Consider the following 72,089-nt stretch of genomic DNA (forward strand, 5'->3'; position numbering starts at 1 on the left):
AGATTATGTACATGCTAAGTGGTGTGTGGAAAAGAGACCCAAGTAGGGGAGATTGGGAGTGATAGGGAGGGAAGGGTGTACAATTTATATAAGGCCACCAGGGCAGGCATCACAGAGAAGCTGTCATTTGAGCCAGACTTGAAGATGAGAGAGCGAGGGAGAAATGGCCAGTGCCAAAGCCGCAAGCAGGAGCCTCCTGCCACATTTGAGAGACAGGAGGGAGGCCAGTCTGGCTGGAGCAGAGTGAGCAGAAGGCCAGGGCAGTAGGAGATAAAGTTAGTGTCACAGAACGTGGGAGATCAGATTGAGAAGTGCTTTGAAATGGCCCCACTGGAAGGTCTGGGGGCAGAGGAGTGATCCACACTCTGTCGGAAAAGCAGCCCTGTGGCGGCTGTGAAGAGAGCACAGTATAAAGGGCAGAGACGGGAGCAGGAAGGCTGCGGGGTGGCCCTGCAGTGACCCAGGCAGGAAGGCAGTGGCTGGGACCAGGGGCTGAGTGGCGGAGGTGGCGAGAGGGGCTGGGTTCTGGATAGATTCGGAAGATACAGACAGTGGGACTTACAGAGGGACTGGATCTGGAGGATGAGAGTAAAGGATTTTGTTCTGAGCTGCTGGAAGGAACCGTCATTTACTGAGCTGGGACAGACAGAGGGCAGACATGTTTAGGAAGCAGAATACAAGGACTTTGTTTTGAGATAGTTGTTCATTAGACATCCAAGTGAAAAACGCTGTGTGGCCAGTTACACGCACACACACACACACACACACACACACACCTAAATCTAGCTCAAGGGGAAAGTCAAAGCTATAGCTATAAATGTGGGTCCTTTCCTCTGTAATAACAACAGTAAAAGCCACCTCCCCTTTCTCTTACCATCACCACCTCACCCCACCCCACTATAGGAACTGTCTGTGCCAGGCCTTGTGCTCACATTAACTCATCTGCTTCTCATAATGACACCCCCCCACCCCAAACAACCATTATGACTCCCATTTTGCAGATGAGAAATCTTAGGCTTAGAGAACTTGCCTGCCTTGCCCAAGCTCACACAGATGCAAAAAGTGAGAAGTCATTAAAAAACTGAGAATGACTTTGTCAGATGTTCGTTTTGGATAAACTGCCCCAAGGACAGCCTGGAAGTCAGATTGGGATGATATGAGACCAGTGGGGAGGTCACTGCAATAACCCAAGAGTCCAAGGGAGAGGTGCTGTGGGCCTGAACTCAGGCTGGGTTGTAAAGATGGGAAGGAGGGAACAGGGTCGCCGAGTGACCAGGCAACATGACCATGCCTGGTGACCCATTGAATTGGGAGGATCAGGGGGAAATCCTCCATGTCTATGGACTTCGGGCTGGGGGAACTGGGTGGGGGTGGTACCCCTAGCTGAGGTGGGGAACACAGGAGGATGGTCAGGACCTGGTGGGCTGGTGCAAAGGGGCCTTGAGGAAGTGGGGGGATGATGCTGGGACCAATCTGACCAAAGTCTTTCCCATGAGGCTTAGGACCTCAACTTTGTTCTGCAGACTAGGGAGCCATTAAGATATGAGCCAGACAAACCGTAGTTACATGTGAGAGCCATACCCTCTAGTCCTCTAAGCATTGTGAGGGCAGGACCTGGGTTTCCTACGAGCAGCGCACTGTACGACCATCTACACCCAGCAGCTACTTGACACGATCACAACATGCTCGCCCCCACCCTGCCTTTGGCCATTTATTGGGCACACTTGCAAAAGAGGTTTTTTTTTTCAGATGCAAGCACATTATGCATTGGGGTTGAATAAGCTGAATAAATCCATTCAGTATTTCTATAGAATTTTTTTAAAAATCCAACTTATAACAAGTAACAGCCCACTTACTTCTCCACAACTCAGCACCCCCAGTGCCCCTATTGTCTGCCCAGACTGGGATAATGGGTAATTGTGTTCCAACATGCATTATGCTAACACGCTTCTCTTTGCTCAGCTTCAATCATTATCGAAACCCAGCTTTTAATCTAACTTCGAGATCACTAAGCAGCCCAACCAGCTGCAGCAGTGAAGGCGGGTGAAAGGAGAGAGCCGCTCTTCTCTGAGAAACAAAAGGATCATCTCCATCAAGTGACCCAGCGTGAGCGAAGGAGGAGCGAGCTCCCGGAGCTGGTGAAAATAAAATTGCCCGTTAGGCCCTCTTCTCATTAGTTTTTCTTTCACACTTCACATTAGCTCAGTGAAAGGAAGATGAATTAAGAGTTAAATGCACCAAAATAACTTGGGCAATCTTTAAATAAGACTCAAATGTGTTTTATGTTTCTACTCAAAACCCTCTTCCCGTTTCATTTGCCTGCTCGCCCCCCTTCCCTCTTGGCCTCCTTTCTTCCTTGCTCCCACTCTCCCCTGGATTCTGCCGTGTCCTCTGCTTGTTCAGTTGCTTCTCTTTAATGACTTTGCCCTCTCTTGGAAACCCTCCCCACTCTTCAGCCCTGATCGGCCTGTAGGACCCTCTGTGTCCTTTCTCTTTCCAGCTCCCTCTGCTTGCCCTCAGCCCTTCTCGGCCACCTTCCCCCATCACGCCCCTCCCAAGCCCACACTCTCTGACCTTCCCCCATCACGCCCTCTCCTGTGCCCACACTCTCTAACCTTCCCCCATCACTCCCCCTCCCAAGCCCACACTCTCTAACCTTCCCCCATCACGCCCCTCCCAAGCCCACACTCTCTGACCTTCCCCCATCACGCCCCCTCCCAAGCCCACACTCTCTGACCTTCCCAAATCACACCCCTCCCAAGCCCACACTCTCTGACCTTCCCCCATCACTCCCCCTCCCAAGCCCACACTCTCTAACCTTCCCCCATCACGCCCCTCCCAAGCCCACACTCTCTGACCTTCCCCCATCACTCCCCCTCCCAAGCCCACACTCTCTGACCTTCCCCCATCACGCCCTCTCCTGTGCCCACACTTTTCTCTATCTGGTCTCAGAAGCCAAATGTCTAGTGACAGAAAGTCCATTGTGGCCTGATGAAGGCAGATGACATAAACGAGGCAATTGGCTTCAATTCACAGTTAAAATAAGCCAAATGAAGCAGCCAAAGAAGGCAGACTCAGGCTTGCAGAACTAAGGATGAACTCTGCAGAGACAGCCGCCCTTCCCCTTACTGTGCTGGCCCTACGCCCCAGAAGTATATTGACTAGCCAGTCAATTCTCAAATTCTAGATGGATGGGGCAGTGACAGATGACCACCTCACAGCCCCTCCTCAGTGACGGCCAGGCCCGGCTAATGCACACAGAACAATCCCCTTGGAAATACCTTGCCCAGATTGTTTATCTTTCTCCTTTCCCACTTTTGTTTCCATCTACAGGGAACTTCTAAGTAGAAAATCAATAGGCGCTTTAATTACTGGCCCCCAATTCATCAGGACCTCAACTGTAATTACTCTGCCTAAGCCAGGAGCCTCAGGAGCCAATAAACTGAGACAGCCGGGCAGCGGGTAGTGTGCAAGGTGAGAGGCCGGAGTCTACGGCTCAGCCTGGGAAGAGCGCCTGAGACTGCCTGCCCCAGACCGCCTGCCCACGTGCCTGCCACCCCTTCCCAGGTCCCTTTCCCTGCTCGGCAGTGGGGAAGGCAGCCCCCAAAGGGATCCCAGGGCAGAGTCGATGGCCAAAATTGGACTGCTCCCGATTATTGCCCCCCCCACCTCTGCAGCCAGGGTTCATTCATCTTGGGATCCTCAAAGAGTGGTTCTCAGGAAAACCCTCACGGTTCCTCTCAGGGACTAAGTTGGTCCCAAAGGGTGATGCTGGGATGTCGCAAGAAATGCTCCCCTATGACCCCCTTAAACCAGCAAGGGCTCATGGAATTGCCTCCGCCCGGAGACCAGGAATTCATCTTTGGGATGGCTCAGAATAAAGGACCTCTTTGCGATGGGTGAATCCATAACCCTTGCATGTCTGACGTTGGTTCCTCTTTCACGCTACTGGAGCTTAGAGGCCAAGGATGGTGACAAAATGAGCTCAGCTGCCCTGCCCAGCACCTGAGCAGGCTGAGTTTCTGGTGAGAGAGCTGGGCAGCAACTGCCCTACTTCTGCACACGTACCAGCCAGGGCTTCGAGTCTGAGCACGGAGCTATCGACTCGGCCGATCAATTTCCAAGTTGCAGGGAGGCAGGCCCATGAAAAATGACTGCTCTGCCCATCACCCCATCCCACCCAGACATTGGCTAATGCTAACGGAACAATTCTCCATTTAGAAATTGTTTGCAAGCTTCTCTTTGTCCTTCTGCTTCCCACATGTCGCGTTCCGTCGTGAGCCCTCTGCTCCCCTCTCTCTGAGCTCATGCTCAGCCTCGGCCTCAACTACCATTTCATCGGAGGTGATTCTCCGTTCCTGGTTCTTCACCCGAGCTTCACACTCAAAGGACTTCAGCCAAGCATTCCTGCCGGATGGCCCCAAAATTATTACCCTTAAGCTCGAGATGCCTAAATGCAAAACCATTCTTCTCCCCACATTCCCCCCACCCACAAACACGTTGTTTTCCATGCTGTAGCTTTCACTCTTGTGAATGGTGCCCAGGCTCCGGTCTTAGTCATCATGAGGTGTACACTCTCATGGACAATGTCTTAGAGGTTCTGCCTTCCAAAGAACTCTGCTCACCCATCTCTCCCTCTCTGCTCACTGTCACTACCTTTGTGCAGACCCTGTTTATGCTGAACCTGGTGCTCCCGAGAGCTCAGTTTGGAACCCTCAGTCCTTCCCCAGTGCCAGTGGGTCCCAATCCAAGCTGCACAACAGAATCACCCAGGGAGCTTTTGTTAAACATCAGTGATGAGACCAATGACTAAGACCAATTAAACCAGAGTAGCTGGACATGGGGTCATGGTGCTGGTCATTTGAAAAGCTACTCAGATGATACTGAAACCCAGCCAGGGTGGAGGAGCACTGCTCCAGCCAAGCCAGACTGTCTGCTGTGTGCACCCACCCTCTGTTTGCCCTTCCTCTGCCTCCACTTTTCCTTCCAATGGTACAAATGTTCCCCATCCCTCCAGGCCCAATGTCACCTCCTCTATGGAACTGTTCCAGATCCCTCCCCAGAACGACAGCAGTTACCCATCACTCATGGTCCACACCTGCTCTTCCATGTGCTGTGACCTATGGTCTGTCATCATGCCTTTACTTAATTGGCACCTTCTTGGAATATCTGACTTGGAGCCAGAAGAGCTAAGTTTGCCCCCCCGCTGGCATGGCTCAAACGTTGAGCATCGACCTAAGATCCAGGAGATCATGGTTAGATTCCCAGTCAGGGCGCATGCCTGGGTTTCAGGCTCCGTCCCCAGTGGGGGGCGTGCAGGAGGCAGCTGATCAATGACTCTCATCATAGATGTTTCTATCTCTCTCTCCCTCTCCCTTCCTCTCTCTGAAATCAATAAAGACATTAAAAAAAAAAAAAAAAAAAGAGCTAAGTTTGCCTCCTAACACTTCATAAATAATACTTTGGCTGTGAAACTTTGGATAGGTATTTAAAATCCCAGTTTCTTGTTCTGCACAATGGGACTCATGATTCCTATCTACTTCACGGGAGCACTGATAGCAATGATCATTGGTCTAACAATTTTTGTCCTTCATGTTGCTTAGCAGTGTCTTGGACCAATTAATTATTTAATAGGTGGATGTAGAGTAAAAGAATAAATATATATGGATTTTTACCATAGACTCTTTTACTCCTCCTAAAAATAATTCCAAATTAGAAAATCAATTCACTAACATGTGGCACCCGGGGTCGTGAGCCCAGCAGCTCCTACAGTGCAGTCAAGCGTGGAGACATCTGCTTCCCTAACTTCCCTTGTCACAGGCCCTTGCTGTGACATTTAAACCATGTCCTTTCTGTCAGGTGTCAAAGCCAACAGCATGGATGTCACAATTTCACTGTCTTTGTGCAGGCTGGCCTCATGGATGAGTGCTTGTGACACACACACACTCACACACACACACTCTCATGGCTGCCTGTATCAAGCCAGCTTCCCCAGCAGCCCTTCTCAGAGCCAGCACTCCAGGGACAAGGCCTCGGCCTAGAGCTCCTGGTCCACACCCCTCTCTAACGGCAGAGGGTTCTGTCCTTTAAGTACCAAAGGTTCTTACTGTTAGCAGGTAGCAGCAGCCTGCACTCTTCTGGGGCAGCCACTTAGTGAGTTAATAAAATATATTTTGCAAGAGTCTGGGGGAACTCTGAAGCAAAAAAACGGCGGGAAGCTTAAGGAGCCTGAGGTCAAACAAAATAGCATGCAGGTCAGGGGCCATCGGCCAAGCAACCCTAGCACTCTGCCCTAGCCCCTCTTCAGCCACCCAGCTGACCTGGAAGTCTCCGGCCTGCATTCCCCAGCCTCTGAGCTCATTTAAATGCTCATTTACATTTCTGGATGAATAATCTCTGAAAGCAACTAGATTAGAAGAATCCTCTAGCCTGACTCACAGAACTTGCACTCTAAGGAACGCTGAGCAATTAGAAAGCATTACCCTAGTCATCCCATAAAATCCAGGAAAGGAAGGGAGGCAGCGAGGACCCTCACGGCCCTCCCTCCCCCTGCCTGGAAGCAGAGGAACTGGAGGCTTGGATGGGGAATGAGGCGGCCAAGGTCACAGTTAGGCAAGAGCGAGGGTGGAGTGGGCAGAACCCCTGAGTGACCGTGTTTGGAGGTACGGCCTTTACAGAAGTGATTAGGGGTAAATGAGTTCCTAGACGTGGAGCCAGATCTGACAGAATTGGTGTCCTTATAAGAGAAGGAGAGACCAGAGCTCCCTCTGTCTCCACCACAGGCAGACACAGCAAGAATGAGGCCGTCTATAAGCCAAGAAGGGAGTCCTCGCCAGGCACTGAATCAGCCAGCGCCCAGTCTGTGGCCTTTTATTATGGTAGCTGACTAGGACACCTCCGATCCACAACGTCCGCAGTCTCTTGGCTCCAGGAGGGCACCTCCCCAAGCCTGGCCCTGTGCTGGGGGCTCAGAGATTAATAGGTTTACAAATAAATAAAGGAAGTAGATGTATAAATAGGTTTGTTGCTTTTTTAACTACTTTAAAGGCATAATGAGATAGGTGGGAACAGGAAGCAATGGATTTTCATTTCAACAAAGCATCAGAGGCAGTAGAGTGTGAGCCTGGGCCGCCTTTTAGGAAGGAGGTTCCCTGCCTGGAGGAGGGAGCCCTCAGTGGAGGGAGGGTATTCCTGTTTCACTCTCATCAGAGGTTTGAGAGCACTATACACTGTGGGCCCTGGTTTCCACAACCTCACTGGGGTATTGAGGATATTTCTTTGAGATCCAGGAGAAGCCCCACCTTTTCCGTGAACACTTCCTGAGGCCGCAGGACACACTGAGCAGGACTCAGTAACAGCCAGTCCAGCCCCCCCCTTTTACAGACTGGGGAAACTGAGGCCCAGCGAGGCCATGCGACCTGGACTCTGACAATCAGCTTCACCTTCCTCTCGGGTCTCTTACTCACAAGGGGCCCTCTCACTTCAGCACAACCCCAAATCTCTCTTTTATTTTCAGGAGCAAGTCTCATCTTTTCTCCTTAGCTCCGCACCCCCCCAACACACTCACATGCAACCAGGGGGCAGAGCAATGGTTCCCCCAGAGTGGTACCCCCCCCGGCCGGCCCCCACTCCCCCTCTCCACCTCCAGCCTGCCTCCCCAGTCAAATGTGCCTTCCCCTCCTTTGCAATCACAGGACAGCAGGGTTTACTTTTAAAGTCAATGATGAGTGCAGGGCCCTGGCGTCAGAAGACGAGAGCCCCCTCACTCCTGCCGGGGGTTCTCGCTCACCTGTCTGAGGGGCAAGGTGCTTGTCCTCCTCTGTGGTGCCTGTTTTCGGTCCCCATGTTAGGCTGCTCCCACTGCCACCCCCGGCCTAGAGAGCTTCGTTTTCACGATGTGTGTTTCCTGGTCATTCCCCCCTCCTCTTTTTCCTTACCCGGCTTGAATTGTGAATAATTCATGTGTTTCCATGATCCTGCCATGGCTTTTCTCCCTCATGAATCAAACCCCAGAGACACAGTTTATTCTCTCACCATCTTCTGGTCCGAGTTGCTGACGGGGACAGGGTTTATTGCTATAGGTCGTGAATGGAGGCCAATACTTATGTCTGCATGTAAGACTGTAATCATTTTCCCACCCAGGTCTTCTACGATGCTCCATTTTTCTAGTATATTTCAATAGGTGTATGACATGACATGGTTGGAAAGACAGATAGATAAATGAGCACTCACATAAACAGACGCACAGACAGAATTATTTCCCCATAGAGCTTACTCAGTCACCTTTCTTATTTATTCAAAGTTTCTGGGTAGAAGTTCCTCCTACGCAGTGGATGCCCTAACCCCCGATTCGTAGCCCCCCCTTCTGAAAAGCATTCTTCATGATAGCTCATCTCCTATGTATGGTCCTCCTGGGCATCATCTCACTCACTCTGTCTCCAAATATCTCCTGAAGACCTACTGTGCACCAGGGGCTGAGAGGATCCAGGGAAGACAAGGCGAGCAAATAGACCCTATCCCTGATCTTTTAGAACCTACGAACTGCTGGGAAACTGGGGATTAATTAGTAACTATATATATATATATATATATATATATATATATATATATATAATTAGTATATGTACTAATAAAAGTGATATGTTCACATAAAATTTGATGTTTTTTTCTTAATATTTTGATTAAATTTAATAAAGTTGATATTAAATATATAAACTATAAATATATATTTCTAAGCTGAAAGTAAAGAAATTATGACCATGAAGTCAGGAAAGCAGTGATCTCCACTGGAGGGAGGGGTTTGTGGTCAGAGAGAGCTGAGCAGGGGTGGCCTTGGAGTCCTGGTGATGTCCTATTGCTTGACCTCAACGGTGGTTACAGCACTTGAATCATTGTTATTGATTAAACTTTGATGGTTAGGTTTTCTGTATGCTTCTATGGATATGTTACGTTTCACAACTAAAAAAATTTCAGTGATGAAGAGAAATTTACAAGGTTTCATGAGAGCATGTAACGGGCACCTCGCCTGGTCTGGGGATCCAGGGATGGCTTCCCGGAGGAAGAAGCATATGAATTGAGATTTGTAGATGAAGATGAGTTAAGCAGAGGAAGGAAGGTGTGGCGAGATGGGATGGAGGGAGGGGAAGGAGGCAAAAGAGGATGAGCATAACATAGAGCAGAGCCTAGGAAGTCTGGGGGACTCGAAATGGAGTCCAGGGTGGCTGGAGCCCAGAGCAAGGGTGAGCAAATCTCCAGGATGAGACGGGAGCTGGACCATGCAGAGCCTTGTAAAGGATTTTTGTTTATATCCCAAGATCAATGGAAAGTGCTTGAAGGCCTTAAGTAGGGGAGTGACATGATCAGATACACATATTGATGAGATCTCTGACTAAAGTGTAGGAATAGATTAGAAGAGGGAACCCTGTTTGGGCTTCTGCCTAAATTAGTGTGTCCCCAATTGGTATTCTTATTGATTTCAAATAAATGCTCTTAGACTTCTTTAAAAAAAGATTTGAAGACGAGAGAAGATATGGGGAGGTTAGTGAGGGTCTCATTTTAATTGTAAAAGAGGAAGACAATTAAAATTTAAATAAAGTGCTAGCAGGTTAGGGAGGGAGAGAAATGGACACTGTAAGAGATTATAAGGAAGCACTTGGCAGTGGGTTTGTTGCATGTCTCCCCTGGAATGAATGTTTCATGAGCCTCAGGGTATTCAGCACCTAGGACAGTTCCTGGAACAACAGTGTCTCTTACCTGAGGACTCTTCAGTATGTTTGTTTCTGCATCCCAGCATGTGTCACGGCAATGGAGGTGAAGTAATGGGAGCCAGTGTCTGTGGAGCCAAGTACATTAAAAAAAAAAAAAAATGCAATGAAGATAAAAAGCTTTGAGTGTTCAGGAGACACCCTGAGGATTCCAGTACTTCTTCCATAGAATGGGAAAGTAAATGAAGCAGAAAATAGATTATTTAAATGATAATAAATATGATGAAAGAAGAAAATTTAAAGTTACTAGTGCTACTGAATATGCTAAAACACCCATCTTCAGCAACATCTCAAAGATTACCCAGAGAAGGAATAAATGACCAAATAAACATCAGCCAATGAATCTTTCCCCTAACAGAAGACATGGGCATCCGCTCTGTGGTGCATGCTGAAGATCAGCACTATAACTGGTTGAATCTTTGGAGTTGTAGGAAGAAGTCCAGGTTGTTGCTGTTTAATATTTTTCTAAGTTTAAAATTTTGATTTGAGAGGTTCTTTAGGATTTAGGCCTGAACCTCAACATGGTAGTAAAATTACACTCTAAATACCCCTCCTCTGACTCCTAAAGTACATGTAGTCAAATAAGAATTAGTGTCATGTGTCATGGCAATGGAGGTGAAGTAATGAGAGCCACTGTCTTCTAGACACAGAGGGGGCTGTTCATAGAGTTTGTACAAGGAAGGCCATTCTCCCCTCTCTGTCTGTGGCCAAAGAAAGTCCATACACAAAGCAGAATATGCTCAATGACTAAGCAAACACCCTCTTTGTTGATGGCAGGGCAACAAATGCCTAGGCAAGGTGTGCATTTGAGGGGTAGATTTTTAAAGCCCAAAGTCAGGCCAATGATATAGAATATAAGAAGAAAAGCAGAAAAAAAGAAATGTGATCACAAAGTATAACAAAGGCTGGGTATTTTTTAAATATTCTTATTTTTCCAAATTAATTTATATGATAGCATGATACGAAATCCTTCAAAGTGATGGCTGTTTTTTAGTGAACTTAATGTGATAGACAAATAGCCCTTATTATAGGCAAATCAACAGAGAAGTGGAAGTGGGCAGAACTGGGGAATTCAGCTTGAATGAGCCCCAATATGGCACATATGGAGGGACAGCCAAGTGAAAACAAGGGCATGAAGAGCCACAACCGATGCTAGGCAGAAATGAAGATCCTCTTTACTGGAATACTCATGGATAACTCCAGGGAAAGGGGCCAAGCTGTGACAAGGAATCTGCTTAAGGAAAGACAAGGGAACTCTAATGATGGTTTGACCTTGTTGTCTACTACACAGTCTGTGTGGGGTGAAAAAGTGGTGACCCCTTTTCAGAGAGTCATATATTGTCCAGAAATTTTAGATCCATGAGATCTTTGTTTAAAATCCCAAGTCTCTCCATAGTAACTTTCAAGGACAATTTCCACAACGGTGCTTAAAACTGACCAGGCTAATCAGCTTAACATCACAGCCAAGACTGAACCAAATCCCAGATCTGTTCCTACCAAGGGGAAGGGCTCTGCAACTCAGAAGCTGAGATGGGACACTAATGATGTATTCAGAGGCTGGCAATCACCCAGACACTCCATTGGAAAGTGCACTTTGCTGTGACCAAGAGACCTGGTCCTGGCTTCACCACTGCCTTGCCATGAGATTTCCTTTCTCTTGCCTCATCTATAAAATGAAAGAGTTGGATTAGATGCTTCCTAAGATTTCTCTAAATTCTGGAGAACGGGTATTACAAAAGCCCTGAGGTGCTGAGATTGGCACTTCTGATAAATCGATATGAGTAGAAAAGAACAGTAAAGAGAAATATAAAACAAAGGTCAAAGAGATATGTAGTATTTTGTTGATCAGGGTAAGGCATGTGAATTTTATTTTAACTATGAGGGAAATCTTTGAAGGATTTTAAGAAAGGAAGCAATATTATCTGATTTAATTTTCCAGTAAATCACAGTAGTTGTAGGTGTAGCCTGGCTCCCAGGGAAGGGTGGCATCCAGAACAACGGTTGGGGGCTTTTGCAGTGGTCCAAGTGAGAGCCGGAGGCGTTAGGAGTGGAAAGATTTAGAGTACTCGTTAGAGGGAACGTCTATAGCACTGGCTCATGGGTTGACTGTGGAGTGGTGAGTGAGGAAAAAGATGACTTCTAGGTTTTTCTTACTTGAGCAACTAGATATGTGTAGTACCTTTGACCAAGGAGATAAAGAGCAGAAGAGGAGCCACTTTAGGACATCAATGAATCAAGAATTTTCTTCAGACATAATGAAATTGGAGGATTCTATTAAATATCAGGAGAGCAAGATCAGGTGGAGTGTTGGGTTCTCTAAGCTGAGTTCCAGAAAGATGTCAGAGCTGAAGGCATGGGTTTGGCAACCAACTGGTGCGCAAGTGGTCACCTGAGGTGAGAGTGAGACTAGGGAAGAGAAAGAGGTTCATGGCTAAATTCTAGAGCCCTCTCCCTCCTACAGACTGAGCACAGAAAGAGAAGCCAGAAAGGCAGCGGCCTTTGAGGTAGAAGGAGACCTAAGAAGTGCATGTCGCCAGTGCCAAGGGAAGACAGCGGTTTAAACAAAGGAATAATTGCCTGGTGATGTTGAAAGGTCAAGTATGAAAGTAACAGAGAAATGACCACGAGGTTTGGCAACATGAAGGCCACGGTGCCCTTGAGCAGTCTCTGCGGAGCGGCGAGGATGGAAGCCTGTTTGGGTAAAGAGAAAATGAAGTGAGAACTGGGAACAGTGACGCTTTCAGTAAGTTTTGCAGAAGGTGGGAGCTGAGAAATAGGGTGCAAACTGCGAGGACGGGAGAGCAGGGGGGGCTCTCGTGTTTTTTAAGGTAGGAGACATCAGAGCACATTTTATATGCTCACAGGAAAATGAAGTCACGAGGGCGAAAATGAAGATTCAAGAGAGCAGTGGTGACAACTGAGGGCAAAGTCTTAGGAAGCGATTAATGGCTCATCAAGGTCAAGGATGGTCATGGAATGGGGAAGCCCTCTGATGCTGTCTTTCAGGTCTGAGGGACCCATTCCCTGCTTTCCTGACCTGTGTAACCCTTGCCTTACACATGATGGGAGAGGTGGTTTTCTAATAGGCATAATTTAAGGGAACCTGCAGAAGCTCCCCCGCCCTAAATACCTCTACAGAGGCCTGTAACCAGTGTCTGACATTCTGCTTTTAAAGCTTCCTTCATTCCTTTCCTCTGCTTCCGGTGAGTGCCAGCACCTAACCTATTAACCCATTATCCATCATTTATACATGGGTGTGATTTAGTGGCTCAGAACCTTTCACGGAAGACAGCAGCTGGCCGCAATCAGATTTTAATAGGCTATAGGGCATGGCTTGTAAGGCAGAATTCGAGTAGAGGTGTTGCAAAGGGGAACTACCTTAGTTGAGCACCTACTATATGCTAGGTGCTGCTCCAAGAGCTTTGCATATGTGATGCCATCGTTTCCTCCAACTTATGCAACGGAAGAGCTCAGAGAGAAGTGTCTGTCATTTTCCCAAGCCCCATGGCTCAGGAGTGACAGTGTCAGGGTTTGAGGAACAAACTACAGAGCCTGAGCAGGGTGTGTGGGTGGGAGGGAGAGGCATTTAAAGGAGAAATTCCAGGGTCTGAGGCACCTCTTGGCAAGCCTCTCTACCCTAGTCCTCCAGTGCTTCCTGAGCCCCCAAATTATATGTGGTTGTCTTCTTACTTTCCTTCTGAGGTTGTTCCTTGAGAGGTTTTTTCCTCCCTTTCAGTTTTCTTAAACGAAAATTTAAATTTTTATTAGGTGCTCAGCCGCAGGATAAATACCTCCATTTGAATTGCTGACACACAGATCGATAGAAAAGCACTTTCCCCGACTGAGGACCTGGCATGGGAGCCTCCCAGACGCATCCTCTTTCCAGAAGAGAGGGAGTCAAAGAAACAGGGCAGGCAATTTTCTTAAGAAAACAAGCCACAGTTAGAGCCAACAGAATGAGCATCCGAGGGCTCTGGTCTCGGGGCTTCTCTGGCTTTCCTTCCCTACTCCCCATTCTCACTAACCTCTGTATGGCCAAGCAGAGCAGTGTCATTGTCACCAAAGGAAGCAGAGAAGGCAGTATGGGTGGCTGAGAAAGGGCCTCACGATTTTAAAATGAGAGCAGAACAGCAGTCCCCAGTGTTCTGTCATGGATGAGAGACGTCGAGGTTCAGGTCCCAAGCACCCACCTCCAAGTCCCCGCCATCATTCTCTGGCTTGGAGATCTTGCAGTAAAAGGCATGGAACAGTCTGAAATATCAGAGGGAAGGGAAAGGGGAGGGGCTGGATGAAAGAAGGTAAAGGGATTAACCAAAGAACATATATGCATAACCCATGGACACAGACAACAGGGTGGTGATGGCCAGAGGGAAGGGGGACAGGAGCTGGAGAGGGGCAAAGGGGGGAAATGGAGGCATCTGTAATAGCGTCAACAATAAAAATAAAGAAAGCAAAAATAAAGTAAAATAAAACAAAATATATATATAAGAATATCTCAATGAGGAATAAAATTCAGTTAGGCTGTGCCTATAATTCTGTGATAAAAGAGGCAACAGGCTTGCATCCTACAACATAGCTTAGATCTCATACCTAAAGCACCCAAGCTGTTGGTAATTCTCCCCATGGGTGTCCTGATAGAAAGGCCCAAATTCCAATCTCCGTCTTCAGTCTCATCTCCTACCATTCTCACCACCCACCACCACCCTGACCCCATGATTCTGTGTCCAGCTACATCACATTTCTCAGTTGCCTTCTAACATACTCTTTCTGACTCTGAGCCTTTGCATATGCTGTTCCTTCTCTAGTTAAACAGTATGAGTCACCCCCCATCAGATGCCGTATTACAAAGTTATACACCTGAAGTTTACAACATGTTATTAACCAATGTTACCCCAATACATTTAATTTTTAAAATTACAATACAATAAATAAAACAACACAAATCTATTATCTAAAAAAAAAAAAACTTAAAAGACAAAGGGCAAAATGTCTCAAGGAGCAGGAGCCAGGTCTCCTCCCAGGTTTCTCCACTGTGGCAGAGTTGGGGGGTGTCAGGTGGGATCCCATGGCCCCTGTCAAATGTGGTCACCAGAGGCCCCAGGACCCCACCTGGAAAGCACAGAAGCAATGGAAACATGCATGTGCAGAGAAAGCCCCAAACTGCTCACTGTCTCACTGTCTCACTGTCAAACTGCTCCAGCCAGAGAGAAGTGCTCTGGGGGCCTGGGAGGGGACCCTCATGGGGTGGGAGGGAGGACACTGCCAGGGAAGCTGCCACAGACCTTCTCTGGTGGCTTCATTCCCCATCCCCCCAGGCTCCAAGGATGGCTGCCTGAGCCTTTCAGTCTCACTAAATTAAGCTGATAAAATTAAAAAGGGGGTGGGGTGGGGAGGAGGGGATGGCACACTCTTACTTTGCATTTTAATAACTCTTGCACTGTGCCTCAGACCATTTGTAATAAGAGATTGACTGATAGTGGTCTCCTCCTTGTTCCACTCAGTACATATCAGGGTCCAGATCAACTGCACCCTTTCCTCTCTCTCCTCCAGAATATTCCACTTGTCCCCTTCCTTGGATGAAGGATGGTTGGAGGATGCCAAGCCCTTGGCATGATCTGCTGACCTCTTGAGGGTCAGGTCTGGAAGGGCATCCCTATTGACCCAAAGACACACTCCCTAGGGATCTGTGCCCACGTGGGCAGCATTCTGCCCTGGTCTTTCCAGGGAGCCAGTTACAGGAATAATGACAGCCCCCCCCCCCACAGGCGCCACTCCAGGAAGATGAAAGCCATGTTATTTGGTTAGTCAACCTCCCCCTGAGTGACTGCCCCCAGTGCTGTGGCCCTGAGGCCTTTGCAGGACTAAAGGTACCAGGTTTGGAGATGAAAAGAGGGCAGGGCTCAAGTGCACTGCATGTCTCCCAAATGCACTTGCTCCTGCAGCCAGTCTCAGGTCACATGGTGTCTCACTCATTCCTTGGGGGGGATATATGTCAAAGTAGCCATGTGACCCCTGACCTCCATTCTCAAAATGCACCTTTTCTACCAGGACATTTCCATCAAGTAAAAATTTCACTGACGGACCACCTCTGTGTGCTATGGGCTGTGATGAGCCTTGCTGTAGAAAATGACATTCATTTTACCCACACAGCAATTCTGAGAAGTAGGAACCAGTTATCCTATTTCATGGGTGAGGAAACTGAGGCTCAGAGAAGTCAATGACTTTCCCAAGGCCACACAGCCAGTAGGTGGCAGAGCCAGGATTCAAACCCTTGTTAGGCAGGGTTTCCCCCAGCACGCCTGCGGGCCTAGCCTGGGCAGTAGAGGATGCAGGGGAGGCGGTGGAGACAGCCGGCGGGGGGGGGGCGCGGAGCTTTGCAGGCTCAGGTCTGGAGCCATGAAGAGCAGAAATCTGTCCCCTCCCTGAAGCCCATATAATTGTATTAACCAATGTCACCCCAATAAATTCAATAAAAAAATTCCAGAGTTCTCACTGATTTGATTCACAATGATGAGTGAATACTTCCAGGCCTAAAATTGGTGATTTTTGCATAAATACAGTGCTTTTTAGATTACTTTTGTATTACTGCTGAATATCTACAATTTTGAATAGTCGAAAGGTGCTGCTTTGCCAGTGCTATGGATTTAAAAGAACGTGTTCTGTAAAATATGAAACTCTAACTTGGGGGGCTCACTATTGAAAGAAAAGTGGACACCCCGAAACTTGTACATCTTCAAAAAATCACTCCTGATGGTTGCCCAACAACGTGAATGTACTCAGTGCCGCTGAACTGTAAACTTAAAAATGGTGAAAACGATGAATTTTATGTTATGTATATTTTACCACAATAAAACAAATGGCCTTTTCCACTTGAATGTACACAGCAAGTGGACCCTGAAAAAAAAAAGAAACAAAGAAGAAAAAGAAAAGCAAAGCCAGCCTCCCTCAGATGGTCCTATTGAAAGCCAACTCCCCCGAAGCCGCTGGGTTTGGGCGGTGCCTTCCCCCTTCTCTGTTCCTTGCTGCTCATAAACGGGGGGCAGAGACAGGGCCGCAGGCGGCCTCCCCAGCCCGCCGGGCTCTGGGCCCCGGGCCCGGGGCGCGCTGCCTCTCGGCTGGAGGAAGGCAGGGAGCCCTGAGCCCAGCTGCACCTGAAGTATAGATACAGATGAAGTCTTTTGCTTTTATAGTGAGTTTCTTCGGCATTAAACTTCATTTATATCTCTATAAATATATACAGCTCTGAACGAGAGGCTTTACGGCTGGGTTTATAAGTTCCATCGCCCTGTGGCACTGACTGGGTCACCCACCGGGAGGAAAAGGCTCCTTCTGGATTGCCCGCTCTGCCCTCTCCCGCTTTCCCGTTAGCAGGCTGTCATGTGGCATCCAGGGCCTCCCCCTTCCGCTGGCAGGGCTCCCGGCTCCGGTGCTGCCCTGTCCCCGCCGGCAGGTCCCCTCCAGCCCTGGCTCACAGCTGGCCGGCTGTCTGGGAGGCGGCGGAGGGCACGAGGCTGTCAGCTGGTTTCCTCTCCACACCTGTCCCTTGGCCTGGGCCCCGCTGCTGACCTTGGTACCGACAAGCCCATAGGAGGTGGCAGGACAGGCTTGCAAAACCTGGTTTATTAATGAATCTGTTTTTCGGAAATCCATTTAGATAAACAGGCCGTACACAGATGCGGGCGCTCGGCGGCTGCAGGGCTTACAATACTTCACCAGGCAGGCGGCAGCTCCTCTCCTGATGCGCTTGTGGAGATAAATTCAAAGGTAATCTATATAAACTCAAGCCTTTGAAATTGCGCACAGTCGAAAAATTCAAACAATTACTCTAGCCCAGCCAGGAGGTGGCTGTTGATGTTCTTCTTATGGAAAACATAATTATAAAGGAAGGGGAAATGTTTCATAAATAAAACACAGAATGGCAGAGACTCTGGAGGGAGGGGAAGGCGAGAGAACAGGGTTTCTAAGGTTTGTGGTCTCCAGCTGCGTGTGGAATGGGCTCAGAAGCCTGGTGTCTCCTTAAGGCTCAAATTAATTTCAGTCTAGTGCAATTTCCAGGTAATTAATTGGCAAGAGGCATCTTTCAGATATTTTAAATATCAGCCTGCCAGGCTCTTGGTAATAAAGGAGAAGGAAAAAAATAGCCAACACATGCTCCTAAAATCAAGGTGATGTAAAACAAGGGCCAGCCCAGCCCATTAGCACTTGAAGAGAATATAAAATCCAGGTCATCCCAGATCATTGGGAGCTTTTGTTTAAAAAACCAAGGCCCCAGGCCAGCGGAGTCCCCAGGTCACAGGAAATAGAATGGGCTCCCTGCCAGGGGCTGTCCCTAGGCACTTTGTACTTGTGCCCCATTTAATTCTCATAAGAACCCCTTAAAGAAGACGTGATGTCCCAGCCAGTGTGGTTCAGTTGAGGTCACGGTTAGATTCCCGTTCGGGGCACATGCCCAGGAGGGGGTATGCAGGAGGCAGCCGATCAATGACTCTCATCATTGATGTTTCTATATCTCTCTCCCTCTCCCTTCCTCTCTCTGAAATCAATTTAAAAAACAAACAAACAAATAAAAAAGATGTGATGATCTCTATAGACTTTTTGTGGTGGGGAGGGTGGTGGAGAGGCTTATAATGAGGAACCTCGGATTAAGACAGGTTAAGTCATGGCCCAAGGTCACAAGGTCAGTACCTGGTGGGGCAGGAATTTGAAGCCAAGTTTTTTGGTAATAAACCCCTAGGCCTTACTTCTTGCTGCACTTGTGGGCCAGGGTGGGAAAGGGTGTGGCTAAGACAGAAGCAGCCCAGAGGAGGGAAAGAGCTTGGGCTCTGTTTCAAACAGACTGGGTTCAAAACCAGCCCCACCACCTACTAGCTGTGTGTCCTCAGGGAAGCTACTTAGCCTCTGAATTTGGGAGCTTCGTTTCCCTCATCTATGCATTCTGTCCCCTGTGGTCTTCAAAGGAAAAAGCTGTGACCAGGGTTTCCCTTTCTCATTTGGCTGCAGAAGGTTTTCCTTGCCAACCTTTCCCCTGAATACTGTGGGACTTGAATAACAGGAGGCATGGACAACGTCTAACACAGCACCTTACACACAACAACCTCCAATAGATGAGAGTTACCTGTTTCCGACATTGTGAGAATTCAGAGCAGTACTGTATTGCACCACCTGGTACAGTGCCTGCACATGGTGAACACCCATCAGGAATAGCTACTGCTATATTATTATTAAACAATGGAAACAAGTGTAGGAACTCCTGTACTTAAGTTGAGCAGAACCAGCAGCAAGTTAGAAAGTTCTAATTGGGCCCTACTATGCGCCAGGCCCAGTGCTGGGTTCTGCCGGACCTCAGAGAATGGATGATTTAGGTGGAGAACTACCTAGATTTGCACATATAATATTAGCAGTAATGCAAGATGTAAAATTCCTCTAAAGGTGCTTAGGAGGAATCACAGTGGAGCCATCATTAATTGCCAGATGAAGATAAAAGCAATAGAAGGAAGTTAAGATGCAGGCTGCAGACCTGAGTTTGAATTCCTGCTCTATCACCTGTTAGCTGTGAAAAGTTGAACAAGTCAGTTAAATCACTATGCCTCAGTTTCCTCGTCTGTAAAATGGGTATATGTCATAAATTTTTAGCCACTAAATGATATAAATTATTTAAAGTTCTTATTAATAGTAATAACAACAAACATTTATTAAGGGCATTCTCTGGGCCAAGCACTTGACTAATGCTCATAGCAGGCACTCAGAGTGTTATCATTACACAGTGGAAAGAAAGATCCAAGCTGCCAGGGCCCAGGAATATGAATTCTCAGGCAGACTAAGATTAAAGGCCAAATTCCAGCCCGAGATGTTGCTAAGCTGTTGTCAAATGTTAGCCATTCTGGGTTAATACTGTCCTGGGATCAATGTTCTAGGCTTTTTCCTCTCTGTTACCTTCAGACCGTGTAGTATGATGAGAACTCATCTAGATTAAAAGAACCACGAATTCCTCCCGGGTCCTGGTAATGACCTTGTATTGATTAATCTGCAGCCAGAGCATAAGATGTTATTATAAGAGTCAACTGGGGGTGAGCTTGGTGGTACATGTTCTGAGGACAGAAGTCCCTAGGAGATCCAGAGCTAGAATCCTTCAGAAAACTGCCATGAGTCTTTTGCTTGTCACTGATCCCAGAACTCCTCTCATTGTGGAGTCTCACCTTGTAATGCATATGCCCAGAAGGACCCAGAGATGTACCTCCCAAGGGGAGGGCTGGCCTCTCTCTGTCTCCTGGCACCTCTCTAGGGTAAGATTGGGGCACATCAGCTGGGGAATAGAGGAGAATTTAGGATCCCAGTCTACCTGAAGTTGTCTGTTGTCCACTCAGCAAAGAGGGGCAGGAGCCAGAGCACAGGAGCCAGACCCAACTCATTTGGTTGCGTGGAGGGGAAGGGGCAGTGCACCAGCCCCACTGATCCTCCTTAATTTGCCTCTAGAAAGCCACCTGCTTGGTCTTCACAGGGAAAGGGAAGAATTTCAACTCAAGTGGGAACCATGACCAGACAGTGTCCCGTTCCCACTTGGTTAGAGGGCAAAGCAGAGGCAATTGTCCATAATTAAAGGGGGGGAAATGGAAGCAGCACAGGTGTCCATCAATGGATGGATGAATTGACAAAATGTGGTAAATAAATACATGGACTATTACTCTACCTTAAAAGGAAATGAAATTTTGCTGTACATGCTGCAACCTGGATAAATCTTGAAGACATTATGCTAAGTGACATCAGTCAGACACAGAAAGACAAATATGGTATAATTCCACTTATATGAGGTACCTAGAGGAGTCAGATTCATGGAGATAGAAAGTGGAACGGTGGTTGCCGGGGACCAGGGGAGTGGAAATGGAGAACTTCTGTTTAAGGGGTACAGAGTTTCAGTTTGGGAAGATAGAAACCTTCTGGAGATGGGTGGTGGTGATGGTTACACATCAATGTCAGTGTACTTAATGCCACTGAACGGTACACTTAAAAATGGTTAAAATGGTCAATTTTATGTTATGTGTACTTCATCACAAGAAAACAAAGAAGGCAGAGGGAAGAAGGCAAGGCCGCTTAGGTTCCCTTTGCCAACGGACACATTGGTTACTTGCTGTGTTCTAGTTATCAATACAATTCTAGTCCAAAGTCATATTCCAAGGTAGAGGTGGAGTGATTCTTACACACAGTTGGAAATAACTTTTAAACCCCTCAATTCCAGTTTTCCCCTCCCGCTGAGATTGCTCATAAGATGAAGCTCCAGTATGTATAGCCCATGGACACAGACAATAGCGAGGTGAAGGCCAAGGGAGGGGTGGTGGGGGCTGGGTGGAGGTGGGCAGAGTGGGAGAACATGAGGGACATCTGCAACAGTGACCACAATAAGATAAAATAAAATAAAAAAGATGAAACTCCAGTTAAGTGAGACTCTCATCTGATCTTTACTAACATAGCCTATAGTCAAGACTAGGCAAAGATGCCTGAGCACTTCTCCCAAGTCATCTACTGGAACTGTTTTGTAAAGATCATTCACATTTTGTATTTCTGCACAAAATTCTGCCTAGACATTAGAGAATCCGCACTGTGGCCGTCTTCTAACTTGCCATGACCTGGCGGTTTAGCAACCCACGCTCCTCTGAGGGATCCTAGCTGGGAGAGCTGACTCAGGAAGGAGCTTCCTACAAATGAGCTCGCTTACTCTGGATGAACAGTGCCTTCCCTGAGGCCACGGATCCCAGAAAGGGGCAGCGCCTGAAAGAAGATGCTTAGTAAAGGCTCTGAGTGAAGAGAGACAGAGCACATGTTTAACTACCACACATGTAAACAGCTCTCTGGCCTACTTGGCCAGATTTTGAGGTCTACTCAAGATTCTGATTTACTGGGGGCTCTGCCAGAAACTCTGAGTTTTCAGTTGAGGACCTCATGCTTGAATTGTGCACAGAAGGCCCAAGCTCTATCTAACATTCTTTGAACATAGAACATCTACAGATACAGGGTGAGAGAGGTGTCAGGACTGGTTATGTAGGGGTGTGTGTGTGTGTGTGTGTGTGTGTGTGTGTATATATATTTCCCCCCCCAACAAAGTCATCAAAACCTTCTGATACCTCCACTGTTTCTTCTTGGTAGAAGACTGGCAACTAGGGATGGAATAAAGCTGAATGGAGACATCTCTACTAGAACTATGATGGTATGATAGGACATAAGTCTCTGCAAAGTGTCATCTGATTCTAAAGCCACGTTTCAATGAGGAGAAAAAAATCTTAGCCGTGACCTTTGTGGATGGAGCTGAATTTCATGGCTTATTTACTATCACAGTGAACACTCCTCTCTTCCCCTAGTAACCTCACATGGGTACTCTTTCCTCCTGGAGCCCAGATGGGATAACTCATGCCCAGCCACCTGAATGCTGAATTCCAAGTTTTGAACAGAAATTTTAACATCCTTTCCATGTACTTCACCATAAAATAACTCAGATCAGCTCAGAGGTAGGGGCCTGCAGGGGCCTCCGTGGTCCCTATTTGGACTTGATTGTGGCATATGCCCCCCCGCCCCCCGCACACACTTGAAATGACCACTTGACTTTCTAATACCATGACCATAAACTTGGACAAAGAATGCACCCTTCCCCCACTCGCTCTGCCACCCACCCAGTGACAATAGCCTCAGAACTCTGAAATGTTCTCTTAAAAGTCTTGGGTCTATATGACATGCCTATTAAATATCACCTTAAGCAACATATTTCTACTGCAACACGTAACAGTGGAAGCTACGCTGATAGGAATCAGAAAGAGATGGGGTCTAGGGAGGGAGAGGTTGATTGGAAAGAACCAAGGGAACTTTTGTATACCTTGTTTGGGGTAGTGGTTAAATGAGTATACACAATTGTCAAAACTTACTAATCTGAATACTTGAGATCAGAACATTTTGTTATATGCAAACTATACCTGGATTTTTTTAAAGTAACAGAGGTGCTCTCCAGGTGAAAGATGGCAACCTATGGCTGTGGAGAATGGGGCAAGGTGCCCACCTCCTTGGTCCACCTTTTCCCACATGTCTTCTGTCCCCAGAACTCAGAGGCAGCCAGCAGTCTCCCCTGCTCTGTGAATGAGGGCTGGAAATGAGAACACAGTGGCTTTTTCTCCCAAATGCTGGCCAGATGTGAGGGCAAGGACTGCTAGGGGAGCAGAAGTTGGTATGCGAGGTGGGTTTGTGTCCATCTCCCACCGCTCCACTAGCATTTCTTTAGGTGCTCAGAGCCCAGCAGTCTCCTGCCTCAGTCATCCTCCCCACATTCTGGGCCACAGAGGACTCCATGGAGGTGATCCCAGGGAAGGCTCAGAAGAGAGAAAAGTCATTAAACACCTAGAACCAAGACATCCATGGTGAATGGTGCCTCACGGGACAGGGTGAGTGTGGCAATCAGGTATGCGACATCAGTTCAGCCGAGAGGCCACCGGCCTGGGCTTCTCACTTCCTAGTAAGCCCAGAGTGCTCTTCGCCTGGCTCCCAGCCATCTTCTTAGCTGAAAACCTAAGGCCAGCAACACCTGAGACTCCTGGCTGAGTCTCACTCTTCTCCCGGGTGAAGTCACTGCTCCACACTGAGCTCACTAAAAGGCTTCGGTTGCAAATCTGTCCACTGGGGAGCAATCCATCTCTGCTCTCCCATACACGAGCATTTCTGCACCTCACAGGTGATGAGGTATTAGGAGGCCAGAAGTTTTATTTCCATTTTTGCTACACTCTGGCTTAACACTTCCAGCACCTAAGTCTCCCCATTTATTAAATGGGCCCAGTAATGACACTGAGCACTTCTTTCTGAGAGAATTTAAGGGCATTAATGAGATAATGACCACTAAGTATGGTGACTTCAGTAATAAATGGGGCTTTGGGACAGAGTCCACTGCAAGGGCATGATTTTTTTTAAGCCTTCAGGGCTGTGTCACTCAGAAAACCATCCACTGTCTTGTTCAAGCTGAGAGGTTTCAAGGGTGGGAGGAGTTGGGAGAGTAGAAATATGAATGAGTCATTGTTGGTGTCTGATACCCTGCTTTTTCTATTTCAGTCTTCCTTCCTTACCATTAAAACCTCTGACTGCACTCTCATCCTCCCGCATTCAATGATTCTGAGGTTTCTGGATCTCTGATAGCAACCATAGTCAAAACCAAACCAAAAACCGTGGTGCCATTCCACTCGGGGCTATGTCTCTCCCCCTAAACCAGAGCAGAGAGTATTTTGTTCAGCTTGGAAGAGGGGCCCAAGGTGCTGAATTAAAAACAAGGGAGTCTCTAGCCTAGAGTTCACTGGGGTTTAGAAGGAGTGAACCTGCCCCCCCTTAGAGAAAGTGACCAGAACCTTAATATCCCCCCCGGGATGCTGGCTCCATGGAGACAGGATGATTAAAGGATGTCCCCAACACCACTTGTTGACCAGCTCCACCTGAGCAGATGTGGGTAACACTGAAGGGGGTGGGGGGAGCAGATAGTGTCTCCCACGCAAACCCAAGGCAGATGCGGAGAACTGACTGAACATATTTCAGAGAGGCAGGAAGCAGAGGAGACAGAGCAGTGCCTTGCAAACAGAAGTAGCAGTGAAACCTGAAGTAACGACAAACCCGTTTGGGGAGCCTCTCGGTGCTGAAGGACATAACACTACTTTGAGCCTGAGTCACGACCGGCCTAGGTTTGCTCCTGCTTGCCCAGACAGGCAGGGACAAACCTTTCTTCTGAGCTGTCTCCCACAGGCAGAAAACAGGGCAGAGCAGATGCTATCCTCAACCACAGATAGCCGAGGATGGCAGCAAAGAGGACACTTCCTGCCTCCTTGCAAATGAAGTAGAATTCACATCAGCCAACCCCTGCAAAGCTCCAGACGCTCTCCTGCCACTGCGAGGTCAGGCGGGCCTCAGCCCCCCAAACCACCCCATCCTGAGGCTCACCTGTCGCACCTGTCCACTTGCCGTGGATCCACACTGGGAGAGGAAGCAAAAGGTCAGATTGGTCTCTTCCCACAGCAAGAGCCCAGAGAATCCTGGGCAAATTGACATTTTGAAAACCACCTCTTCCAACCTCTCTCAAAAGAGCATAACTTTTAAGTCTACCTCCGCTCCCAGCCCCCGGACTTCCTTTCCCACACTTTCCCACCGGGAATGGCTCGTGGGGAAAGAGTTAACGAAGGTGCATGACTAATTCCCCCAAACCCTCTCTCTCTTACCTACATAGCAAAGGAGCAACCCTACCCAGAGACGCAGGAACCCTCTGTCAATTCAGCGCAGTCCTCACCTGCCTTATGCAACAGCGAGACCCTCACGCACACGCACACGCCTAAGGCCGGGGTCCACATCCCCCTGCAATTCGGTAAACATAGTTTTGTGCCCGTTTTCGCTGCGCAGAACCCGGCTCCGCTGGCGGCAGAGAGACAGATGTCACCTTAGTGGCAAACGCCTTGCAGGAACGCACGGGGACGGCCGGAGCGGAAACGCATCCCGGAGCTCTCCGTGGTGCTGAAACCGCGCCAGCGAGAAAATCGAAGGCGCGAGCGCGCCGCACTTACCGGGCCGGGGCGGGCGGCGGGCCCGGGCGGCTCTCCGCCCAGACGCTTCTCGCCTGCGCGGGCTGGAGCCGGCGGATGCGCTCCCCTGGGGAACCCACCTCTCCGCCTTCTCTCCCTTCTCTCCCTGGGAGGAGGAGAGGGGGCTCCAGGGAGGAAAGGAAACCCAAGCTGGCAGGGCTAAGAGGAGGCAACCGAAATAAGATCCGAAAGTCAGGCGGCTTTACTCCACTCGTGGTAATTCCTTGGGCCGGGAGGGACCCCTCTGCTCCCACTCTCTGTGTCCGCCCCTTCCTCCGTCTCTGCGCGTTGAGCCAACAGCCTTGGCACAGTCGGTGCCTGCCTCTGACGTGAAGGAGACGAGGAAGCCTGGGGCTGCTTTGCTGTCTCTCTCTCTCCTCTCACGCGCTCTCTCTTTTCCCCTCTTGCTGAAATTTCAGCAGCATATTTTTTTAAGCCTCCGTTTTTTCCATCCCCCTGCAGGCGGCCCCCTAGTGGACAGAAAGGGAACGCACCCTGAGTCCTCTTGAACAGTCCAGAATTCAGACGCAGGAATGCTCCTGGTACCCACAAACTCTTGGGGGCTGTTTCCACACAGACAGGGTCCTGTACAGCCAGAGTCTTCTTGGGGGGGGGGGTGCCAAGTGAGTTAAGGTCCTGGTTCAGCAGAAAGACACCCTGGAAAGCATCAGGGTCTGCAGCCAGGTGAGGTTATGTCTATACCCAGGACAACCCAGGCAGGGGGTGCGTGAAGAGTCAGGGAGAGTGGAAACCAAGGAGAGGGTATCTAGCCAGCACCTCACCTAATGCCTTAATATGGTTTTTTAAAAAGCTGGTAAGAAAAATATCTGGGAAGCCACAGCCTGAGATCATCTCAGGGCCGGAGAGAGAGAAGTGACTTTGCTGAGCATCCATGGAGAGCCCGGGCAGAGAAGGGCCTTCAGGGGTCACTGCTCACGGGCTCCTGTGGGATGTCTCACCCTCGGTTTTAACTGTACAGTCTCACGGCCTCCTGGAAAGAGTCCTGATACTTACATCGACAAAGCTGAGTTCTAGCTTCAGACTGCCACTTGCTGGCTGGACATCTTGCTTCTTTGTGGGTCAGTTGTGCTGTTCATAAAATGTGGATAATGCTGCCCCTCCCTACTGAATAGGAGCGCTGAGCGATGGGCATGGCACGGAGACCCGGGACCTCGGGTTGGCAGGGCTTTAAAAGTGAGCACATCCAAACACTTTTCTTATGTTTGCTCCACCCCTAGCGAATCCCAATAGCTAGCATTTTTAATAGAGTATTTGTCAGGCGTCAGGCACTGTCTAAGCCCTTACGTGTATTAGCTCATTCAGCCCGTACAATAACCCTGTGATGCAGATGCTAATATTACTGTTTTATAGACCAGGAAACAGAGGCACAGAGGGGATGACATGATTTGCCCATGACCACACAGCTAGCAAATAGCAGGGGTGGGGTTGGAACACAGGCCGCCTGACCCTGGAGCTGACATTATTAACCACTATATATAATAAATGTACATTCAGAAGTGACGGCATCAGAAATAAACAGACGATAGCGCTGCAGCTATTATTTTTGTTCATGATAAAGTGTCTCGATTGTTATAATAAATTTATATTTGGCTGAGTTTTTAAAATAAATTATTTACAACTGTGGGTGCTAAACTGTGGAAATTGCTATTACTGATGAGAAAACAAATTCTCTTGGTGATTTGGGTAGTTCACACACACAAAACTGGCTGTAAATCTCATGAAGTTGGAAACTATTGGACTTTAACATCAGTTCAGAAAACACATCACTCAGTTTCTATACCCAAAGCAGGTTGCCGCCTCGTGCCTAATGCAGTCTAGGATGGAGCCAGCAACCAGACGAGCTGGATTGTTGCAAAAGGCACTCGGTGAGCTGTTGACATTTTCTTCAGAATTTCAGAATTCTGAATTCCTGACCGAATGTGGCTTACTTTTTTTTACTTTCTTTGGATCAAAAGTGAATCGAGCAGGGCAAAGATGGGATGTTATGGTTAACAAAGCATGGACCCTGTCCTCACGAAGTTTCTAGTTCCTCAAAGGGGGGAGGGGCAAGACTTGGGCAAATGCAGTGTAATAAATAAACACATAGACAAGACAACCAATGTGATCTTTGAGGACTGGGGGACTCCCTGGGGAGTGTGGCAGCTAAGCAGAGGCAGCAGAGTTGGGGAGATAGTTGAGCAGATGGCACAGCATGTGTGGAATTGGAGGTGAGAGGGAGCTCCATGTGAAACTTTCAAGGTAAGCATTACCCATCTATTTATAAATGGGGAAACTGAGGCTCAGAAAAGTTAAGTGGCTTGACCAAGGTCACACACCTACTAAGTGTAGAAGCCAAATTAAATGCTCATCTATTTGACTCCAAAGTCACCCTCTTTGGAAAGTACCACGTGTCTTCTGTCATCACTGGGAAGTGCACACATGATCTCATAGGGGGTTTGAAAAAAAATTCATGCAGTCACTGAGTGCTGAGGTGGCAACTACAGGATGCTGGAAGTGTACCCCATTACTATTAGATAAGAAGGGTACAAGAAGGCACCAGTCAGTACCCACAAAAAAAATTTTGGAATGGTGCACTGTTTCTGGTGGGTGTGAGAGTACTAACCGTATTGGGAAGTAGGGACATTTCAGAGGTACAAAGACATTAGAGAGGCCAAAGCCCCTTTCTTGGACAGTGCAGAGAGAAGGCCCAGTGAAGTGAAAGGCGGCCATTGCGTGTGGGATAGAAGATGATAGGACACAGGAGGCGTGGGGCGGGCCTGTCCCAGAGCAAGCGTTTGCCCTGAAGCCTGCGTGGTTACCTGTGCTGGAGGTGCACTCTGCCCAGGCCCAGTTACCACTGGCATCACGGGGCTCTGCGACCCTACTTGTGGAGTGCCCGGCAATCTCGGGGACCGTGGCCATTCCCGACGAATCTGTGCTTCCCACCCCTGCCGGACCCCTCTGCATACCCAGCCTGGACGGCGTCCTCCAAACCCCTCCCCGTCCTTGCTCTTGTCTGGGCGCAGCTGCTCAGAGGGCAGTGAGGGAGGCCTCCTGTTCAGGACCTCTGCCCTCCTGCCCCCTGCCTCGGCTCCGGCGTGCAGGGTGACAGGGCCGCTGGGCCGGCCTGGGTGCCGCTGCGGGGTGACGGGGCGCCAGCCAGGGAGGGGTGCGGCTGGGCCCCCGGCTCCCTAGCCTGCCTGCCAGCTGGCAGGAATCGTTATCTACAGGAGCGCGGGCCAGGCTTCCCACACTAAATTAGCAAGAGCAAAGCAGATGTCTCCCTTCAGGGCAGCAAAGGGTTCGATGGCATGGAGGCTGCCTCTCCCCTTCCCTACAGACAAGGGCGAGGGCGGAGACCCGCGGAGGCGCCTTTCCCGCTCCGGGACCCCACCATGGTCGGGCAGCCTGGGGTCAAAACCGCCCCTCCCCTCACTCTCCCCCGTCCCCGACCCACTCGCCATCCCCTGGCTGCCCGGATTTCTTCCTCACAAACTTCTGTCGTTTTGTTCTTGGAGCCCTGTGTTCATGCCATTGGTCTCCAAATAGGAAAATGGAGGCCTTCCTTTAGGTTTCATCTTCTTTTGTGTTGATCATATTACAAATTTTCAATCCTTGCCCCCACTCCCTCCCCAAGCCACCTCCCCTGTGGGAGACACCAGCCCCCCCTTCTCCAGCTGCTGTCCCTCCTGCTCCTCACCCATCAGCAGCACAACGGGGTGAGGGGCCAGGGGCCATCCTGGTTTGCCACCGTTCAGGGGTCCTCCGCCCTCTGTTTCTCAGCCTGACTCGGCAGCAGCTGCCATGGCCCCTCCTCTGGTGGCCTAGAGCACCCCGCCCCCTCTTCCACCCCATCTTCCCTGTGGGCTGGTAGGGTGAGAGTGCCCGCTCGTTCCCACGCCGGCCAGCCTGGGGTTGAGTCCTTGCTCTGGCACATATGCTCCATCAGATTGGAAAAGGTACCTTTCTGTTGGGTTTTCTCACGTGTGAATTGGGGAGATAATTGTACCTTTGTGATGGGGAGGCTGTGCAGGTGTGAGACTTAGTCCATGGAAAGCACTGGAACAGCACTTGCCTGGAACAGCACCTGCGGCAGTGAGCACTCTGTCCACGTGCTATCATTTGCAAACATTCCAGAATACACACATTTTTAAAAATTTCTCTTGCTCTTGGCTTTGGCTGGTCCTGGCTTTATGAATAAATATTGTTTCTGGGTTCGGCACCTGCCCCTTGGCTCCCGTTTGGCTGAACATGGATGGGGCTCTCTGATGCGGACCCTAGAGGCCTCTGTGATCTCGAGGAGATAAGAGCCTAGACCCAAGATTGGACAGAACTTGGTTCAAACTTCTCCTAGACCACTTAAGATGTGTGGCCTCTGGCTAGTCACTTATCTCTCCACATCTCAATTCCCACATAAAAAAAAAAAAAAGGGAGGGAGAGGCATAATGACACCCTCCCCATGGTGTTGCATCAATCAAATGAAATAATGTATGAACATTTCAAGAGCAGTGCTAGAAACACGGTAGAAACTCAACAGCTGCTGTGGAGTGTGTGTCTCCTCTGTCTGCACATGTCTGATCCTGCCCCTCACTGCTCACAGGCCACCCTCAGAGGGGCTACCCCTTCATTCCAGCTGGCATGCCCATCTTTCTGTTGACTTAGTGTCCTGTCCCCCACTGCGCCCACCTCGCCCAGGAGGGCAGGGCCTCTGCCCAAGCCATACGCCCCGTGCCTAGAACCTGGATCTTGCAAACCCATTCAATAAATATCACCACTTCAGAGCATATTTTATATCCCAGTCATTTCCAGCTTCGGCGTAGCGTGTTTTATTGCTGGCAGTAAGGTTCTGAATCGGGCAGAACAGGATTTAAACCTTCCCTTTCTACCTTAAGAACTGTGCTCTGAGCACCTGATTTTTCATCTGTAAAATAGAGAAAATAATATTTATACTATAAGGTTGCAGTGAAGATTAACGGAGATAATGGCACCTGAAACGGTGATTGACATGTGGGGAAGCTCATTAAGTCCTGGACGAATGAGAAGTGAAGGAAGGAAAGACTGTGAGGATGGGCCCGGCCTCGGTCTGTTCTCCTACCGCTCCCCCTTTCTCCCTCCCGGGCTCCTTCCTTCCGGAGGCCAGCACACGGGGACCCCTCCTAATCCTCTAGCCACAGGGCATCTGTCTTCTGAGCCCCGCCGGCAATAGCAATCTGAACCAGCCTTGGAAGTTATTACCCTTTCAAGCAGGGGTCGGCCACTAGTTTAGCTTGAGTGCCACAAATCACAAATATGGAACAAATTTAGCCAGAGGCACCAGGGTGGCCAAAAGAACATTTTTCCAATTTTCAGAAAGGTGTCACCAGTGCCCAGTGGCACTTTTGGCTTCATGTCTGGTTTTTCTATAAGGTCTTTAATATTCCCTCCCAGCATCTCTTTCCATCATCCTTCCCGTCACTCCTAAGTAGAGTCGCTCCCTTCTCCTCTCGCCTATTCGGCTTTCTTTCTCTTCTTTCCTAAGAAGCAAGGCCCTCTCAGGCTATTCCCAGTGCTGCTTATTTTACTTCTCCCACCTTCTCCCCCACCCTCCCCTCCTCAGTGGCTGGTGGGATGAGATTCTAAGGCTTAGTTATGGAGGAGGCAAGGGGCCCAGCATTGTGAGACCGTGTCGTGGGACACAAGTGACTGCCCATCCCTCTTGGGTGACCATCCCTCTCTGTTTCAGCTTGTCAGAATGAAATAATTTTCTCTTACTAAGTAGAAAAGCTTTCGGAGTGAGGACAGGTATGAAGACAATGCACTCTCGGTGGGGCCCCTGAAGGAGGCCATCAGGGTTGCTGGGTCCAGGCTAGTTGATGTCATGGTCTTCCTGCCCCGTCCAGGAGTCAGTTTGTAAGACTTCTGTAAGCACCCACAGGCAGCTCACCAGCACAGCTTCCAATCCTGGCCCAGCCCCAGACCTGCCTCTCTCTCCAAGGTCAGTCACCTTCACCGTCATCATCTGTTTGTAGCCTCTTGAGTTTACTTTTCTCCTTCTGAAAAATGAGAACAATAATTTCTACTCTGGGCTCTGCACCCCTTAAGTGTGTGCTGAGGATCAGAGGTGAGGCCGCGGGGGCTGGGGCTGGGCATCTGTGGAAGAAGGAGCCTCAGAAACAGTCTGCAAAAACATGCTGCTTTCCTCGCTGTTAACATGGGTCCAGATCACATTTCTGAGCAAATCTGAGGGCAGCTCAGATTCAGAGAAGCAACTCGAACCCCATCTGAGGTGGAGCTGCAGTATTTCCTCACTTGGAACAGCACTTCTGGAAAGTGTTAACCCAACTGGGCCAAGTCAAATTTTAAGTTTTTGGGCCTCATAGGCAAGCCAACCCCTGCTGTAACAGCATCCCAACTTCTCATGGCCCATCCGACTGAGCCAGGGCTGCCTCTCCAGAAACCATGCTCCTGGGGCCTCTGTCAGTCTGAAGACAGGGCCTTGCCTTGTCCACATCTGACACAGTACTGAGCCCCTCGAAGGCATTGGGCCCACCATGCTGTGAATTTGAATGTATGAGCTGCTTTAGAAAGAAGCCTGTTTATTGCAAAGAGCAAGCTAAGTGGCCCTGAGTTTCAAAAAATAAAAAGTATTTTAAATGACACAGATATTTAGGCTAAGGGAAAAAGTTAAAATAAGACATGTATTAGGAGAATATATAATAATGCATTATATATATAATATATATAATAATATATAATAATTACATATTATATATTATATATATGAATGCATTATTATGAGCCAGGCATTGTGCTAAGCACTTTACATACTAGATTTCATTTATTTAAATGCTTACAAAGAAAAATGGAGGAAAAGGGTTTCCTAAGTAGCTGAGAGCATACATTTATCCTGCATTGGAGAATGAAGATGAATGAAAAGGCCTGGTACGAAAGTAGCTAAAAGGATCCTACAAGGAGACCAGCTTTAGTCTGGGCTGCTAGCCAGAGGTACCTAGAAGAAAGGAAATAATGAACTTGTAGGATGTCAGAGCTAAAAAGAGCCTCACAAATGATCTTTTCAACCACTGTCTGTCCCATTTTACAGATGAGGGTGCCCCAGTCCAAAGCAGGGAAGCAACACCCTCACCCTGACACAGCTGGTTGCACCCAGTGCCCCTCCTTGGCCAGAGATCTTTCAGGGAAACCTAACAGTGTGTCCCCAGTCCTCCCACCAGCCAGATTAAGTCACATGTCTCATGGGCGGGTCATTTCTGTTAGTTATCAGTGGACCTGTGCATGGGTCATTGCCAATTGTTGTCATCATGGCTCAGTGCATGGCAAGGACTCTCGCTGACCACCAGGCTTACCGATCCAGCCCTCCGAATGACGCGCTCTCCCCGGTGTCCATGTGCATCCACCTGAGCGGCTAGGCGGCTTGGTTCTGGATTACGGCCTCAGAGTCATGAATGAGGACAAGTCCCAGATCTCAAGAGAAGCGACTTGGCATTCATCATCTGGACCTGCCTGTGTTCCTTGGAACTTTAGAGTCACAGAATGTTTGAGCTGGCAGAGCCCACATGTCATCTGGCTCAACCTCACCCATTAGAGTCACAGAATGTTTGAGCTGGCAGAGCCCACATGTCATCTGGCTCAACCCCACCCATTAGAGAGCAGTCAGATGACCTGCCCAGAGTGACATCAGTAGTAGCAAGCTGTTGATGCCAGTGTCTCTCCTCACTTCCTATAGGAAAGTACTAGTTACTGGTACTAGATTCCTAGCACTGATGGGTACCGAGGCATGCCAGTGTCGGGGTCACAGTGTGAGGACAGAGGGTGCCGGGGAGAACAGAGGCCCGGTGGTGGGAAGGAGCAGCATCCACATGGGCAGCCAGATGTTTGTCTAGCACACACCTGCTGGGAGCCTTGCCCTTGCAAGTGCTGGATCACTGAGCACAACACCACCCACGTCCATCTAATCCTACACCACGGAAGATTCTGGGCAGCAATTTTCTACCCTGTTTCCCAGTGAGAGTATATAGGTTCAAAGATCACACCTAACTGGTCATAAATAATAATGTGATAAAAATATAAGCTTGATATACATAATAAATGATAATAAGAGTATTAAATAAGACTGTATTTACACAGCAAGTAAGTTATGGAGGCCAAGAGCCTATGTCTCTAGGGCTGTATTTCTTACACATAGTCAGGTAATAAATAACACTTACTTAGCACTTACCAGGTATCAGGTACTATTATTTATATAGATATATATGGAGAGAGAGAGAGAGAGTGTATATATATACTTTATATATATATATGTATGTATATTATGTATATCTTCTCATTCATTTTTCTTAATAGCCTTATTAAGTTTCACATGATCAACCCCATTTCATAGATGAGAATACTGAGGGACACAGAAGTTTAAACAAGACTCTAAACAAAACCACATTCAAATAGCTATACTCTGGTCAGAACTTTCTGTTCATGGGATCTGGCCCCAGCTCACTGCTCCCAAACCATCGAATGTTAAGCAGACTGGTCCCCCATGACCTTCCCACCACCTGCCCACCTCCACCCCCTCCCCACACATGCACTTTCTTAATTCCAAAAAGGAGATGGACCAAAGCCCAGAAGAGGTTTCATGAACTTTTGTTATTTTTCTGAGTCACCCAGGATCTCTATCTTAAGCTTAATAACAACAGGAGGAAAGAAAATTCCACTTGGCAAAGCTGGATATGGGGGCCAATCGTGGGTGTGAGGCCGCGCTGGTTGGGATGCAGATGTGCTGTGTGGGTGCACAGCCAGCACTCTGGGGGAGCCGTCTTGGGTCTGCTGTCGGAGCCCCTAGAGGGCAAGCGGGGAAGTGGCAGGGCCCAAGGCTCCAGCAAGCCGGCAGCAAGCTCAGGAGGCTTAATCAGTAGTGATAGTGGAAGGGTTTGCCTGCAATCTAGAAAGCGGTATACTGACATCTTTAAATCCATCTAATGCCCTACAATCAAAAACCAAATTATCTGGTATCAAGAGTAACTGAGGAGATAGTAAGTACAGGCAAGGAAAGGGGTGGGCGATAGAGTAAAAGGCCCAGGGCGGAAAGAACATACCAGTCAACAGGTGGGACAGAGAATGAGCGGGATAAATAGAGAATTTGCCAGAAGGCCCAGGAGAGAAAATGGGATGTTTGAACAGAGCTGAGCTGTGGGTGGGGGTGGGGACAGCATTCGCTTCCTTAGCACAGTGTGGTTGGGGTGACAGCTGGACACAGCCCGCCAGCCACTGGGGATGTGCCCAGCCCTCAGGAAGGTGGGCACCACCCTCCACCTCTCCAGTTCTGGGATTCTGTGCCACTGGGAGAGAACAGCTGTGGGGCCATGGTTCCCTGTCACTGGTGACATGAGCATGGCACCATCCCCGAGCAGGAGATGAAAATAGAAATTATGGTTTTAAAAAATGAAAAACAAATTCTTTTCATTTCTCTCCATTCCCAGGCCACTAAGTCCAATAATAGAATCGCTCACTTCTCCATCCTGCTCGACCCCAGGCATCTGCTCAGTTCATAGGCCTGCAGAGTGGAAGAAATAGGCAACCTGAACAGACGACAGCCCTGGCAGGCTTTTAAAGTGTCTTCTACTCCAGAGAGCTCACATTCCAAACCTGTCACTAGTTTTTGTTTTATGAAATGCTCACGTGGTGGGAGGCGCAGGGCTCCAGGCAAGCTAAGAGATAGCACTGCCTACGGGATTTGGTCAGAATCCCAAGCCAAGAGTTTGCTGCCCTTAGCTGAGAGAACATAGGGGCTCTGAGCATTACTGATGGTGTGTGTATGTGCGTGTGCAACCCTTAGACAACTGAGAAATATGAAGTGGTCTGCAGTGGACACTGAGGGGACAGCCCAAAGCCACCATCCATCTGAGTCACTATCTCCACTCCAGAGAGGCAGGATCCTGATACTGTCTTGCTGAAGGCTCCCACCCAGGGTGTCACTCTATCATGGATGTCACTCTACCATGAATAAATAAAGCCTGAGGTAATGAACTGCTGGGGGAGGTGACAAATTTGGGGAAAAGACTGATTCTCGTGGGCCACATTGGATATGTTGAGAGCCACTAAAAGAACAGTAAGCAAGGAGGGACATTTACAAAAACGCAATCCTGAGGACAAGAGAGGGAGAGTGGGGTGGAGGTGTGCCAATGAGGGGGTCCCAACAAAGGATCAAGTTCCTTGGGTAAGTTTCTTCCCTTGACCAGGTGAAAAATGGTACTAAGCTACAGCTTTAAGTTTTTTCCATTCTATGAGGTGATTCCACCTGTATTAGTTTCCTAGGTCTGCCATAACAAACTGAGTGCCTTAAAACAACGTAAATGTATTGTCTCACAGTTCTGGAAGCTGAAAGTTCAAAATCAAGGTGTTGGCTGAGCCGTGCTCCCCTGGAAGTCGGCAGGGAGGACCCTTCCTCACTCGTCCCTGGCTTATGGTGGTTGCCAGCACTCTGAGCTGTTCCTCAGCTGGATTCAATCTGTGTCTATTGCCACATGGAACTCTCCTCTCTATGTCTATGTCCAACTTTCCCTCGTCTTCTAAGGAAGCTAGGGACCACCCCCAATCCAGTGTGACCTCATTCTGATTACTTGATTGCATTTGGACCTTATTTCCAAATAAGGTCACATTCACAGGTAGCAGGGACTAGGCCTTGAGTATACCTTCCTGGTTCAACCCATAGCTGCATCTAATTACCTGAGCCTTTTGGTAAAGCTCACACAGCCTTGAGTGATGCTGTGAGGAGAAAGAGAGAACAAACAGAGTGAGTGCGGTCTGCCTCTCTCTTGTCCCTCTGCTGTGGAGACAGAGGTGTCCTATTTAAGCTCCTCCAGGCTGCTGAGAACAGTAGCAACCTCCTCACTTACCCTTTCTCTTCCCCCAATATATTTTAGAGGGAGATGACCCTTGAAAGTTGTGTGCATGTGTGTGTGTGTGGCTGACACGCATGCACCTGTCTTTCCCCACCTCTATCCCCCTAGAAATTACAAACCTGTTGGGTTTGCAACGAGCCAGAACAGTGGCCTGCTCATATGAGTACTCCCCACATCCAGGCTCAGGGCTGCCTTACTCAGTAAATATTTGTTGAATTGAACTGAGTAAAACTAAATTGAGTTGTGGGAACAAATGATGCCAATACTCCTTTGGCCTTGGAAAAAGAAAAGGAAGGAATTTGTTAAGAGAACAGCAAGGGCTTAGGGCAGAGAAAGGATGACTCCCAGAAGTCCTGATGAGGCCGCAGCTGGGCCAAGGGCGTCAGAAACTCTTCGGGCTCATCATTATCTTTCCAAGGGTCCCAGGGCCCCTTGTCCTGCACTAAAGAGAGGTGTACAGCACCTTCTCTGCCTTTTCAGAAGTGTCTGCCTTTTAAAAAGTGACATCCCTGAGATTCCCGGCAATCTGCGGCAGTGGGAACGTGTCTCTGTCCACTAGAGCTGGGTGTTGGATGCTCCAGGTCTCCCCACCCCAGCCTTCATGGGGAGCACGTGACCACAGGCATAAATCAGGACTTTCCACTCCACACCCTTCCTTTCTATGAGAATTCTGGTTCCCTTCACACCCCATCCACAAGTCACCAGGTAGTATCTCCTGGATTCCAAGAAAATAGCTGTGTGTACCAGTGCCATTTCCTTCAGCTTGGGATTTGGCCCACGGCAGTGGTGTCTCTTACCAAAATGACAGTGATGCCACCAATGCCCACTTCTGTCACCACACGACCACTGGTGTCCCCTAAAGATCCCCAGGTGCTCAGTCTGTGTTGGCATCAGAAACAAAAGGGCTGCCACCAACACTGGGCCTGCACCTCTGCTGTGCCACCTGCCCTGGCAGGAAGGGCTGCCATGGCCAAGCCACAATCCCAAGGCCATCACTGCTGTCACCAGCACTGCTCCCTACAGAGCCAACACCACTGCCCAGATCGCCCGCTCCTGTTGGCAGAGCTGCCGATGCCAGCTCGGAGGCTACCGTCAGGCAGGGCTCTTGGTGCCCCTCAGAGGATCTAGAAATAGCTCTGGGTATTGACAATGCCTTCTTGGCAACCTCTTTACCCTGAGGTTCAAGCAGGAAACCTTGGGGGCTGACCGAAGGCAATCTGAATGGGAGACCGCGGCTGGTTTTCAGATGTCCCCTCCATTCTGGGGGTGACTCATTGTCACTGAGTCAAGTGAGGTTCCTGCATCCCTCTCGGCTCAGCTAGTCCCAGTCTGCCTGTCTCGGGCCCCTCAAAGCTCTGCTTCACTGGACATCCCGACAGGCCTGGAGGCTGGAACAAACTCAATAAAACTGAGGCATAAATCCTAATATGGCAACTGAAACTTAATTTTTACCCAAAATGTATTTTACAGATATGAAAATAAAGCATAATGATGGAGCCTAATGGCAAATGGGACGGAGCCAGCCAGCAGGTCTAGCCCTGGAGACGGGGAGATGAAAAAGCCCCGTCCACACCCCGCCTCCCGGGGCAGATGCTCTGGTCAAAGTGCAGGCGCCCAGCCTGAGGCAGACCGCCCACCGGGAAGCTGCCTGCTTCTTGGCCACCCACCTGTCCCAGAGTAAAGGCGGAGAGGACGTGGGTCCTGGCTGAGGAGACCTGACTCAAGAGTGAGAATTTAGAAATGGAGCAGTTTCAAGCTTTGCAAGCTGAGAAACCCTGTCCTCAAAGAAACTCCACGTGGGATCCCAAAACACAACAGATAAAAGTGGGGTGCTCTGATGGGGTGCTCCCTGAGCCCTGGCTTCCTGGCCCCGCTCCACCCCCTTGGAGGGCCCAGAGGCACCCGCCCTCCCAGGAACTCCAGCCTGAGAGCTACCAACCTCATCCAGCCAGTTGTTCATTCCACAGATGACAGGTCTGGGGCTCGGCAAGTCTACCCACGTTGGTGACTGGAGCCCACATCTCCTCATCCCCACTCCTATTCTCTGCCCACAAGATTACCATTTTTTGTCTCAGTTCCTTTGTCTTTAAAATGAATATAAGACCAAAATATCTGCACAACCCCCCCCCCCCCGGGGGCTCCCTGTGGGTCAAGCGCATGGGAAAGTTCAGTGCTGCATTCTAGAATGAGGAAAGTATACCGATGACGCTTCCTCAGCTCCCCATCATCACCCCACGTGTGCACAGGGGAGCTGAGGATCTGGGATTACAGACCTCATGAGGCTCCCTGTAAAGAGGGTCCCCGACTCCGGGTGCCTCGGAAGTGAGGCTCCATGCCCTCGAAGGAAACATAACCTCCAAGAAGTCCCTCCCCATGTCAGAATGTCTCCTTGCTACTTAAAAGGAGCTTTACGTTTCTCGGGAAATTCTCTGAAGCCCCATTTCCTTACAGTCTGGCTGTGAGGAGCTGCATTAAGTACCTCAGGGCTGTCTGCTAAGAGCTCAGCTCCCCCCATAAAGCTTTACCTTCATATCTCGCTGTCTGCCTCCTGGGGACCATGAGCAGTCCCGCCCCAGGACCTCAGCGAGCACACGGGAGGACCAGCTCGCGGTGGAGGGCAGAGGAGCTCAGGTTGCTGTGGCCTAGTCCTCGGGCTGGGAGCGGGCAACTGATCCATATTTCTCTCTCACATCGATTTCTCTCTCTCTCTTTCTCTTCCCTCCCCCTTTCATCACTCTCTAAAATCAATAAACATATCCTCTCATGAGGATTTTTAAAAAAGAATTATAATACTGATGTGATTGAAAGTAATGTTAAGTTCTTTCAAAAGCAAAAATGATGTCTTTAGGTGAGGGGAGGGGATCTGAGACAGTTCACAGATCAAAGTGTTGAAAGAAGAAATGAGCATGTTCATCTGTGTTCCAAGTTGCCGGTAGCCCTTTGTCCCGCTCCGTCCCGGGGGTGAGAGCCTGATTGGGAGATCAGCAGGAGCGTGCAGGCCTCGGCTCTGCGCAGAGCATTTCCACGCTGCCAAGGGCTCTGGGCGGTTCAGGCTGTGCAGGGCTTTGATGAATAGCAGTAAATTAGACCCCGGGTTCTGTGTTTTCTGATCAAGATGAGAAAAGCCCTTGCTCCCTGTCTACTGTAGCTTTCAAATTTCCCTGGGAGAGAGGACCGAGGGTGGGGACTCCGGAGGAGCTAGCATTTGCTCTGGCTTCCTTTCGGCAGGCGGGGCCTGCATGCCCACTGGCTGCCTTGTCCAAGTCACAACCCAGCCCTGTGGGAATGATCTAACTACCGCCTTCCCCAGGGTAGCAGGTACAAGAAAGGAGCCCCCAAGGGCACACCTGAGAGGGACCCTCTACCTCAGCCACATGGGGGACTCACACTCCTCAAAAGCTTGGGCATAATTTTAGGGTAGAATATCATGGTTTGGTTTGCTTTTGTAAAAAGGCAGAGGACACATTCACCAGGGAGTCTCTACCCTTTAAGAAGATCTCAAGAGAACTGTCTTCCAAGCCGGAGCAATCCACACAGAGGGGCCCGGGAATCAGCCTTCATTCCTCCCTTCCTCCGAGAGGAGCAAGCTGCCGGCACAGGGCTTCCACAGAGCATGAAGCAACTGCACCCCTTCCTCTTCCGCTCAAGGTCCTGCAGTAGCTCCCCAGTGCCTTTGGCATAAAACTCAAATGACTTAGAAGAACCCTCAGGAACTCTAGAATCTGACTGGCACGAATGCATTTATTCAAAAAGCAGTGACCGAGCACCTGCCTTTGTCAGCTTAATGCCAGGCCTGCAAACACTGAGATGGAATCATGGCCCCAGCACTCAGAGAGCTCATGGGTTAGTGGGTATGGTGGCCAGTGGTGTGTGTTATACTTGGCTAGATGACAGTCTCCAGTTATTCACTCTACCACTAACTTAGGTGTTAGTGCAAAGATATTTTGTGAATTTGACGGCAGGCCATAATCAGTTAATGTTAAGTAAGGGAGATTATCCTCAGTAACCTGGTGGGCCTGACCCAATCAGTTGAAAGGCCTGGGGCTTCCACATACCTGGGAGGTCAAGGCCTGAGGTGGGCAAGCTTTTGACATGGGAAGCATGGACTCCATCAGTCCTGCAGCTGGTGATGGATTCCTGGCCATCCCTGAATGACACAGATAACAGAAACTCAGCACCAGGAGGAGAGAAGTGACCTCAAGTGGTCCTAATGTGGATCACACTCCAACATGCCAAGAGGAATGAAAACCCCTCCTGCCTTTCTAGAGCCCTGGGGGGGGGGGGGGGGGGGCTCATGGTCTGTTATAGTCCCAACAGTCGGTGCTCTTATGAAACCTATTCCTCATGTGTAACCTGTCTCCATCATGGGGAAGGAGGGAAGCTATCCACCCACTTTCTCCTCGATGGGCGGTCTGTTTCAGGAGCCACGGAGGCCATCGTGTACCTCACTGGTGGCAGCTAACCCCTGGCCTTTTCCCTTCCTACCTGCTGCTCCCTTTCTGGTGACAACTGGGTCATTTGCTGATGAGAGTGAGAGACCCAGAGAAAACCCACCTGTGAGGTGAGGGAGATAGAGCAAAGGGCTCCAGGAGATAGGACTTGTCAGGCGCAGGCACAAACAGGTGGGTGGGGTCTTCCCTTCCCCATCTCAGTGACGTGCTTTCTCAACAGCGACAGAATTCAGGCAACACAGCCTCTGAGCCACCAGCCCCACGCCTGGTTGCATAGACTTTTCTGATTATTCGGAGCCAGACACAGGACCCCGCATCTCATCACTGTGTTATTATGGGCTGGTGGGGGCCCAGTGAACGTTGAGACAGGAGAAGAGGTGAGAAGGCGAAGGGAAGACTGTGGAGGGAAGATTCATCCAGAGCCATCTCTGGTCGACCCATCCCCTGGAACCAGGCACACTCTGCCCGGATGGTAGTGATGGAGATGGGGATGTGGGGAAGATATTTCGGTTGTGTGGCAATGAAATGTGGAGGAGACACAAGAGAGGGGAGAGGAAAGAGGTAGAACCCAGAAGAATGAACAGGAGGATTTGTGTCACAGGATGCTGATGGGGGGGCGGGGGTTAACCCAAGATTTCTTCAACTGTAACTGTAAGTAGACCCTGTTCGCCTCCCTTCCCAGGGACATGCAAGTGGGGCTGGTCTCACAGAGTTAGGAAGACCTTGGATGTGACATTGGGGAAATTGCCTTAGATGCTGAGCAATATTCTTGTTCCCTTTAATAGTTTTCTGGATATAAATCGCCCTAAGAAAACTGTAGGCTACTGAGAAAAGAGCCTGTGTCTTTAAAATAAATTAATCCTCGCATACACGCAATCTCAAATGGGGCCAGTCAGCTACACAGGCTGGGGAACACTTGGTCAGAAAGGATTGGAGCAAAGGACCACCCTCCCGGGGTGCAGGCTTGTGGACACGGTTAGGGCGAGCTCTCTGCCCAGCTCTGCACTCACGGCTGTGCACGCTGCTTCAGGGAGCCCACAGTCAGCTTCTGGGGCTGGAATACTACTGTCCCCGTTTCACTGCTTAGGAAACTGAGGCACAGAGAATTTAAGAAACGTGCTTTCAGAATGAATGGGAGGATTTGGGTCACAGGGTGCTGATGGGGGAGGAGGGCGGTTTGACCCAAGATTTCTCCTCAGCTGTAAATGTAAGAGGACCCTGTTCTCACCCTCTGCCCGGATGGTAGCGATGGAGATGGGGACACGGGAGAGCCTCATTAGCTCAGGCGCCACCGGCTCAGGACTTTCAGCTGCAGGGAGGATATTTCAGCTGTCTGAGGTGACAGCCAGGCAGCCAAGTGACAGTGTCTAACGAGACCTTTACAGTGGAAGAGAGGGATTTAAGGCAGGGGCTGGAGGTTGTGTTTGTGAGTCATTTGCCTAAAAGTAAATCAAATAGCAAGAGGAAGAAGGTGACGGAGCACTGGCCGCGTCTGCAGTTCCAACGAGGAAGGAGCGGGTGGCCAGGGAGGGGGCGCAGCTGGGGAAGAGGAGAGGGGAGCCGGAGCTGCGGGCGCACTGGAGCGTGGCCAGCAGCGTGCCTGCAGAGCGGCCTTCAAACCCTGGCGGGAAAAGCAACCTTGATAGAGCCTCTGGGGAGGAAGTGACCTGGTCAGCGGCCCTGGGGCCCACTTTGAGGCGCACCCTCGGGGGAGCGCTGAGGATGGAGACCAACCTGCTGGGGACCAGAGGGAGAACTTGACAGAAGATCCCCCACTGTCTCCCCAGCCCCAGCAATGAAAGGAAGAAGGCCGGCAGAGGTTGTGAAGGGGGGACTGTCTGCTAGAGGCTGTGGGCAGGTGCAGAGGAGGCCGGCAGAGCGGGGAGGGGCTTCCAGAACAGGGGCAAGTGAGGGCAGCCAGGACCCTCCAGAGCTGGAGAAGGTGACTGCGATAGACTAGCCCCCGAAAGGAGAGATTCTTTGTATCAGTTAACTATGGCTCCATAACGAATCACCTCAAAGCTCAGGGACTGAAAACATTACACTGAATTTGCGTCGAAGGTCAGCATGTAGGCCGGTGGGTCCTGTCTTCTGGCCCAGGCACATCAGCTAGGCTGGCTCGGGCATCGATGGTCAGCTGCTGAGCTGGCTAGGGGCACGACTGGTCTCAGATCTCCACCGGGGCCCCTCAGCTGTCCCCTCTGGGGTCTCCCACCTCCCAGCAGGCTGGCCTGGGCTTCCTCTCGTGGCAGTGGAGGGGTTCTGGGAGAAGCAGCAGAAGCCTGCCAGAGTGCTTGAGGCCTGGTCTCCAAGTGGCACACGCCCCCTTCCGATGCACCCTCTTGGTCTCCGCAAGTCACAGGCCAGCCCTGATTGAAGGGAGCAAGGGAGGTGCCACCTCTCAGTTGGAAGAAGCACAAAGTCACATTGCAATGCTCACAGACAGGAAAGAGAAAACGCGGCCACTTTTGCAATCCATGTGCCGGGGCCCCCTTGCCCTCTGAAACATGGCGATGCACAGGTAACGAGGGAGGGGAGGAAGGTCACAATAAGGTCTCGATTTGCCCAAGTCCCCCAGAAATAGAGTAGACTTGGAGCTTAAGGGAAATGAAAAAATGTGGAACGGCCACTGTAAGCCTTGTGGAAGGAGGCAACATGCAAAAGAGGGTTGCCAAGTATACAGTGAGGGCCAGCTTACAGCAGGCAGCAGGGACATGCGCTGACCCAGGGCCACCCAGTGCCTGGGGCGGGACACAAATATGTGCAGCTGGGACCTGGGGGCAGGAAGGAGACAGGGCAGCAAGGCAGCCAGGTCAGGGATGCACCAGAGCCAACAGCCCCTCGGTTCTTCGGTCCCTCGGGAGGGCCTCTTTCTCCTGGAAATTCGGAGACGAGGTCTGTCAGCAACACAGCCATTTGCCTGGGGACCAGCTAGAGCCTTCTCAGGGGAGATGTCCTGGTCCTTGGTATCTATGGGGCACCTTTAGTGTTGACAGGACTCCCCATGAGGAGCCCAAAACGCAACTGATTGAGTGGATGTGACCGAAAGGCAACAAAATCAATGAATGGAAAATAGTTCATTTTTGTCCCATTGATTTATTTTTCTGCTCATATAGGACACAGCTACACATTGTCATTAAGCCAACCACTTTCCAGTGAAGTGCTTTAACTCCCTTCAGGACCGACTCCTGCATAACCAATTCCTAAAATAAATTATTTATAATGCATCTCATTCTCAGAAGAGTGAATTTTAGGTGGTTGAAAACCACAGTGGGGCAATCAATCCAATGTGTTATTTTGATTTTTTTTTACATCATGAATGACGTAGCCTCCCTTTCCCTGGCCTCTCCGGCATCAACGCTCTTAGCCACTCCCTCCTCTGTGAGACTCTGTCTCGGTCTGGCTTCCTGAGTCCCCGAGCCCTTCTCCGCTGGTTCCTGATCTAAATCCTCTGGGCCCCACCTGGAAGCACATTCCAAGCTAGAAGATGTAGCGAGGTGAGGGTGGAAACTTGCAAAAGGGCCTGGAGTTTTGCTTGACCTTCATTTTGACATTGTCTATAAATTACCTGGTAAACAATATTTCCTTCTATAAACACTTTTATTTAGAAGTGGTGGTATTCAGATTTTCACGCTTGGAAAGCTCCCCTGTGAATTCCGCCCAGTGCTCTATTTTCAGCATTGCTCTTTCTCCTGAGCATTTCACCTCCCACTGCCTCTGGGACCCTCCCACTTGGATGTTCCAACATTAAATTAAACCTCAGAATGCCTAGCTGTGGATTTTATTACTTGCCCTCCACATTCAGGCCCTCCAGTGACTTGCCTGTTACGGAACCACCATCCACCCATTTGAAACCATTTTGGTTCTACCTCCCTCTCCCTGTTTCTGGCTACTGAGTTGAGTCCCATCCTTAGTGCCCCCAGTCCTTCCTTTTTCTGGTCTCTGCCCGCTTCCCCTTCCTTCCAACGTGATCTCCCAAGGTCATCCGAGTCTTGTCACCTCACTCTTGGACTGCGTGTGCAGCTGGGATCCTAACCCGTAACCTCTCCCTCCTGCAATTTCATCTTAGTCTCCATGGCCAGGCAGCTAAAAAAGCTCTTTGGCAGTGTCACTCGTCTCCGCTAAGATTTTCAGGGTGCTCAGTTACCAACCGCGTGGGAACCGATCTCCTGGACCAGGCCCCGCCCTATTTCTCCTGGCTGACCTGTCCCTCACGGTCCCCTAAGTGCACAGTCCCGCTGTGGCCTCTGCTCCCCACGCTCAGGACCGCCTCCTTCCCCCTCCTGCCTTTCTAATGCTACCCTGTCTTCCCTGCCTGGCTGGGCTGCGCCTGCACCTCCTTCCTCTGAGCGCGCTTGGGCTTATTGTTCACCCCGCTCCCCAGCCTCTAATTCACACCCGCCAGTCTGGTGGCTTCTGAAGACGTTACATGGAATAGAATGTCACACGTTGGCTCCTCAGAGCTTACAAGATACTGCCACATATATTATCGTGTTTTATCCTTAAGACTCCTTGAGGTAGGAATTATTTCCCACATTTTAACAATAAGAGGTTTAAAAACTATTTCGTGGTAGATATGAACTAGAATGGCGCTTTCCCCAGGCCGCTGGGCCTCATTTATTCCGGAGCCAAGGGTAACAAAGGGGCGTCAGGGCCAGTGCCGACCGAGGGGCTGTCTCCACAACAGCTGAGGCCTGGCGCACTCAGTTCCTTCCCCCTCAGAACAGCCCCGAGGAGCAGGAGCCACAAGGCAGCCCACCCCAGGGCCCACCCAGCAGGGCACCTGCCTGTGACCCTTGAAACCAAGGGGCTAGACTCTCACCCTAAGGAAAGATGGGGCAGATGAGTTTCCGCGGTGGCAGACCACTTAGGAAATGCAAGTCCCCCCTTTTCTAGGGCGTCCTCACGAGTCCATGAACAGCAGTCAAGGGTCCAACCATCCCCCTCCCCTCATCCCCGCACCCATCTTCCCCTGCTCCCAAGTTCTGAACATTCTAGAAGGGAACCTGAAACCCTGAGATCGCAGAGGTGAGGACAAGTTCTTGGTTCCATCAGCCATTGCTGTCCCTACCCAGGCTTCTAGGAGGTTCTCAGGCTTGTCCTAAGACCCTCTGCCTCACCCTGACCTCCCACCCATATTTTCCTTCTTAAGGAATAAATTCCAACCAAGTAAATCTGAAGATCTTACCGGTATTATTAAACGGTGGACTGCGAAGGTGGAAACTGCACTCAGGTCAGGTGTTAACTCTGGGGCTGATGGCCTGGGCTTTGGCGCAGGTGATGCTGTTTTAGGCCTGTGGTTTCCTTCTCAACAGGATGAAGTCGGAGACCATGAAGGATCTCCAGTTTCCCAGCTCCCACAGCCCAACGGACCATTCCTCCCGGCCCCCACCACTGGGCACTGTCCCAGAGTAGAGGGTCATTAGCAGGCTGTCCCCTTCCTCCTTTCCCTCAGACTCACTGGCTCGGCAGGGGGAGGCTGGCTTGAGCAGCGCCCCATGCCTATCATCTCCTCAGGCCTTTCATCTCCTCGGCGACACAAGCTGAACCTGCCGATATTGGATGGACCTTGGATGAGCCTCTGCCGTGCCCCCTGCCAACCTCAGAATCAAGGAGTGATGGGCTGCCCATAGGGAGGTGTCACCTGCCCCTTAGAGCCCACCTGTCCAACAAGTAAGACTGAGTTTGTGAAACTGGCTGCAGCGAACAGTGTTTCTGAAGGGGGAAGTTAAGAAAAAGTATTTATAGCACTTTGGGGTCTGGGCTCCAAGAGTTTAAGGTAGGCCTTTTAGGGGCAGGTCCTAGATGGAATTAGAGGAAGCACCTGACATAACAGTTTAAGTTTAGTGGACACAGCAAGAGAGGGCCTTGATGTAAATCCTGATACACACAGTCTTGCTTAATGAGCGAGTTGTATACTTAGGAAGCACATTATTACTTTGATAACAGAGCCATTATCTCACATAAGAAAACCACTTACCTGCACAGACTGGTTTGCAAACAGTGAGACTGCATTGTCCCAGGCGTCTCATCGATTAGCCCCATTTTGTTACCATTCTTTAGCCAGAGCTGGAAAAGAAGCCATTACCTTCCAGGGTTGTGATCCACCCAGACCATGTGTCAAATTCTGTCATTGTTTCTGCCTCTATAAGGATCAGGTTTTCCCGTCTGTGGCAGGCAGAATGGCAGTCCTTCAAAGACGTCCACACCCTACTCCTTGGGTCCTATGAATAGGTGAGACTGCAAATGTAATTAAGGTTACTGATCTTAAACTAGGGAGATTACCCTGAATTATCTGGTGGGCCCAGTCTAATCGCAAAAGCCCTAAAAAGCTGAGAGCTCTCTGGGGCTGGAAGCAGAAGGGATGCTGCAGAGAGAAAGTCAGAACAAGTCCAAGCGCTAGGGGGATTTAATGTGCCTTTGCTGGCTCTGAGATGTGGGGGCCTGTGAGCAAAGACCAAAGGGCAGTCCCCTGGTGACAGCAAGGAAAAGGGACCCCCTGGCTTATAGCTGCAAGGACCTGGATTTTGGCAACAGCCCAAATGTACTCGGAGGCAGCTTCCTCCCCGAGCCTCCCAATCAGACCCCAATCTGCCAACACTTTGATTTAGGCCTTTTGAAAATCAGTCAAACCAGCCCAGATTTCTGACCTACACAACTACGACATAATAAAGCTGTGTTGCTCTAATCCACCCAGTCAGTGCTAATTTGTTACCCATCAGTGACAGGAAGTTGATTCACTGCTTTTTGCTGGCTGGTCGCTTTTCATTTTTCAGGTCTTCTGATGGAGCAGCAAGCACACACCGGTGTTTGAACCCTGCAGCAGGACAAGCACAAAGAGAGGGGTTGTGACCAGTGTGTCCACTTCTAAGCTAGGAGACAGGTATGTCCAAGAAAGAAGATCCCATTCCAGTGAGAACAGATCCCAGAACCACATAGGAAGACATTAGCTAAATTACTTACTTTGATTTCTGTGCTCATTTCCCAGATCTGTAGAAATTTAAGTACAACATTCTCCCTCTAAGACAGCACATGCTCCACCTTGAAAAGCCAATAAATCTGGGGCTGCTGTGCTTTGAGTCACCATCTGCCCAATCTTATAAACTTCTGGAGTCAGGACTTCTGTGGCCTTAATAACATAGTTCAGCTCCCCCGTCAGTGGGTGAGCCATAAAATATAGGCATTTCTAGATTTTGGGGGCCTTTATTTCAGACCTTCAATAAAAAGGTTTGAAGAAGAAAGAGAAAGTAATGCAAAATTATGCTTAATGATTCAGATTTGGGGTGTCAAATCAAGTCTCATTTTTTTGAGTCATCTAAAAATCTGTTCTTCCAAGAGGGGAAATGGATGGGCCAAAACAAATTCTGGGTGATATCAGAGACTATTTGAAGGCAGGCATCACTTTTTCAAGATAAAAAATCCCCATCTGGCTTGTGAGCGGTAGGTTTTTTGGCCAAAACTCCAATCCTAGTTATTGGGAGCCTCCCAATCATCAGTAATCAGCTAAAATATCCCTATGAAGGCACTGAATAGCATTATCTGGTTTTGGCATTACTCGACAAGAGTGATTTGGCACAAGTCAGTGAGATTTATAGAAGATGGATCATTAAGTAGATCTGAAACGAAAGAGCATGGAGCTGGGCTTCAGTAGTGAGTCTTTCTGATGAGGTCTGCAAACGTAAGATGGCTCCAAATGTTCACAGGCTCCATGTGCCTCAGAGTCCCTCTTCAAGAGCTGCTTCTGGGAACACTCAGTTACCTGGGAAAGTTCCTAGACAAGGTTCCCAGGTGTTGTTTCAGTGGAAATAGGAAACTTCCATCCCAGGAGCGATGTGCTATAGCAGGCCCTAGTTTTTGGCTCTCCACCCTTTTATGGTGTTTGCCATCTGAAACGTCACCAAGTGGTTGAGGACGCCTGCTGAATCACTATACAGGACTTGTGCTGAAGAAAGATGGGTGGCAACCAAAGAAAAATGAGTGCAAAGCCAACAGCTGGTTTTATTGTATAGTTTAGCCAAAACATGAGAAAATTATAGCCGATATTCGACTCTTACCAAGGAGTGACTAGGGATTCAAAGAGCAGTATTAAGAGGGGACTTTGGGTAGTTAAGGGTTAGCAAGTGTCTGTTGGCAGATTTTTAAACTAGCAGAGAGGAAGGAATAACTTGCTAGGAAAAGGAAGAACAATACATGCAATTTAAAGCATGATCATCTTTGGCTCTGGAAATCCAGATTTTGTTTTGTGGGTCTTGAGTGGAAGTTTGCAGGAACAAGTTACTCGATTGTCTACATGATCCAGGTGTCGGGTAGAGACTGTCTCTTCCAGTCTGAAGATTGCCAGAATCCTCAGCTTAAGGTCTCCTGGTGGGACAGTCTCCAGTGATCTGAGGATTGCTGGGGGCTCTTGATTTGAGAGACATATATCCAGGGGTCAATCCCTCGAGGTTTACTGCTGTGCTAGGTATTCCCTGACAGTGCCTAGTAAACTTCTCTTTACTGGAGTCTGAAGTCTGTCTCTGATGTCTCTTCCCGGAAACCATGTTTCCAGGGATTAGGTCATGCAACTGCTGCTTTCCTATGCAACTCAGAGTCTTTCAGAACATCTCAAGTTTATTCCAATCTTTTTCCAACCAAATTTTTGCATCTGAGATTCTGTGTCAGAGGTCCCCAAAACCACTCTTGAGTTCCACAAGTTACTAGAAAAATTCATAAGACTCAGAAAAACTGTTACATTCATGTTTATAGTTTAACACGGCAGAAGGACACAAATTAAAATCAGCAAAGGGAAAGTACACGGGTCAAGGCATAGGAGGAACCAGCATGTGCTTCCAGGTGCTCCTCCCAGGGGAGTATCATAGAGTCACATTTAATTCTCTGGCAATCCTGTGGGCCACGTCCCTGGGCCTTCTGGGCCAGTGTTTTTATTAGAGGTCAGTTCTTTCTATTACATCTAGGCTTTAGAAAATATTTAACCAATTCTTTTAGCTCCATCTGATACCAGATTTTAGAACGAAATAGAGATTTTGCTCTGTTCTAAAGGGGCTAAATGTTCAAAGGCAGCTGAGCTTTGGGGTTTCTCGTATCTTAGTCAAGGCCTTTCCAAACATTAAGGGCAGAACTGGGGAATTGTCTCGGTCTTCTCTATTTTAATCCCCATATCCAAGCAGTTACCAGGAGCTGCTTCCATGTCCTGTGTCGGTGTTCATCTGTTTACGGAACAGTCAAATGCAGTTAGTGGAGGAAGAGAGGTGTGTGTTTCTGTGTGTGGAGATAACATAATAAACAGATGCCACACAAGAGGAAGGAAGTAGTACATTGCCTGGCATGCATTTAAAAGGGCATTTATTGATTACATACGATTTTTACAAAAATATGTTTTTATAAAAGTGCCAGTTTCATTTGGTGAAACTGATTGGTTCACAAAGGAGACCCAAAGAATGCGTGGGTGCCTTTTGTGCCTTTTTACGGGGCCTTGTGAGTCTCTATTCATTGACTGCAGCGGAGGAGAGAAATGTTGGCACATTTTCTCATTATGCAAATAAATGAAACAGCCTTTCAATGACTTTCTCAAGATAAATTCTTAATTTTCATTAAAAAGAAAAGGCAGAACTCCTTTACAGAATAACCTTGGTCCTGAGCTGTTTGCAAAAAACAAGTCTTTTATGTAGTCAGTTTCTAGAACTAGCATTTTTCCTAGTAAACAATGCGAAAGGCAGCATTCAAATGCGTATGTGCACTGATAGATCGAAAGGAAGCTAGATAGGTAGATAGGTAGACAGACAGACAGACAGACAGACAAGTAAAGCCCTGATAAAATACCTACAGACTTTCTTCCCCTTGTAGGTGCTAAATTCAGGGAGGTTATGGAGTTTCTCTCCATACAGTTCCTTTAAACAGCTGTGATCTTTAGAACAGCTTCATGTAGAACAAGCTTAAACTCTTGTGCTACCAAAGCCTGCAGCATTTCTTGCCATCCACCTACCCTCTCCTGCCGACCAGAAAATTGTGCCTCATAGCACTGTGCTTCTGGATTGCTCTGGGACTCCTCCCAAATTCCTCATGATGAGTCTGAAAGACAGTTTCTGGTGCTGTGGACAAATACACAGAAGAGGAACAGCAGCTGGGCCAGTCCTTACCAAGTTCCAGCAGATTAGTGCAACTCTCCCCAGATAAACTCAGCCTACCTGTCATTCAACTGAAAAGCTCAGAAAATAACTCCCTCTCTTCAGTTTTGGGACAGTGTAGATTCTAACAAATAGCCCCCTATATACCAGCAACAATAAAATCTTTCAACCTGCATCTTCGACTCTCTGAGAACAAACTGGCACGCAATCCAAAACCTCCCTCTTCACACACAAGGACAAGCCGGAGGAAGCAGGAGGCCAAGAGCTCCATCGCTGCCTCCTCCGCCTGGCACGTGGAGCCCTGTTAGAGGTTGTTCCAGGCCACAGATAGGTGGCCCTGGGGCTCTAGCTGCCCCCTTGCCTGAAGGAATCAGTATCTCCGATGTATCTGTTTGGAAGCTCTGTTCAAGCGGCCCCCTCCTGACTCTCACCTCAGGCTGAATGTTTAAATCCATCATAGAGAAACAGCAGCTGAGAAACACCAAGAATCCCACCCGTCTGACTGGATGGACCCAAACCAAAGACCTTCCTATGGTATGAAGCATTTTCTCTTGTTAAATGCAACGTGTGTTGCAGAGAGGGGCCTCGTGGAGGAAATGGCCTCCATACGTTTCAGGAGTGGTTTCCAGCTGTGCTCCTTGGAACCCATGGCATGTTTTGGGTTTCACAACACAATCTTAAATATGCTTTATGCTGATTTTGATGTTGAAGACAATGAACCAATGGATTAACTCCATGCAGCCTCACTGACTTATTTGTTGCAGGCCTTAGAAGAAAAACTCCCACTGCCAGACCTGGAGATACAGTTGAAAGTCTGGCAAATGAGTCATTGATTATGAAGTTTGCAGCCCTGCACTGATCTTTTTAAAACTCAAAGAAGTAAAAATCAAAATGTTTATAAAATTTAATGCTTAATAAGATATCAGACAAGGTTGGTTTGTTTAATCATTCAACAAACATTTGTTTTATGCCTACTAGGTGATAGTCTCTTCTTTAAGCACTTTTATATAACCATGAACAGGTTCAGGCATATTTTTTCAGCCTGTACTGAGCTGTATAATTAACACTCAATGACAAGTAAAATCAGAATACTTTTCAATGTGCTCCGGCCATAAAATTGATAGGTTTAGTATTTATAAGTGTCTATTGCTTGGCTTTTATATTTTTGATAAAGAAGCAAGCTAATTGTTAGATATTGTTGGTGATTCAACTTTGAAACAAAAAGTTCTACGAATCCTCTTTAAAACTTTTGGATCCCTTTGATTGAGGAGAATCTTGAGATTTCAAGGTAAGCTGATTATCTGTTTGAATGAGGATTTTCTTGGTATTGTTTGTCCAAAACAGATTACAGAAATAAATTGGATACTGAGAGTTGTGTAAAACTGCAAATGCCAGTCACAATCATGATTTCCAATTTTTGTGTTCATCGAAGTAGACTCAGTATTTGACTTTGTAGTAATTAGGAAAAGGTATGAATTTATTAAATAAACTTATACTTACAAAATGCTGTCTTTGTGTGTTTTATATATTGGGAGACAGTAAAATTTTATCTGGAAAAAAAATGATGTCCAGCCTTTTTCGAATTGTTGATCAAAAGAATCCAGGGGACAGAGGGAGAGCAGTTTAATGAGTCCCATCCTCATAAATGGAAAAAGAGAGCAGGGAACTATCTGGGCTTCCAGTTATTAACATAGCAAAGGAGTCAGAAACAGGATAATTTCTTTTGAGAATGCTGTTCCAGAACCTTTCTAATTCCCACAAGTTTATTTTTAATGCCTCCAACCCCTTTCTTCTTGCCCTTCCTTGACAATAGGACTCTTAAAGCAAAAAAAGTCTATAGGTCTACTTTAAGGGACTACAAATAAGAGAGCAGCTAGGAAGAGTGTACCCCACCTTATTCTAAAAACATGGTCAGTGCCAAGAGCTCTGCTTTGCCCGCAGATCCCTGATCCCCAGCCTCACCTGTGCTCTCAGTGTGGGTGGCAACTTTGTCCTGATCCCTAATGAACTTTCTCTTTCCTCTTATAGCAAATATTCTGAACTTATAAAATGCTCCCAAGTCCCCTCCTCTGCCCTAGCCTTCCTCAGAGTGCGCACAGAAAAAGTCATTAGTTAGAGAGAGAACCTGGGTAATGATGAAGAACATGTACGCTGGAGCCAGACTGCCTGGCTGAGTCCCAGTTCTGTCACTCAGTAGCTGTGTGAGCTCAGGTTGAGTTAATCAACTTCTCTTATACCTTGGTTTCCTCATCTATAAAATAAAATTAAAATGTAATGGTGAATTTTATGTGTCAACTTGACTGGGCCACGTGATGCCCAGGTATTTGGTAAAAACATTATCTCTGGATGTGTCTGTGAGGGTGTTTTGGATGTGACTAGCATTTGAATTGGTAGACGGGGTAAAGCAGATTGCCCTCCCCAGTGTGGGTCAGTCTCACCTAATCAGCTGATCCCGAGTAAGAGAGATTCCTGCTGCCTCACTGCCTTTGGACTGGGGCACTGCTTTTTCCTGCCTTTGGGCTCAAACTAAAACACAGGCTCTCCCTGGGTCTCAGGCCTTTGAACTCAGACTAGAACTGCACCATCAGCTCTGCTGGGTCTGCAGCTTACCAGCTGTATATCTTGAAAGTTTTCAGTCTCCATAATCACATGAGCCAATTCTTTATATTAAATCTTTTCTCTATTGGTTCTGTTTCTCTGGAGAACTCTCAGAATACAAATATAACCCCTTCCTCACAAGTTGGGTTAATGACCTGATAGATGGAGGGCTCTCAGAAAGGGAGCTGGGACGTGCTAAGTGCCCAATGAGCGTGAACTGACAGGACATGTAATACCCACCGCCTCTCTTCTCTTCCACAATCACAGAAATGACGGAAGAAATAGTAAAGCAAATCCACAGCAGCTCTGGAAAGTCAAGGGAGGAGCCAACCAGCAGGTCACATTGGAAAGATTTTCTGAAAGGTGACGCGGAAATTTTTGACAACAAAGCCCATGAAAATAAAGAAGCCAGGAGTTCAACGAGTGAAAAAGGAAAGCGCCCCTCCAAAAAAGTGAACTTCCCTCTGGTCCTCCAGAAAACCCTTAGTCATAAGCACTAGAGAATAAAATAAAGGGAATTAGGTCATCACAGGGGATGGAACAGCTATTTTAATTTCCTACTTTCAGAACAGCTTATCCCGGTATTTACCTCAGTCAAATTTTAAACACTGCTTTCTAAAATGAGAGTTTTACCATTAAAGCTTTAACTTCCAAGCCAGTGTTAGGGCCAGAGGAACAGGGTTCTGTCCCAGATAACTTAAGGCCACAGTGACATTGGATGGACTGATTGCAGGAAATAAGCTATATGTATACCCTAAATCCCTGGTCCTCAAGCTCGGCCACACATTGGAATCGCCTGTGGAGCTGAGAACAGTGAGGCTGAAGTTGAACCTGCAGCGGGTCTGATGTAATTGCCCTGAGGTGCAGCCTGAGTATTGCGATTTTTAAAACCTCCCCAAGGTGATTCCAGTGTGCAGGCAAGGTCAAGGATGAGCTAACTCAAAGCCATGGTCAGAAATCCCTCCCACTCACAAACTAACAGAAATAGAGTATCTGTGTGGTTGAACTATATGAAACTGTCTAACATTCAACCATTTTTTTAACCTATAAACATGACAATTTCCTATGGCTTGCTGAGTATCGAAAATTGGAGGAAAGGGGGTCTTTGTTATGTAGTGACAGAAAGTTTAGCAGTACTGTCACTTGCAGTAATGTGGAAAATAAAAAATATGTGTACCCAATGAACTGGGTGATCCAGCTGGAGAGATTTACAGGCAGGATGCTTAAAGTATTTTACAGGAAATGTAAGGGGAGAAAGATACACTAAGGAAGGCCTGTTAAACTCGAAGGAGCTGGGAATTTATGGCTTTGAAAAGTCTCAGCCTCCCTGGACAGCAGAGGATGCTAAAATTAAGAAATGGCTTCTGCGCAAAGATCAAGTCCAAGGCACTGCCAGGAGGACATCTTCTAAAAATGAGCTGAGCTGAGGGTATGGCTGTAATATTTGTTGTTAAAGCCTCAGAAGTAGCAAAGTTGATCAAATACACCTCAGTGTACCGTTCATTCCCTTAAAAAAACACACCCTGTAAACATCTCAAGGGTACGCCTCAGTGACCCTCTGCAACCAAGAAAGGGGCTCCTAAGAGCTTACAGGGCTTGAGGCATTAACATCAGGGACAAAGGTACACTTGGGAGAGTTCCTGGGACTGATATGTCTTCATATTGCTTATCCTTCGCATGGACAAAAATAATGGTAGCCTTTTTCAATTAAATCCTTATTTTCTATTCACATTTTGTGGCCTCACACTGATTCAGTGACCCCTGGCATCCAAGAAGCTGACATCACTCCCCCATTTACCAGCAGCCTCGGAGATCTCTGACCTTGTAGAGATGTATAACTTTCAGAGGCACAATCCCAACCACGTGTGGCTGGAGCTGCTGATCGTGGATTGTTTACCAGCGAGAGGGCCGCACACCCTGGGCTTTGTTGAGTCCCACACTCAGAAAAGAAAACTGAGGGTCAAAGCTCTGGGTATGTACAAACGACCTAAGACAAAGGGGGCCTGGACACTTGTCATTCTGGGGGAGGGAACTGGGATGGCAGCACTGTCCTTCACAGTGGACCTCAGGGAAGGGAGAGCCCCCAAGGGCAGGTGGGAAACGTAGTTCCTGGGAGTTCCTCGGACAATAAGCAGAGAGCAGGACAAGCTGATCTGAGCCTGAGATGGAGATTCAGAGCTGGGCTGAGCTTGGCAAGGCCCGTAGGCAGCGTAGAGCAAGAACCGGCCCACAGAAAGAGGCTAATAGGCTTTCTTCCCCATCAGCGGGAAGGTTCGTGTCCCTTCTACTCTCCTAAGGAGAAAGGGCTTGGAGGGCAGCCTGTTGGCCAGGATGTGAGAGCTGGCAGAGGCCTGTCTGTCAGCGACACGCGGGAGTGACACAAATCCTAAGGCTCCTCGCCCAGAAGGGTAATCTCTCAAAACAGTGAGTCTCATTTGGGCAAAGATGTCAGGCTCCTAAGACCCATTTATGTGACTTGTTTCTGCTCCGTCTTGCACTCAGGTGTCTGTGTAACTTGTTCCAGTGGATTTTATCTCCTGAGGGGATTCTGCACTGTGGGGGATGCATTATCCTGGAAATCAAACTAAATCCCCGTTCCTACTGAGCCCATCTCGCCTGTTGCCGAGGGCCAGGCTCAGCGGCTGAGGGAGGAGACACTGCCAGGGCCGGGGGGCCTTGGAGGGAAGTGGCTTTAAGCGTCTAGTTCAGTTCCAGCTCCTGGAAGTGAAATCAGCTCATCTTTCACTGCGCTCACTGGAGAGCAGCGAGACATTTCTCTGCATCGGACAATGGGCTTGTGACCCCAAAGGACACTTGCTCTCCCTACTTCGTCTGGGCAGCGATATGCTCTGAGCACCGAGGAAAAGGGTCTTCCTTAACGTGCAGTCAAGGGTGGATGGGCTCAGCCAACAGCGAGGTCAGGGGTACAGGCAACCCCAAAGGCCAGTTAATTCTAATTGTAATTTTAATTGGCCTTGGCATACCCTAGACGACTTCTTGCACAATAAATTCATCTTCCTAATTATTAGCTTAATTAACCTAATCATCAGTTGGGCTAATATTTAAGGTAGTTGGTATTCTCTAAGTCACTCACCTTGTGTTAGCAGAACCAGGAGGGATGGAGCGGAGATGACACTGATGGGTAACTGAGGGTGACAGGCAGTCCCTCTCAGGTGTCAGGCACACTTTGAACCTGATATAAACCTGGTTAAATAGGGTTCTGGGTCAGCCGGTCCCCCAAGCTCTCCAGTCAACCTTCAGGGATGGTTTTGCTCAATGGTGTTGACTCTACCCACGGTGCTGAGGTGGGGAAAGTGGCCTCAAGTCACCACACCAGTCAGGAGACTCAAAATCCAATTGAGATTTTTTTTTTTTAAGCTGAAGACATGGACAAGTGTAGGAATAGAGGGAGGCTTGAGCACAGGGGCTCCCGTTTGATCCCCAGAGTTCCAAGTCTCGGTCCTGTGGTTCTTCCCGGACTTCAGAAAGCAGGGGCTCCCGGAGGAAGGCGGTGCCCCATCCAGGGCCCCACCGACGCCCCGTGGAGGGTGAGCTGAGGGAGGGGGGCCTCCTCTGCTCTCAGGACCTGTGATCGGCAGGAAGAAATGAAACACCCTGGAGATTAGGAAAATCCACATCATTCCAAGACTGAATATTTAACAGAATTAGGTTTTGATTTTTCTTTAATAAGGCATCTGTGGCTCTTTTGAAGCAACAAAAAGACCGTTTTATGCAAATTTCCCCTCAGGGTCTTTATTAAGATGTTAACATCTTTCTTGTCACAACATCTACCTTATTACAATGAGTCATAGTGCTTCTCTCTTCTGAGCGAGACAACTTTGCATGATAAACTCCCTGGGCTGAGAGCAGAGCCTAGCTTTTTTTTTTTTTTAAGTGAAAACCCCTTCTTGAAAGTTCTAAGGAAACGGTTGGGAAATAGATTAACAACAACAAAAATGAACCTCTAGGGTGGTGAGAGCAGTGGGTGAACCTGGAAACATTCCTGATGAAGAAGGTGGGCCTACTGTGTTCTGATGGTTATGACTCAGCTCCCACTGGACCAGGTTCATCTCTCTAGAGCGGGGAACATGCTGGAATCACTCTGCTTCTATCAAGGGACAACACCTAAGCCCTTTGAAGACCTTCATCACCCCCCATCCAGCCCTCAGCTCTGTCTCTGGGCCATGGATAAGCATGGTCACAAATACTGTTTTTCCTCTGCAGGGACTCATTCCATGGCCCTGGAATGCAGAAGGTAGTCACAGGAAAACTAACATCACATACAGTGCCATAGTCATGGGGCTGGGGGTCTTGTATGGAGATACTACAGGAAGGAGGCAGGGAGTTACTCCAAGTAGACCTGACCGAGGAGCTGGGGGTAGTCAGGGGAGCAGGGTGCCCTCTGAGGAGGACTTTCCAAGCCTTTAGCTGAGACTCCCCCCCACTTCCCACTCCCAACACTTCCCAAGCCCCACTCCTCCTCCCCATAGCCCTTCCAGAGGAGCCTCCCCACAGCTCACCAAAATAAGTCAGCTGGGGGCAGCTCTAAGAAAGAATTCAGAGAACATGTAGAATGTAGGTCTCAAGAAATAACTGAGGTGGGATTAGGCAGCATATTAGCTTGGACTCAGAGTTCGAATCCCGGCTTTGCAATTTACTAGCTGTGTGACCCTGGGCAAGTTGCTTTAACATGGCATGAATCTGTTTCCTGTGAAGCTCAAACCTTCTGCACATGACGTTGAGATTAAATGAGATAATCTCCGTACAGGACGTAGCACAGAGCATGGCGAAAATAAAGGGTCAGTGAAGACTGGCATTTGTCTCATCATGGCCATTACCACTTCTTAGACACTCTTGTAATTTCCCATAAACATTAACATAATTTCTAATCACTGTGCTCAATAGATCTTACATTTTGTGCTTTTCTCTTACAACTTCTGTGTATTTTTCCATGTTACCTGTATGTGAATAACTTTCAACTTGTGGCCAGTGGTTTTCTGATATATCTTTGAACTGACAAGATTCCCAGCACTTAGCCCCTCCCCATTTTGGTCTTTACTATTATAAGCAATGCTCCCATAAGCATCTGTATAATAACAGATTTTAATCTATAGACAATAGTTTTATTGACTCTCGCAGAAGGGGGACACTGGCAGGCAGTATGGACACATGTATGGGTTATTTATTCATTGTGTGTCCTCTAAAATATTAACATTGACACTGGTGATGGGCGAGAGTGCCAGTCTGCTGGGAGCTGCTCTGGCATTGGCTGCTTCTATTTGAGCTTGTTTTTACTGATAGACATGATGCTGTAAGCCAGGTGTCAGTTACTGATCCAGGTTTTCTCCACATTGCTTCCAGTGAGACCAAAAAACATGTAATTATGTGCTTCCCTATGGTTCCTGATACTGCACTTGTCACATATTTTAAAAAGATTTCTTCTTCAGCATATATTTCTGGAATATCTATTACCTCCCAATGACCTACATTCTGTTTTTAAGTGAGTACTATAACATTTTTTTTTTAACTTTTTTGTTGAATTTATTGGGGTGGCAATATATATAGCATCTTAATAATTATCACTATAAAACAAAACACACCTGCAAGTTCCTAGCAACCATCCCAGTAAGTACCAGGCATACAGTAGAGGCTCATTAAATGTTTACAAAAGGAATGAACAGACAGAGCTTTCCAGGTTTTTACTCTAATGTATTGTAATTTACCATAACCTCAATTCTATGGAGCATTTTCACTTTTAACAGGATCCAATCTGTAAGGTGACGTGACGGGTATTGTCATCTACTGTGCTTGACTTGTCATTCAGGAGTCAGTTCTCCCTTCTTTCCGCCTGGAGCCTCAGGTTGTAGCTATTTCACACTATACGCTGTACCACAACCCCCCTGCTTTGGTTGTTCAGGTTGCAAGATCCCAGTTACTTTATATCTCTCTTCATTTTTTCATATATTCTTTCTTTGTCTTTAAAGCTTCCCAATGGCATTTTCTGATCATCTCTTTTTGGTAATTAATCCTAAAAGGGACTCTGTACAGATTCTTTATTAAAAATATATCTGGGCAACTTTCTACTATTCTATTTACTGTTTCCATATTTTTAAGCATTTCCCCTTCTATTTGCCACAGGGTAAATCTTCCTGTTTTGTTAGTCTGTTATTTTTCATGCTTTACAATGATCTGTTCACTTATTCCTTCTATGTTTTTGTTTAATTTCACAACTCATTTTATGTCTCACTCATGTGTTGTTCCGGAATTTATTCTAGCTTTTTTTTTTTAATTTCTAACAATATTGGATCTTTCTATATGCTATACATTATGCAACTAGAGTCTCAACCTATTTATTATTATTATTGTTATCATTATTATTATGACTTAAGTTCTCTTTCATTTTTTTCCAGGCATATTTTCTCTATTTCCTGAACCTGGGCTTGAGTGTATATTGTTTAATTTCTGTCACTATTTTCCTGGGTTTTTACTGCTTTTTTTTCTCCTGCTGCAGAACTTATATTAATTTGGGTCACTTTAAGAAGGAGGCGTCACAGGGTCCTTTGCACACTGATGCCTGGCTAAGGAGAGGACCAAACAATAAAAGTCATAGTGACTCAAGCAAGAGAAGGGTTAAGTGACCTAGAGATGCTTGAAAGAAACGAAACCAGAGGATGGTTCCCACAGTGAGTCAGTGGGGGAAGGGGAGGCCCGGAGCACCCCCAGGCTGGGTGGGGGCAGAGGGAGGGCAGACTCCCAGGCTCTGTGTGTGTATAGTTCAGGAGGTTTCAGGCTCTGGATAGACCTGCAAGGCAAACAGGAAGATAATTGGCTTTACAAAAAGAGGCAGAAATTGGAGAAGTTTCTGGAGAACTGAGGAGCCAAACATGGTGCTATGTAAACATGAAAGCTTAATGGGAAGAGCTTAGAAAGGGGTCAGGATCGCACATGACTTTACAGTCAATTAAAAGCTAGAAATGGGCCTAGTTGCTGCTCGTATCCGAGGGCATAAATCAGATAATGAGGTTGGTCGCATAGTTTTAGTGAACAGGACAATGTTGCAGATCTCAGAGCTCACGTCGGCTCACTCCTCATGCGCATGTAGGAGGGAGTGAGCAAGTTGTTCACCCGAGCAAACAAGTCCTGGTGGATCATCACATGCCTCGCAGAGAACAGGAAATGGGAGATACTGAGTATGGAATCTATAAATCCAGGGCTTAGAGAGTGAAAAATTATCAATGAGTTTCCTGTGTTGACCCCAATTTCCTATACTTGACAAATATCTAAACTTATACCTTCCCCCTCCCAAGCAGCTTTGTTTCTGGGATGAGAGGTCACCGTCCATCAGGAGCTTTCCAGTCTGCTGTGGGTTGTGTTTTGTTTTGTCCTTGAGACCTCCCAGAGTAGAACTAGCAGCAGGGGCAGAATCTCTTGGAGGCTGTTTGGGTAGCTTGGGGAAGTCCTGCAAGGATAGAGTGGGCAGTCCCAGGAGGTGGCGAGCTCCCTGTGTCCAGGTGCTGGGCACATCTTTGATGGGAAAACTATAGGCGTGGGATCATGAAAACTGTTGGACGGGACCACTTCGAAGACCACCTTCCAGCCCAGAGTTTCCGTAACAGGCGGCACCTTCCAGGTCTTCAGATGGAGTGAGAGGCAGCCACTTGTAAGTGGTGAGCAGACTCCCCAGGACAAAGTCAGGATGCTGAAGTCACACCTTGGTCCTGCCAGCTCTTACAGGTGACATGACCTGGGATAGATCCTTTAACTTCCTCTAGTCCGGAAGATAACAGGTTTACATAATGTTTATATTTTAACCCCAATCCCTTAGTCCTACTGACCGCACCTCCAAAACATCTTTTCCCCCCACACCTACCCCCTGAGCCTCTGCGGAACCAAGGTCATTTCTCAGCCCTGGTGTCCTTGGCATCCCATCCCCAACCCATCCTCTAGAGTGATCTGGTGGGGGAGAAGTGGGAGAGGGCATAGAGGGGATAAATAGTGATGGAAAAAATAAAATAAATTTAAAATAAAATAAAATACAAATTGAATGATGTCACGCCCCTACTTAGAATTGTTCAGAGGCTCCCAGTGCCTTCACGAGAAAGCCAGCCTCCTTAATCCGGCCCACCAGGCTCCCAGCCTGCCAGCTGCAGACGCCTCGAGAGTGGGACCTCCAGTGGCTTATTCCAGCATCCCCAGGACCGAGCACCCTACCTGGCACATAAAAGGACTCTACGGATATTAGTTGAGTGAATGAATAAACAAATTTTCCCCCAGCTCTGATATCAGCCCCGATGTCAGCCCCGGTGGACAGCTTCTCTGAAGGACAGCGCCTGGCACACCCCAGCTTCTGATGTGTTCTCCTAACCTCCGCAGCCCCACCTGTGCCATTTCCTGCAAACCCCCAACACCCCACCCTGCCTTTTCAAGGGGTTTCTGAGCAGAAGTTGTATCTTTTTCAGAACTGAGCACGGCGTTTGAAAGCACATGTGACTTTGATGGCCCCAGGATGCCCCAAGGGGACAAAGGTCACTGCCCTGAAATGAAGCAATTAATGGCCTCACCCTCCCCAAGACTCCTGGGGCCCAGGTCTCTGAGAAACAGCAAAAGCCAGAGCTTTTCTCAGGAGGAAGGACCAGAGTCCACCCAAGCCACACTCTCCTCCTCCATGCCCACCAAAGAGAAATAAATAAGATGAAAAGCGCTGAAATGGGGATGAAGGGAGGCCTGTTATAGGCCGAGGTCAGCTCCGAGGCATTGGCTCTGCTCTTAATGGGAGAGGAAAGCCCCACCAGGTAGGCAGGCAGTAAGAAGAAGGCAGCAAGCGGCTGGTAATTTATTGGGAGGCAGGAAAACTGCTGAATTTGACACTAGTAAAGGGAAGATGTCAGTTCGACATCTGTTCCCGACACCTCAGCAACTAATTATTTCTGTGTGCACTGCGTTGGCGGGTGGAAGGGCCCAGGGGCAGGCTGAGTCCTGTCGGTAAAGCTGAGTCTCACTGGCAAAGTAAATCAGTAAATAAACATGACCACTGCCCCCCCTCCCCCAAAATAACAACACCCAAGCAGCCCTCCTTACCCAAAGGATCAACTAACTGACCTTCATGCCAGGCCAGGCAGGGGAGGAGAGGCAGGCGTGGGAAAGACTGAGCCCCACAGTGTCTGTTCTCGGGGCCTCTCTCCCTTGGTGGTCCAAGGAGTGCTGGCCCCCATTCTGGGCTCTTAATCCACAGTTGCCAACAACTTTCTACTCCCTTAGCTCACATCTTGTTACCGCAACCTGTGAGGACTGGAAGGACCGAGGACATTTTTTTTTTAATTGATTTTTAGGGAGACAGGAAGGAAGGGGGGGGAGAGAGAGAAACATCGCTGTGAGATGGAAACATAGATCAGCTGCCTCCTGCGCGCCCCCTACCGGGGATCAAGCCTGCAACCCAGACCTGTGCCCTGACGGGGAATCGAACCGGCCACCTTTCGGTGCACAGGATGACGCCCAACCAACTGAGCCACACCGGCCAGGGCCCAAGAACATTTTTTATCCCAGGCTTTTTCTACTCTGTCTCCTATTGGATTGGATTGAGGCCAAGTGTCAAGTTTCTTTGGGAAGCTCATTCTGAATTCTTTCCTGTCTTTGAAGGCCCTACCCCTTCTCCTCATCCCTCACCACCCTGGGGAAACAGCTGGCCAGCTTCTTTATACACCCTTATCAACGGAATCTGTGACAGCTGTTTTTCACATCTTTTTCCCCAGACTGGCCAAGGATGGTTTCTGTAAACCTGGTGCCTAGGTAGAGTCTAGTAAAACGAGGGAGGGAGGATATTGGCAGAAATAAATGAATGTTAGTAACAATATGTCACCCCTTCAGGACTCCATGAAAAAGACAACGCTGAATTTAAAAATGCTAATGAAGGTATGGAAATGAGGATCACACCTGCATCCTTGGAACTATCCAATCCAGAGAGAGAAGTCAAAGCCCTAGAAAGATGGAAAGGGGGACACAGTGACCCCCAGTCTGGGAATGAGCATGTCAAAAAGACCTTAATTTTATTGGTCCCTATTGAGTGCTCTGGCTAAGGGTGGGGGAGAGAGGCCAAGTGCAGTAAAGGTGGCCAGGTACAAAGGGCCATGTCTCCAGACTCCGGAGGCAGGCATTGCTGTGAGCCTGGCCACGCGCAGTCAGCCTCTGAGACTCAGCTTCCTAGTCTGTAGAATGGGATGGGAGAACCTCCCTCAGAGGGTGCACGTCAATAGGAAAATGGAGCTTCCTCACTCTGCACGCCAAGCACACATCAGACTAGGCTACTCCTGCTGCAAACCTGCTCATGTCTCCCCACAGCCCTCAGCAAAGAGCTCCAGGTCCCCTGCACAGCTCATAAAGCCCCACATGGTCTGCTCTCTGACCATTTACCTCCTTTATTTTTATCATAGCAGTGGTTAATACCTGAAATTACATCATCTGTTTATTTTGAAAGGATCTGCTTGTGTTTTGTCTCCTGTGCTAGGTCCTAAGTGTCACGAGGGCAGGGTTCTGCCCAGTTCACTGCTATATTCTCGGCTCCTTGAACAATACCTGACATCAGAATACCAGGAACTCTTGGCAGTAATTTCACAGTGGTTTCTAACTGATTCATATCTGCCTGTCCCCTGACTATGAGCTCCATCAGGGTGGGGACCGTACTATTTACTCACCATTGTATTCCAGGCTCAGGATACCTAGTAGGCACCCCATAAACACTCACTGAATAAATGCATGAGTCAGAGAGTGAATGCATGGAAATGGGAATTATAAAGGAAACACAAACACAGGGCTCTATCGGGAAGAGAGATTAGAGTCAGTCATATCTCCCGATTATACTTGCTAACACAGGGAAGCAGTCGTGTGGATAATTTAAAGTCTGCACTCTCCTGGCTCAATTCTCTCTCTTCCTTTTCTCAAGGCGTTTTGGAGGGAGGGATGGGCTCATGGGAACACATTCTTCTGCCTCTCCAATTTCTCCTTCAGTTCAGGCCCACAATCTCGGTCGTCAGTGAGGTTTCCCTCCTTGTTTGCGGCACAATGAACCATTTCCCCCAATTTGTGCTCAGAGTAACGTCACATAAATATCGTTGTTTCCTACACTGGCAGCAGAGTGAAATTCCCATCTTACTTCAGGCAGCCTGAAAACTATATTTGTAGCAAATATGCCCTGTCTTGTGCTCCCAGATCATATGGACAAGGCTGAGAAGGCGCTGGAAGAGAGCTGTGACTGCATACAGGTTGATGGTGTGCAATGCCATAAACTTCATTGCCACACATTTCAGGAGACAGAACTGTTACTGGTGTCTCTGCCACTCTGAGGAAACCATCATTCCCAACTCGGGGACATAAAACTTTACAGCACCCGGCTCTCTCAGAGCATAATAACTCACTTTCCAAGGGAATGCATTAAACCCCAGCCATAGTTTTTTCCATAACAGTATTTTGTGTGGTGATTCAAATTACTATAAACCATCCAGAATTAGTCTAAGGCTCAAAGAAGTCAGGGAGTAGAAATAAAAACAAACTAACAAAAACATCAATAGCCATAGTTCTGAACTCCTTTCCTTTTCTGCTAAGAACCTTCGTCAATAACTTTTGATCCATCAAGAAGGTCTGTCTCTAGCAAAGTACAGGACAAACCAAGGGAAAATGCTACAGGGTAGCCTTTTTAGAATAGAATTGCTGTGGTGTTTTTCTAACTTTGCATTTTAAGGTCTTAACATGTGACCAGTATTATTTGAGCTCCCTTCCTAACATTTCCCAGCACTAACTAGCCAGCATTGACCCATGGATTTGCGAAAAGATGGGGGCTTAGAAAAACTATTCATTACTCACGTGACACAGGGCAGGACATTTAATCCTTCTGAGCCCCAGTTTCCTCCTCTATAAAGTGAGGATGGTAAATCCTGCCTCATAAAACTGTGCCGAGAACTAAGAGGGGTAACCTAAGGGTTGACACTAGATGACCAGGAAATACTGGTTTCCTTTTCTGGAACGCCACCTCAATTCACTGCTTCCCTCAGTATCAGCTGCTATCTAATTGGTTGGCACCAACTCTTGCTTCAGGTTTGAAAATTTCCCTCCATCTTTTTCTCTTGTGTTTGTTCCAACCTTAGGATAGATTATAAGCTATTTGTGGACAGGAATTGCCTCTTCTCTTTCTTTTGTAAATCACAACTTTGCAACATCTAACTATCTTGACCTATGCATAAGACACATCAACGCTCTATTAACTGGGTGGTCATACGAATGATGAGCTCAGTGGCATGAGAGAAAGCACTGTCCTGAGGCTGCAGGAGAGCTGAGAAAGGACAGTATCTTTAGTGTGTTCTCAGGGAAAAGCGAGTCGTAACTTCCATATTGAAAAAAATAAGAAATTGTCGAACAAAACTAGGCAGCAATAAGAATATAAGAAAGAGAAGCCCTAGAAATTTAAGGGAAGTGTCATTGAATTTTACAAATTTAGTAGTTGATAAAAACTCAGGACACTGTTAAAAAATTTTTATAATCTGGAAGATGGAACCAAGAAATTCACCCAGAACCACCGCCCATACACACATATGATACATGTAATGCAGTTAAAAGACAGGAAGGAACAATTGAGACAGAGGATTTAACATTCATCTAATTCCAGAGAAAAAGAGAATAGAAGGCATGGCAGAAAGTCAATATTTAAAGAGGTAGTTGCTGAAATCTTTCCAAAACCGGAAGAAGACGTGAGTGAAAATACATTCTAGGTACCTAGCAAGGTAAATAAAAATAAATCCACTCACAGACACATTAGGGAATAAGAAGGGTCGCTGGGAAAGCTTTAAAATTACCAGCTAAGGAGAGAGAGCAATGAGACTGACAGCGGATCCCTCGCCAACCATACGAGACACCCAGGACAATAGAACATCACCCTCATCGGGTGAAAGGAAAATGTCAACCTGGAATCGAATTTTGCTGTTAGCATCCAAGACCTAAGAACAAAGAAGTAAACACATTAAATAAAGGGTTCCACTTCTCACATCAGCCCAGGAGGGGGATGGGGCGTCACAAGGCCCGAGGGTCCCACTCCCTTTGCGCTGCTCAGACTCCTTGGCTGTGGCTTCTCTCCTCATTGTCTCACGAAGGCTCCTGTGTCCCATGAAAGAGGGACAAGGGCCAGAATGTGCCCCTCTTTGCTAAGCCAGACCCCATTAGGAGGAGTCCTCCCGCTCAGTGTTTTCTGCTTACACTCATTGGCTGCTCATGGCCACAAGAGTCTAGAAAATGTAGTCTTTCTGCTGAGCACACAGCTGCCCTAAATAACAGCCGTGTTCCAGTTCTGTGTCTAAGGGAGGCGGAGGGCAAGGAAGCGGGCTGGGCAGCCAGCAGTCACCGCTGCAGCTATTAGTTAAGGTGCGAGCAAAATAAAGACATTTTTAGTCATAAAAAATACCAGAGGAATTTAACATGCACAGCCTCTCACTAAAAGCGCTATCAAGAAAATACTTCATTTAGAAATAAAGTAAATCCGGAGGGAGATATAGGCCACAAGGAGTGATGGTCAGCGCGGAACTGTAAAAAGCACGTTAGTAACACAATTGCAATTTACTGTAAAAAATAAACATTATTTTCCGTTTTTTTCAAAAAGAAAACTAAAACTCCAAATAAAAATTATAAGATTGTGGGACTATTTAAACGTGGCAAAATGTTAAGGTTTTATAAAACTAGTGGGGAGTATATAAATGATATATTATTCTTTATATTTGTCTATAAGTTTGGAACATTTGGTCATTTGAAAATTCAAGAGACACAATGCTTACATAGAAATTTAAAACATCTATACTCAAAAGGCATCATCAAGTTTAAAAATAAACACACAAGAAAGAAAGAAAGCCCAGAGAGAGAAGTTTGCAATATGTGCAACAGGACGAATTAATCAATATCTAGAACATAGAGAGTTACTACACACCGACAGAGAAAAGCCAAAACCCAGTGGCAGAAGAGGGAGAGGGTAGGAGTGAGATTTTGTAGAAGAACACGAACGGCTAATACAGTTTACTCAACCTTGTAATCAGGGAAAGATGCTCAACCTTGTAATCAGGGAAATTCCATTTAAAACAACGAGGCGTTATTTTTCACTCACTGGAGAAATAAAAATTTAGAAAATTGGGGATACCTCACATTGGCAAGACGGTACAGAATGACTACTCTTTGGACCCCCTTGGTGAACATGTCAAAATTTGTTTGGATTACAATTTGGCAGTACTTTAAAAATTTAAATACTCATCTTATTAGACCCATAGTTATATGCTTCCAGAACTCTATTCTCCAGAAACCCTCGAACATGCGCACTGACCTACCTGAATGAGTAACCGCGGCAGCACTTGCTATAACCTGCTAGGGAGGAAGCGGCTGAGAAGGGACCCCGGGCAGGCCGTCCCTGCTGTAAAACCTCAGACACTCGTCCAAGGACTCCAAGAAATAACGCGCGGCAGTAAGCACCCCGTAAGCTCCACGGGGCTTTGCAGCTGCTCTCATTCACTCTCACAACAATCCTGGAAAGGGCAGAGAGGCATTCAAGGTCAATCGCCATTAAATGGCAGGGCTGGGATGCCAGCAGATGCCTCTATGGCCTTCCTGTGCCTCCGCATCCAAGAGGAGCGATACTGAATGAAAGGCTGCTCTTAGGTCAGCTGCGAGCCTGTTGAGGGGAGGCTGGCAGTCAAGTGTGTATGATCGACTCCCCCCCTTGCTGAGTGTAGATATAGGGGGTGGGATTCTCTTGGGAACTGAGAGCCTGGGCTGCTGTCCATTGAGTGTGGAGCCTGGGAGCTCCCAGTTATCTTCAGCCTCGGTGAGCTCTGATCATGCCGTCCTCTTTGAGATTATAGATGCTTTTAATTTTGCCTTTTACCAAGGACCTTGGGACCAGAGGCCTTCAGGCATGAGTGCCTATAGATTGCATCCTATTACATTATTAATTACCGTGTTATCTGGAGTCAAATAACTTAACGCTTTGGCAAGCAGTGCTGTGAAATAGAAATCTTTCCTACTGCCTTTCTCTCTGTCCCTCCCCAGCTCACAGGGAGAAGGGAGGGGATCAGACAGTAAATGTGTTCTAACTCTTTGAAAGGACCACCTGTGACTGAGAGGCCCCGTCCTGTGGGTGTGGGGGGCAATGAGCAGGAGTTAACCCTCTGGAAACAGAGGGAGGGAAACAAACATCCTGGGAGTCTGAAATCTAAGAGGAGGTGGGGGTGGGACAAGAGGAGCCCACCTGTGCGAAGTGTGAAGGCAGCTAACAGGAGAGAGGAAGTGCGAGGATGGCGTTAGCTTGTGGGGACAAAGGTGCTAAGGAGAAGCTGCTGCTGGAACCTGAGAACGCTGGGAATGTCCAGGGAAGACACTGAGCATTTGGAAATGCAGGATTTGTCCAAGTGCAGGCAGAAAGGACCTGGATTCCTTGAGACCCAGTGAGGGAGATCTCTGGGCTGGAGAATAAACCCTGGAGGTCTAAGGAGGGAGTGGGTGGGCCCACTGGGAGTCACTGACCCTGCATACAGCCTGTTCCCAATCACTTCCTGTTTTCCAAACAGTGCCTGGAGACAACCCTTGGGGTACTGTTATCCAGACGACAAGGTGAGAGCAAGTGGCAGCTCAGGGACCTGCTCTGAAGAAACAAACCCCTCTTTGCTTCTTAGAGTCTTGCCTTCACCCCACCCCCACCCCCAGGGGAATGGAACTTCTAACTGGTACAGGATCCTCCGGTGTGAGGACACCATGGCCAGCTTCTTGTGAGCTTTTACAATATTCCAGGACAAAGAGGTAGGCTGCCTGGGGGTGGCAGGTTTGTAAGGGGCCGTGACCTTCCTGAGCTGCAGGTGGCAGGTGGTAGAAGCACGCCCTCTCTGCCTCCCACCACCTTACAACTGGCCAGACATGGCGAGTGAGAGTCATGGGCTCTTCAGTGGGAAGCAGACACTTGGCATCTCCCTGTAGCATCTATACAGCCCGCAAAAGCCCTACCTGCAGAACTGCTGTGAAGTCTAATCATGTCCAGAAAATCTTCATGCAGCGCCTGACACGAGCAGCTGCTTCCCAGATGTTCGCTCTAGATGACTGCCTTCGGACGCTCCCAGGTCCACTCACGTACAGCCACGCAGGGTGTGCGCGGCCCGGTTCCCAGGGCCCGGTCCCCATAGACGCCAGGTGCATGGCCCTCCGGCGTGAGCCGTGCAGCACCTCCAGCACCACGGTAAGTGGCGGGCTGCTGAGGGCCGGCCCCTCACTCAGAGCCGACGCACACCCCTCCAGGACTTTGGCCCTCACCTGACCCTCCTATTCTTTCACCTGCTCTTCCCCACCTTAAATCTCTCCACGGCTGGAGCGCCAAAGAGGTACAGCCAGCCAGGAGGCAGTGTAGACGAAACTAAGGGCAGTCTGCTTCCTTTCCTCCCTCTCTCAATGTTGACCTAAATCTTTAGTCTCTTCCCATTTTTCAGGGCCAGTGGCTGATTTTTGAAACAAAACGTGCTGCCTGCCCTGGGCCTGGGCTCTCTGGCCGGGGTGCTTGGGGGCCTGGTTGGGCTACAGTGGCCTCCAGGTAGAGAAAGGATGCTGGGGATCATGAGTATTTTATTCTCAGCAAAGCAAGAAATCTTGGAGGCAGCAGCTGCTGCTATTTCGATTTAGGTGCTGTTGAGTCGCATTCCCCAAGTCATTTACCCGGTGGGCCTACAAGGCAGGGATAGAGCCTGGCTCTCAAGGCCAGCCCAGGTCCCCACACACAAATGACACTTGAAAGACACCAAATCCTTGCGATTTCCAAACAAAACCTTGATGCTCCAACCCCAGAGCTCCTGGGAAACACTCCATTGCTTCCCCAGGCTTTGCTTAGCTTAGCTGTCCTCACTGATTGCCAACAATCCTCAGCCGAGCAGGTCCCTGCCCTCCAGCCCCATCCCCGGCCCCTCCCTGCCTGCCATCCCTGCTTCAGCTGGGGAGACCAAATTAAGCTGCAGGCGCCCTCTGAGACGCTGGCCAGTGCACAGGCCCTGATTTATGCTGCTTAAAATAACATCACCTGTTTGTAAGAGCTTCCCCCAGCCACTGAAACGATGCCGCGGTCACCCAGGATGGGCTGTGCAGATCCACCATTTTCATGCCACCGAATCCCAGGGCTTCTTCAAACACTGTGCCAAGTAGCCAAAGGTGGCAGCTTTTCACTCAAAAAGGCCTAACACAAACACAAGATGGAACAGACTCACAACTGATTTGAATCCTTGTTACTCTGCTCCTGTTCTCGTTCTCAAAACAGAGGGTTTGGGTCATTTTTGTTGATTTTAACTATAGAATAATTCCGACTTACCAAAAGAAATACCAAATAATATCATAGTAGCCACGTATCCACCACGCAACTTGGGAAAGGAAGTATCGAATGTGCTGAAAACTGCTAGCGTAAACCAGCCCCATTCTCCCCAGTTGTTACCACCGTCCTAAATTGGGTCTTTACTATCCTCCTAGGTCTATTTTTAAAAACTTTTTATCATGAGATTCCTTCAGGTTCACGTGTAGTGGCTAAGAAATAATAGAGAGCACCTGAACAGCCCAGAGAAGGCAGGAACCTCCATGGGGAACACTGGGAGGCATTGAGGAAGGTGGGTTGAGCACATGGCCCATGGGGTTTGCAGTTCCAGGGCAACCAGTCTCAGGAGAGACAGCAGGGAAGGTCACCCTTAAATGGTTTTGAGGGTAGCCACCACTGGGGGTCCTGGGGAAATGATGGTGGGGGGCACCACCCAGACCAGGAAACTGAATTGTCACCCTCTAAGGCCCCTGGGCTGACAACAGGATGACAGGGAGACGGGGTTTACAGCCCCTTTGATGTGAAGCAGTCAAAGCCTGGTTCTCTAGAACCAGCCTCTTCCCTCTCCCGGTCTGCAATGTCCCTTCTCAGGGCCCCGGGCCCCTGGCACACTAAGGAAGTTCTGTGGGCAGAGAGGAGAGGAGGCAAGGGGAAGATCATTAAGCATAAATAAATAAAAAGTAAATAAATAAAAGGATTGCAAATGAAGAGGCACCAATGATAAGAAGGGCTCCCTTCAGCTCACCTACACCCCTCCCTTCCCCAAGAAGATCAAATTATGACTTGAAATCACTGGATACATATTTTATTATGTGGATAATTTAAAGGATTAGGGTGAGACAAAGAACTCATAAGCTAAAGTCACATTACGAGACAAATCGTTTCCATTAATCGCTGAAGAAGGGAGGGAAGGCGGGAAGGAGGGAATGTACGTGAGCAGGAGAAGGCACGGTGGGGGCTGGAGACAATGACACTTTCCTCCGGTCTCTAGACGCGCCCCCCACCCCCAAACAGCTGAAGCTCAGCTCCTAATCAGGCTAATTTGCATTGCAGATTTATCTCAGCTGCTTTTTTGCTTCTGTTGCCAACCAGAGATGGTTTAAATAACCTGTATTGTTCTGCGTGATTCCTTATGCAAATGTTTCTGGCTTATTTGCTATTCCTGAATAATTTCCAGCGCCTGCTGTCTGGGCAGAAAAGGCAGCTCACTCTGCCAGCTGTGCCAGCAGTCACCTGCTGGAGGCTGGGGCACTGGACAGGGTTTTAATGGCGTTCCGGGTGTCCCAGAGAGCCGCAGGGCCAGCCCCACCCCTGGCTGCGCCCACAATG

This window comes from Miniopterus natalensis, chromosome 19, assembly GCF_054644295.1.
Source record: "Miniopterus natalensis isolate mMinNat1 chromosome 19, mMinNat1.hap1, whole genome shotgun sequence".
Classification (NCBI taxonomy): Eukaryota; Metazoa; Chordata; class Mammalia; order Chiroptera; family Miniopteridae; genus Miniopterus; species Miniopterus natalensis.